Genomic DNA, 72,089 nt, shown 5'->3' with positions numbered 1-72,089 from the left:
TCATCAGGGAAATGCCAATTAATATCACAATGAGATATGCCCCCATGACACACCCTCTAAAACCAGTCAAAAACTAAAAAGGCTGACTGTATTAGGTGTTGGAAAGGATGTGGAGTAACCAGAACTCTCACACACCACTGGAGAGAATGTAAAATGGTACAACCACTTTGGAAAACAGCTTTTTAAAAACTTAAACCTATGCCTAACATATGATGCAGCCATTCCACTTCTAGGTATTTACCGAGACAGGAAAGCATATGTCCTTACAAAGACTTATCCATAAATATTCAAGGCAGCTTTATTTGTAATAACCAAAAACTGAAAGCAATACAAATGTCTATCGATAGGTGAATGGATAAACAAATTGTAGTATATCCATACAATAGACTCAGCAAGAAAATGGGAAAACTTGTTGACCTATGCAACAACATGGATGAATCTCAGAATAGTTATGCTGAGTAAGAGAAGTCAGAAAAAGAAGAGTACGTCCTCTATGATTCCACTTATATAAAATTCTACAAAATGCAAACTATAGTGACATAGGCAAATCAATAGCTGCCTAGTGACTGGGGGAGAAGGGCAGAGAGGGTGCTGGAGAGGACAGAGAGGGATCACAAAGGGAGAAGGGGAAACTTTTGAGGGTGATGGATATACTCACTATCTTGATTGTGGTGATGGTTTCCTGAGTGTACACATGTGTCAGAGCTTACCAAACTGTACACTTTTTTACATGCATTTTTTAAATTGAAGTATAGTTAATTTACAATGTCGTGTTAGTTTCAAGTGTATAGCAAAGTGATTATACGATAAGAAACATATATATATGTTCTTTTTCATATTCTTTTCCATTATAGGTTATTATAAGATATTAAGTGTAGTTCCCTGTGCTATACAGTAGGTCCTTGTTGGTTATCTATTTTATATACAGTAGTGTGTATCTGTTAATCCCAAATCTCTAATTTATCCCTCCCCCACCTTCCCCTTTGGTAACCATAAGTTTGTTTTCTATGTCTGTGAGTCTGTTTCTGTTTCATAGATAAGTTCATTTGTGTCACATTTTAGATGCCACATATAAGTGATATCATATGATATTTGTCTTTCTCTGTCTGACTTACTTCACTTAGTATGATAATCTCTAGGTCCATTCATGTTGCTGCAAATGGCATTATCTCACTCTTTTTTATGTACCACATCTTCTTTATCCATTCATCTGTTGATGGACATTTAAGTTGTTTCCATGTCTTGGCTATTGTAAATAGTACTGATATGAACCAAATTGTACACTCTTAATATGAGTTTATTTTATGTCAAGAATCCCTCAATAAAGCTTAATTTTCAAAAATAGACATATTTCTAAAACCTAAGAGCTCAGAGTCATGGTCTCACTGAAGAGACACCGCTAGAAGAAGAGAAGAGTTTTCGTTTGTTTGTCTACTTTGTTTTAACCGCATCGAGTCCAGCATCCTCCACAATCTGGCCCAGCAAACTTACAATGGACTGCTCTTCCCACAAAGCTTCCATACCGGCTACTGGACCATCTGGGTGGGAGGAGGGGTAAATATCTAAGTCTGATTTCTTGAGACTTGCACCAAATGCTTCTGAACCACAAGTCGTCCCCTGGGATAGGATTGAAGGACTGGTCCCCGGGGCCTTAGAACTGAAAGGGGTTTTTGGGGTCTTCTGGTCCCACCTCCATCCCATGTGGGAATCCCCTCCACTTTGGAATAACCATCATCTCCCCTCTGACAATATCTTCCAGGATGGAAAACTCCACTATTCATGAATAGAATGCAAGTAGCTACATTCCAACAGGAAGAAACCAGAGGAGGACAAGAGGAAGTGAGAGAGCTGTCCTCTTGACCCTGAAATCCATCAGGATCCCTATCCTTTCTTTCAATGTGGTTCCTTAGGAATCTTAAATTTGGGAGGAAATCAACATCTTTTCGATAGACAAATACATTTCCGTTGCCCTGTGATGGAAGAGGGATGGGGAGAAAGGGAGCTAAATGAATTTGAAAAATGAGACTTGAGTTGCCAACAAATTCTTTTAAAAAGGAAAACAGTTTGCATTTCTGACCCAACGGGCTATTTCTGTTTGGTTGGAGCGGTTTATACGTTAGTTAGCTCCAAAGAATTTTGAGCACATCTCTTAATGTTTCATTGTCTTGGCTTTCCCAATTTTGTGCATTTAGAATCAAGAGCCTGGGCTTGCCTTTCTCCTGCTCAACAAGGCTCATAAGAACGCTGGGTCTGGGGAGAGAAAAAAGCTCTGTACAGAAAGACCAGGGCTGTGTCATTTCTATTTCTCCTTGACACCTTTTCAAGCTTGGTGATTTCGGCTACTTCTCTGAAGGGAATAATCTTTTAAGCTCTCCATCCAATCTGTTCTCAGACAGGAGTTTAAACTCTCTCCCTTTCAAAGTTTATCAGACAGATCTACAGAGACTTCCCGGGAGGATGTTTACAAAGGACTTTGAGTGTTGCCAAGAAAAGAGAGAACGAGAAAGGTAGGGTTTCTGAAGGGCAGTTTCAGAGGCGGTGAGGTTAAAACATAAAAGGACCTTTCATTCTCTTACTAACAGGTTGTCCTAAGGCCAGTGGTGGGCAAATCAGTGTGCGACAGGGGCAGATGTCTTCCCTGTTGGAGAGGGTCCTCATCATCACTTGAGCTAGTGGAATTTGCTTCTCAGGGTAGACTTGCTCTCTCCTGTTGCAGAGTTGGAATTATTCCAAAGATTAAAGCTCATAGTTCAATTTCCCCTCACTCCTCTGCTTCTTTTAGAATCACTTTATTTCTCTGGGGGTTCTTCTTAAAAAGCGATGTCATGGGGCTTCCCTGGTGGCGCAGTGGTTGAGAATCTGCCTGCCAATGCAGGGGACACGGGTTCGAGCCCTGGTCTGGGAAGATCCCACATGCCGCGGAGCAACTGGGCCCGTGAGCCACAACTACTGAGCCTGAGCGTCTGGAGCCTCTGCTCCGCAACAAGAGAGGCCGTGATAGTGACAGGCCCGCGCACCGCGATGAAGAGTGGCCCCCACTCGCCGCAACTGGAGAAAGCCCTCACACAGAAACGAAGACCCAACACAGCCAAAAATAAACATAATAAATAAATAATAAATAAAAATTAAAAAAAAAAAAAAGCGATGTCATGCTTAGTAACAGGATCAGATCGACATGACTGTGTAGCAGTAATCGTGTAAGAATAAATTCTTCTCCACTGGGGAGAGAAGAATTCTAGAACACGGTAATCACCATATCCAATAAATCATGTGATACAGGCACAGTGCATTTGGAGTATGGCTTCAGTAATATCAGAATTATTTAGAAATTGTGTACCTATTCAGGTATTTGCAACCCTGAAGGTCCCCAACTGTAGAAATCTAAATGCATTTGGTTTATTAAGTTTGGATTCATTATGCGAGAAATTTCTCCCCATATTTAAACATATGTTAATACAAAGTTAGGTCTGGAGAATAACTTCTTTTAATGTATTACTTAGGTGTTTTTTAAAAAATTCTATAAAAACAAACACTTCTACAGCCAGTCTTAAGAAACAATTTTTCTCTCCGATCAAGATGTCTTCATTTTATCCAGTAAAAGATAAGTTTTCATCATCATAATCAAGCAGAAGAGAAATGATTCCCAGTGAGCTGCACGGCAAGTTGGGTAATGGTAGTTAATTTTAATTAACAAGCTCTGTTTTTGAATTGTTAATCACCATTCCTTTCATTTTAGTCAAGACGAAAACTAAATGGGTTTTCCCCCTCCCTCTTCAATGAACTATTACATTTCAAATGTCTTAGGAAAAGAAAATGAACTTATGCCATTCGTCATAAAGCTGAGGTCTTCAACTGTAGGAAGAAATACCTTGTTACGCACGGCAACGTCCTTGTGTGATGAAAAAGAAAACCTAAAAGATCTTCCAAAGAGTATCCACTGCAAAGTGAGTGGGTGGGAGGGCTGTGTGTTGGGAGAGAGGAGAGGAGGGTTGGCATTCAGCAGGAAATTTCCACGTGGGCCCAATAGACAGGGAAATCATAATATTAGGTACAAAGCTCTAGCCTTCAAGTCATGTAACATTAACATGAAAAGCTGGGAACCAAATTTTATGTTTCATGATACTGTTTTCAACACAGCATGTGCAGGCGAGCACACACACACACACACACAAACACACACACTTTCTTTTTGGCCGCGTCATGGGCTTGCAAGATGTTAGTTACCTGACCAGGGACTGATCCCGGCCCTTGGTAGTGAAAGTGCAGAGTCCTAACCACTGCACTGCCAGGGAATTCACACACTTTTTTTAAATTAGTCTTTATTTCTTAGAGCACTTTAAGTTCAGAATATTTTTTTTTAAAGAAGAAAAACCATGGGTCTCTACATATTGCCAAGAAAGACCTCTAAGAACAAAGAGTAGCAGTAAGATTATTGAGAATTAAGCAAAATCCTAGAACAGGCTTCATCGATCTAAGTTACTTCTACCCACCACTGGGTGGTAGTATGATTGAAACCTTCATTCCCAGGTAAACTGTCCTCAAATCTCCCCCACTCTCCTCAGGTCACTGATGTCACCAGCTGGGACGTGTGTTTGTGTGTGTCTGTGTGTGTGTGTTTCTTTTGAATCAACAGAATGCTGTCCTGACTGAATGTGATCTGCAGCCATCGTGACAGAGGGTATTGTTCTGCCCTTTTCAATCAATGGTTTTCCATCCAGAGGACAGAGGGGTGGCTTAGAAAGAGGTCACCACGGGGCATGTGGCCTGCACTATGGTCCTGGGCTTGTTTTATGACACCAGAAGATATGCATAGTCAGCCCAAAGGAAAGAAATCAAAGTCTTTCAATTAAATTTTAAACATACACATGTCCATGCCACTGCCCCACTGAAAGTCAAGAACCTTACAGTCGCCTGGTGTAAAGGATCTCAAACTTGAGTCAAACCCCTCTGAGCTACAAGTTTGGAAAGATTTTTGCCTGTCAATGTGCTACTTTTGTTAAATCATAATTGGATTTCTCATTTTTCATTAATTAAAGCTACTAACAATAACAGCTGCCTTTAATCAAGGGTACACTATGGACCACCCCTAACAACTCTGTGACGTGGATGTGATTATCGGCCTTATTTCACAGGCAAGGACACTGGGGTTCAGAGAGATCAAGGCGCTCCATCAAAGTCATCCGCTCAGGAAGTGGATGAGCACGGCGTGACCCCAGACCTGCCTTCCCATCAAAGCCCAGGTGATTCATCACAATTCTGTTTGGCGCAGCAGAGCCTCCGGTTGCAGGAAGCAGTCCCCAGTGCACCCACACGGCCAAGAGCAAAGGAAGGGGGCATCCTGTGGACACTACAACCCCTATCCAGGCAAATGCGGCATTCCCGGCAAGCTCTCGGAGATGCTGAAAATTGTTCACAGGCTTCTTCTCATCTTCCCCACCATTAACACCTTGATCCCAGAAGTCTGTGGGCTCAGAGATAGAGAATCACTTGCTAAGTCCCATCCCCTCACCTAAGAGACAGTTTGATTTTCGGTAGGGCTGTGCAGTGGATATCTGTTCCAGGACACGGAAAGTGTGCCTCCCAGCCCCTTCCACTGTTGGAGACCCCCGGAAGAGGAGAAATGGTATACAGGCTTAGGCATGACATGACTCCTTATTTTCCTTATTATTATTTTTTTTTTCCTCTGCAAAATTGCTTTCCCTGGGATGCTATTCCTCACTGCCCAAGAAGTAAAGTCTTCAGCCTTGACTAACAAATATTGGAGAATTCTACTGTTCTTTTTTTAAATAATTCCTTCAGTTGTATGACGTTACGAGTGTGTGATCTGCTTGCTGTCTCTAAGATTTCGGAGATACCACATGCTGACTGGTGCTGGCCATTTTGAAACAATCTGGGACCTAAACCTACAGGCCAAGAAAGACAAAGAGAGAGCCGGGCCATCAATCATTAGCAGATGTCCTGAAGCTGCTTTCTCACACTGGAGAGGTGGGAGTGGGGTCGGGCAGAAGAATGGGAACATTTAAATAGATCTTACTGGGACTTAAAAAATGAATTAGTACCATTAGATCTTTGAGACAAGCTGAGTCGATGTTGAAAATAATACTTGAAGAACACCACGAACCCAGCTTCTCTTTCAGGTGAAACGGCCCAGGAGCTCACATTTCTGTTGACTGTTAGCTGCTGGGGGCCTGGCCTGAGCCTATTCATCTCCGTGTCCCCCAGTGCCTCATATACAACTTGGCAAGGAAATATGGGCTTTATTACTAAAGTCCAGAACCTCCAGAGTTGGCACTGGAAGAAGACTAGCTAGGGAGCAAGATGGGGGTCTGGGGAAGGCAGCTCCAGGGAACCGCATTCCACATAGGACTGGCCTTCTCCTTGGAGTGGTACCACTCTCACCTCCATGATGGTCTCAGCGAAGGGCTGGACTTCTTCTAATCTGTAGCTTCAACCATCTTTCTAGGCAAGGTCTGGAGCCTGCTGAGGGAGGCAGGAGCATTAGAAAAGACTCCACCAAGGGAACAGAAAATCCACAAGAGGGAGGTAACTAGATCCAGTGAGTCTTGAGAATCTGGCTTTAAAACATGGCTTTACATATCAACACCTTGCCGGTCACTGTGGGCCCTTTTCCCTGCCTCTGTGTGGCAGAGAACATATTTCACCCACATCTCCCAGCAGGGATGCCTTAAGCCTCCAGAATTCTCCATGTCTGCTGCCCGAAGACATTCCACTTAAGTAATTCAGAAGTTTTACAAGCATTACAGTCAAATCTATACTTTTTATAATATAGTTAGAAATATTTTTAATGAAAGAAAGAACTATACTATATTAGTACATGGAATTATACTATATTAACACATCGGAGACCACTAACGGAAATCTATAACTCATTTTAGGGCTGACTTTAGAATAAAAGTTGCTACCTCTACATACTTGAGGAGCGTCAATTGACGGCAAAGCCACCCTCAGAAAAATTTCCCATTTGCAACCCGGACATGATGTAACAAAATAAATTACGGAAATTTATCCAGTGCAGAGGCTCATAAGACAGGAACTGGCACCCCATTCTCCAATTTCAAGATTTTATGTTAGTCAAGACAAACAGCCTCTTGTTGAGTTGATAATTGTCATACATTTGAACATAGAAAATAGGTTTATACCAACGAAACACCACTTTTATTTGTTTTATATATTGGGTTCCACCTCAGATTTTATTTTTTATTATTATTATTTTTTTAATTATTTATGTATGTATGTATGTATGTATGTATGTATGTATGTATGTATTGGCTGCGTCGGGTCTTCCTTGCTGCGCGCGGGCTTTCTTTAGTTGCGGCGAGCGGGGGCTACTCTTCGTTGTGGTGCGCAGGCTTCTCATTGCTGCGGCTTCTTTTGTTGCAGAGCACGTGCTCTAGGCTCGTAGGCTTCAGTAGTTGTGGCTCGTGGGCTCTAGAGCGCAGGCTCAGTAGTTGTGGCTCGCGGGCTTAGTTGCTCCGCGGCATGTGGGATCTTCCCGGACCAGGGCTCGAACCCGTGTCTCCTGCATTGGCAGGCGGATTCTTAACCACTGCGCCATCAGGGAAGCCCTCAGATTTTATTTTTTTAAAAAGACTTCTGTGTCTTAAAAAGTTTGAGAGCCCCTCCCTAAAGCACTTAAAGGAGGTTGAGCCTTTTCGCCTGCTCCCAGGGATCCTGAGAGTCACCTACTCACAGACTTGTCCCTATGCTTTGGAAGACTGAACAGGAAAACCGGGTCTCAAGGCAATTCAACCAGGAGGCACTTGAAGCGGGGAGGGAGCTGAGGGAGAGGGGGGTGGTTCATGAAGTCCTTTGCTGACTCCCCACTTCTCTCCTTTACGGTGGTTTTCTTGGGTCTGGGGAACCATTTTTCTCTTCTAAAGCTGAAGGATGCTGTCGGTTGGTCCACCACACCCCAGCATAAACTGAGGGGAACAGCCATCAGAAATGCTTTAACGGATAAATTTCTTACACACAACAGCCCAGCAACTGCAGAGATTATGACAACATCTTTGCACATCAGTGGCAAAGGGCCCTGCAGAGTGACCTAGACCAAGCTGGCATTTACCTATGAGGACACTGAGGCCCAGAGAGGGAAGCAACTTACCCAAGGTCACACCACGATGCTGCCTCCTCTTTCCATGGTGCCTCCCCATGTCCTCACTCGCGATGGGGATCAGCTCTGAGGTGAGAGGGTTAACCTTCATTCTGAAAGATGTTAGTAGTGATTTATACTTTTAAATGTGGCTAATGGTAGAAATAAAATGGTAATGAGAAAGCAACATAGGCTTTCAAAGTATCTTTCACCAAAGCGAACATTAAACCTGATTTGATCACACCCATTAGAGATTTCAGCTGAACATTATAGGCGTGTTTCTTGGGAATTTGTCTGATGGATGTGGCAGGGTCAGCTGCTAGGGATAAAGAACCATCTCTGAAATGTCCAACTAGATAAATTTTTATCAATTACAGGTATAAGAGAATTTGAAACGCTACACGTAAATCAAATTATTTCTAAAATGAAGCAGCTATTTTTTAAAATTCTTTTTTATAATGCAAGCCATTTTACCTTTATTGGCCTGTGTAATAAGTAAAAAGGTGCTTGGGGAGGGTAGATTTTATTTATTAATTGTTTCAGATGTTGGGCTTTATAAAGTGAGAGACACCTATATGGAGAGCTTTAAGTCTGGAAGGTACCTTACAGACTATCTAGTCCAACTCCTTCATTTTCTGAATGAGGCAGCTGTGGTCCAGAGAGGGGAAGGGACTGTCCCAAGGTCACACAGCAATCAACATCAGAGCCAGCACTACAAAAACACCTCCAGATCCAGGTCAAGGCGTTATTTGATTAACAGCCAGCAGAGCTTCCTGTGCTGTGAGTTGCAGGAACAAGATTCCAGAACTGAAAACACAAAGGCGCACAGTCTACTTCCTTTATGTCACTTTTTTTCACTTTTAAAAATGTAATATTTTTACTTATTCAATTTTCAAAATATTTAAAAATGGTATGCAATAAGGCACATGCAATTAAACAAGGAAGGAAGGGGGAGGGGAAAGAGGGAGGGAGGGAGGGAGGGAGGAAGGAAAAAGGAAGAAAGAAAAGAAAGAAAGCAGAAATCAGAACATGTGTATAATGCACACACTTATGTATGGTGTGTGTCTGGTCTTGGGCGGCAGTCAAGGAATACCTATTTTGAGTGAAATCAAAACCTCTAATAAGATGGCCACTAAAATTGATTTAGATCTGAGTTTCCTGGTCATAAAGTTTTCATTTGTTTATTTATTTCCCAAGAAATCTTCAATAGAGGTATAAGTAGAGATTCTCCCTTTCTCCCCTCCAATCCCATCACATCTCCCTACACACCAGCCTGAGAGCCATGGAACAGAGCTGCAGCACTTGGGAGCTAAAGGCTCCTTAGACACCACTAAGGCCATCCCTCCAGCTGACCGAGGGACAACTGGAAGCCCAGGGAGGGAGGGAGTTTGCTATAGTGATGGTGGAGTCCAAGAAAACTTACGTCTGAGTTTCAGGGATGTTAATGATTTTTTTTTTAATTTTTTAGACTTGTTTTTACAAATATCCCCAGGTGCACAGCAATAGACAGCATCCCTGATCCCTAGCCACCGCCCCAAGAACCTTGAGCCTGATGGTCACGGAACGCTTTACTCCCATGGTGCTCTAGTTACAACATTCTTTCATGCCTGGCATGTTCCATGGAACCACAGCTGATGTCTGTGAGGCGAGAGGACAGAAGAGGAAATTGGGCCTCGAAGAGTCAGATTCCACCCAAGTCAAGCTGCTGGTGGATCAGCTCCGGGCTGTGAATCAGGCTTCTGAAGGCAAGTCCACTCTTTCCTCTCCACTCTGTGGCCTCGGTGAAAAAGCAAACAGCAGACAGTGACAGAGGAACTAGGGCATCCCACTGCCCACTGACAGAGCCCCGATTAGGACACCAGGATAGCTAGTTAGGGCACCAGCTCCATGGTCCAAGTACCATGTCTTATAAGCATTAAACATCTAGTACAAGGGGATTTAAGTGAAATGGTTGTTTTAAAGGGATATGGTATCTTTTCAAGGTAAAGCATTCAAGAACTTCGTGTTTGAAGTTTTACAGAACACTAAGGATACCTCAACAGATGACTGGCAAACCTCATGATCACCCAGGGGCGTCTGGGCATCAGGTTAACACGTTCACGATTCAAGGGAATTAAGAGAAACTTCAAAATGAGATTCACCAGGTCTTGAGGAGGTAAGAACCGAGGGAGGTATAGGGAAAAGTAAAGCAATTGTCAAGCATGGAAAAAAAAAAAAAAGAAGAAGAAGAATTCTGTAGTCAGGATCCTACTTCTGGACCTGAGCCATAAAGTTTAAAATAATAATAATAATAGTCATAGTAGTAATAGTAATAATAACCTGGCATCCTGATTCAATTTAAGTATGAAATCCAGTGTCCACAGGCAGCTGCTGAGCTAGGCGCATCCTGCCGGGGCATCCATGAACACATTGTCAGAGACCCAGGAGAACTGGAAGCAGAGAGGGCCCAGCTGGGCCATCCCCCCCCACCCCCCGCCCAGCCCCTGTTTGAATTTGCAATGCCAGCGGTTAGAAAAAGTGTCTCCATCTTGTAAACACAGCAAATTTGATCTGGAAATCATTGAGAAAACATAAATACGGAGCCTCATGTGGTCATGTTTACACTGTTCCAGCCCCGGTGAAAGATGAGCCCGTTATGGAAGGATTGGTTTTTTTTCAAAGGCGCTTTTTCTTTTTAAAATGAAAATCCCAAGTACACATTACCATGAAGACCAAAGTCCTAACAGAGACACCATAAGTGCATGAACAAGTGTTGCTTAAGCAGGTAATAGACATAATGTGACATTTATGCATGTCTTCTGCAATTGCAAAAACTCTCCTTTTCCAAAAATCAATTATTTTTGAAGTGGAAATTTACAGTACACTACTGGAGTAGTTTCTAAACTATATATTTAGTTAAGAATATGGTTTCATGGGGGGCTTCCTGGGTGGCGCAGTGGTTAAGAATCCGCCTGCCAATGCAGGGGACATGGGTTCGAGCCCTGGTCCAGGAAGATCCCACATGCCATGGAGCAACTAAGCCCGTGCGCCACAACTACTGAGCCTGCGCTCTAGAGGCTGCAACCCACAACCACTGAGCCCACGAGCCACAACTACTGAAGCCCACGTGCTGCCACTACTGAAGCCCACGCGCCTAGAGCCTTCGCACCGCAACGAAGAGTAGCCCCCGCTCACCACAGCTAGAGAAAGCCCACGTGCAGCAACAAAGACCCAAGACAGCCAAAAAAAAAAGAATATGGTTTCATGACTATTTCATGTTTCCCAAATTCATTCTAAATTTGCAGTAACATGGACCAGGAATTTAGTCCAGTTCCTTCATTTAACCAATAAATAGAGACACAGATGGAGAAAGTGACTTATTTAAGGTTACAGAGATTTTTAGTGCCAGAGGCAAAAATAAGACAGTGATTTCCTGATTTCTACTGGTTCTTTCAGGATATGTCTCTTTCAGGTGTTGCTATTTATGTAACATTTTTGTCCAAGGGCATTTATTAGATATTGTGTTCTATATGGAGCAGGTAATAGGTTTTATTCCACAAACACAGGCATGAAAGAAATGCCACATGATTTTTCTAAAAACAAATGAATTCTGATTAGGAGCATCCAGTTCATTAGGTTGGTGGAGAAATTTACCCATTCGGTCATGAGTGAATGGGGCTCATCCTGGAAGCGGCATTGGGACCATCCACCGGGGGGCCATGGAAGGGGCCCAAGGTTTGGAAGTGGAGCAGCTGTAAGGGCCTCTGGTTATTGATGTCTTCATAGTCCAAGGTCCCTACAGGCCGTCAGCTCACCTGCTCCTGGGCTGTGGCCTCTGCAGAAGATGGGGGACCCTGGGCTCACCGAGGCTCTGCCTCTACCCTGGGGCCCTGGGAGAGAAGAGAATAAGGGCCCAGAACCCCAAACTGCTTCTCTTCTAGGTCTGGGAGAACCTCTCCAGCCCACTCTCCCCTCTCGTCCCCTTCTCTCCCCTTCCGCTCCCCAGCCTCCCCTGCTGCCTCCTTCTCCTGTCAGCACAATCCTCTCTAAAGTCAGGCCAGAAATGGGGAGAGAATGATCTTGAAGAACTCCTGGTTTCAATCCTACAGCCCAAAGAGTCCTGAAACAAGGAAACCCAAAGGCTTAATTATCTACCTAGAATGAGAAGGGGAAAAATACAGTAAGAACAAAGTCCAAGTGGATATCTCAGTAAATTTTCCTGCCATTTGTACATGCCAACTTTACCGTGCAGAATTCCAATCCTTTCGCAATGAAAACAATAACACACTTGTACAACATCTGACGGTCTACAGGGCACTTCATACTCACTAGCTCGTTGCATCCTCAAACACTGCAAGGTGGGTCTTTGTTACCCCATTTTACAGGTGAGGAGACCAAGGCTCAGTGAAGTGAGGAGATATTTGTGGTTCTTTTTTTCCTGGTTCTGAGAAGAGGGTGGCAAGCCATGCATGTCAAATATCCTCTGAACTTGGCCGAACTCTCAGTAAACCCACACCTGTCAATACCACTCCATGATATATTTCCTCCTTCCCCTCTAAACAGCCGAATGAACTTGGGTGAAACACCAAGGCTTTCAACATTCTTCTGGGGTGAGCTCCATTGTTTTTGTTCATTCAGCTTCAAGGTTAAAAAAAACAAAAGACCAAAGATCATAAACAATCTCCCTATTTTTGTTCCTCCTCAGCATTTGAAGGTTTTGAAAAGAAATCCAGTGAATGATAAAAAGAATTGTTAAATCCCCTAAGGCTATTTGGTTGAGGTCTTTGTGCCCTGGTACCAAGACACCTGAGACTGTGTCCTCAACCTCTATCTGTCTCCACATGCCCAGCCTGATTCACACCTCCAACAGGGCCATGGCACTGACTGGTGTCAGCTTCCTTGTCTCCCTGGAGAAACAGGCTGCAAACCTACGAAAGCTTCCTCCGTCATTGATACGTTCTGAATGTTTGTGTCCCCCCATAATTCACATGTTGAATCCCTAACGCCCAATGTGATGGTATGAGGAGGTGGGGCCTTTGGGAGGTGATTAGGTCATGAGGGTGGAGCCCTCATGAATGGGATTGGTGCCTTGATAAAAGGGACCTGGGAGTGCGCCCTTGCCTCTTCCTCCATGTGAGGACACAGTAAGAAGACGACCATCTATGAACCAGGAAGCAAGCCCTCACCAGACGCCAGATCTGCTGGTGCCTTGATCTCAAACTTCCAGCCTCCAGAACTGCGAGAAATAAACTTGTTTGTTAGCCTCCCACTCGGTGGTGTTCTGTTTTAGTGGCCAGACCAAACTAAGAGAGTCATTCACAGCGTCCAGTCACTCAGCAAACATTTACTGAGCAGCGCGATGTGCCAGGCATTGTTCTAGGCATGTGGATATGGTCACAACCAAAACCAAGTCCCTGCCCTCGTGGAGCTCCTGTTCTGGGGGAGGGAGGGCATGACAGATGGTGAATAGAAATAAATAAATAATACCCCAGGCGATGATAGGGGCATGAAGAAAATACAGCAGGGTAAGGGGGGGATCTTCTTCTAGAGAATAATGTCTCCAGAAGGGCCTGGGTACATTTAGCAAGCACTCAGACCTCTCTGCTAGGTGTGTGAGCAGGCAGGGAGCATGCAGTATTAGCACAGATGTGCCCTGGAAGCTGTAGAGGGCTGTGCCCATCCACAAAACTGCCAGGACACAGAGGCCATCCAGCCTGGGGCAGGTGGGCGTGGGGTGCAGCTCCAGGTTGAAGGTCACAGCCATTTCCCCATCCCCCACCCACTCTCAGCGTGGCCTTCCCTACCTCACTTCACCTCTCCAGATCCAAGTGTCTTCATTTATAAAATAGGACACAGCAGGCTGAAAGGTCTCTCTTCCATTCATCATTTTCCCCTAGGACTGCATTCTCTGAGACTTTTATTCCACTTTCTATCATTTTATTTTTGATTCTAACTAGTTAAATCTGAAAATGACCCAATGAATGGCCGGTAGGCCTGGTCAAAGATCTGCCTCGGGAAAGGATGGGACATTCCTTCTCTAGCAGAGGATGAAATCAGCCATCTAGAAATCAGAGCTATTTGCACAAACTCTGGGAGGGACAATGTAAGAAAGTAGCCAAGAGAATTTTGAAAAAGAACAATGAAGGAAAGCTTATCTCACCAAACACCACAACATCACAATGTAGCTAGGACATTTTCAACCAACTTCCTGTAATGGTGCAGGAATAGGTAGACACCCATGAACTCGAGTACCTCCATAACAGCTGGGAAATGGCTACTGACCCGAACCCCCTGTGTGCCCTGCCCACCCGGCCCCCCATCCTCTCCCTTGGGACCCCCAGGACCCTGCTTCAACACTGCAGGCTGATGGCCAGCATCTGTGCTGATTGGCAGATGTCATTTAATATGTTTAATATCTTATCACCCCCACCACACCCAGCACTCCCATACTCTGTTGGTGGTGGTTTGTCCTTTTGAAAGTATAATATAATTTGGCAGTTTCTAGCAAAGTAAAAGTATGCATACCTTTCGGCCCAGCAATTCCACTTCAGTTATTTTTTTTCTACAACATATTTTACATATACGAAACACTGCAGAGATGTTTCTTGCAGTCTGATTTATAATAACAAACAAACAACAAATAAAAACACCACAAAAATCATCTTAAAGCCCAACAATGGAAGCCTGGTTAAGTAGTAGTTCATCCAGAGAGTACCGTGTAGCTATTTCAATGAAGACCCCAACAAACAGCCCTAAACTCTGCAGCAGTTCATTGGCTTATTTAGTGGAGAAGTCCACACGGAGGGAGGGTTTCGGATTCCGTGTTTCTATCATTCTCTTAGCTCACCCTCCTCCATGCATTACCTTCATCCTCTGCTGGCTTCTCTCAGAGCCGACAAACTTCAATAGCCCTCCCGGGCCTGACATCTGCACACAGAGCAGCTCAGACAGAGGGACAGAGGGGTCTGCTCTTCCTGCGGTCACCCAGGAACATCTTGCCCCTCCCCGAGATGCGAGTGATCCTGAGCTCACTGCTGAGGCTGATACCAACCATGCTCATCCCTAGAACTAGGGACGAGGTCAACCGCACCCAAATGCCAAGGATCCTCCCCAAGGGGGAAGGGTCAGAGTGGATGGGCGGGGGCAACCACAGTACCTAGCATGGCAGCCATGAAAAAGAAGAAGGTGCATCTCTACTTGTAATGACATTGGAAGCTCTTCATAATACATCATTAGGTGAGAAGATCAAGGTGCAGAACAACATGCAGGGTATGAGCCCACTTAAAGTAAAAACGTTACTAACTAATATATTCATAAATGTACCAATAATTGTATGTAAATTCTGGAAGGATATAGCCAAACCATTGGTAGAGGTGTCATCTGGGAGTGGAGTGAGCAGGGTAAGATTGTGGTTAGGGTAGGAGAAAAGGAAGGGCGGGGCTTTTGTTTCTAACTCTAAATTTATATTTTGTTCAAATTTTTAAAATTAAATAATCGTATATTGTATAGATTTAAAGTGAAACAAAAAGCTGTATTACTTGGCTAGGCCATGGCTGTCTTTTCACTAAAGTTTCAACTCTAGCGTCCCTCTAGGATGTGACCTTGTCTGACTCTCTAACATCTGCTCCAGGGCCTCCACGTTCAGGCAGGCAGGCTGTGCACTGCACAACTCAAGGGGGAACCATCACACAGTGCCCTGTTGATTGTGAAAGCTGGGACTCGTCCTCTCCAGAAACTCTTCTCCACCACTGACCTCATGCCATCACATGTTCCCTGTTCACCATTTCTTTTTTTTTTAATTTATTTTTGGCTGCGTCGGGTCTTCGCTGACGTGTGTAGGCTTTCTCTAGTTGCAGTGAGCGGGGGCTACTCTTCGTTGCAGTGTGCAGGCTTCTCATTGCGGTGGCTTCTCTTGTGGTGGAGCACGGGCTCTAGGCACGCAGCTTCAGTAGTTGTGGCACGCAGGCTCAGTAGTTGTGGCTCATGGGCTTAGTTGCTCCGCAGCATGTGGGATCTTCCCAGACCAGGGCTCAAACCTGTGTCCCCTGCATTGGCAGGTGGATTCTTAACCACTGCGCCACCAGGGAAGTCCTGTTCACCATTTCTGAGATACGCAATGTCCTTTTGTTCCCCTTTACATACACTGTCCCTCTCTTAGGAAAGTATCTCTTCACTTTCTCCAGCCTTAAACTCTTACTCTTCCAAGACCCAGTTCAAGGGGACTTCCCCGGTGGTCCAGTGGTTAAGACTCAGTGCTTCCACTGCAGGGGGCGTGGGTTCGATCCCTGATCGGGGAACTACGATCCCACATGCTGTGTGGCACGGCCAAAAGATTTAAAAAATAAAATAAAATATGTCCACAAGTTTAAAAAAAAAAAGACCCCGTTCAAGTATCTCTCTTCTTCAAAGGTCCCCCAGCATAATTTCTTTATTTTGTCCCTACCACTATGACTTCTCCTACCATATTGGTTTGTAATTTTCCCAGTGAACTCCTGGGGACAAAAACTTAATGTTATATTCATTTGGTTTCCTCAGAGTGCATTGTGTGCAACATGAACAAGGGGATCAGTGAATGAACACCAGTAGCAACCCTAGAACCTTGGTTTTTAGCTTGATTGTCCAAAAGGCTTTCACTATTCGATTGATGCTTCTCAAACTGTTCTGCAAAACATATCCCTTAAAAGTTTACTCTGAATTTTAAGATGAGATTCAATGGACAAATATTAGGAGAATGTTGCATTATGGTAAGAGTTTCTTTACCTACTCAGAGGTTTTAATATGCTAATAATTATTTTGAATCACCAAGGAGGGGAAATAGGAAACCAGTTCCAAACTTCCTTGATCACTGACCTACTTTTTCACAAATACCTATTCTCTTAAGAGATCTATTGTTATATTGGGTTGGCCCAAAAGTTCGTTCGGGTTTTTCTGTAAGATGTTATGGAAAAACCCAAAGGAACTTTTGGGCCAACCCAATACTTTCTCTATACCTATTTTCCATACTCCCTAACCAAGCAAAAGCGAACCAATGGTTTCATACATTAGTAAAAGTAAAGACAGAGGGAAGGTTGGGGCCAAACATTGGAGGACTTGCAATGTCGAACTAAGGATGGGTTGCTAGTTGGTTGGCAGTAGGGAGACCCTGGGAAATGTCAAGTTGAGGCTTTGTGTTTTAGAAAGTCACCCTGGAGTCACTGGGGGAAAAGGATTGTTAGGGAGCCGGGGTGGATGAAGCAGGAAGACAAGTTAGGAGGCTGTGGATGTATCCTGGCGAGAAGCAGTGGTGGCCTCGTATGGAGTGGTGGCAGCGGAATTGAGAGAGGGACAGAGAGACAGAGACAGAGAGACCCTCAGAAAAAGCTGTAAGGTGGAATTAGCAGGATTTAGGACTTGGTCACCAACTAAATTGCCTCAGAGAGTTGGGAGGGGTTTAGGTGAAGTTGATACCAGTGTGCAAAATTGAAGGAAGAGTCAAAAAAACTCAGTGATCAAGATAAATACCATTTTTATGCCATATTTTTAAAATAAAAATGAATGCAAAATATTCATGATATATAAAATATGAAAAGTTTCAATAAAGACAAGATATCTTACAGAGTTTTTCCTTCTGCTTCCATCTGCAATACGGCCGAGCAGTCATACTGAAGGTGGGAGGGCTCCCAGTTTACAAAACTGTGGTGCTTTTAAAAAGTCAGTGGAGAAGGAATTGGTTTGGAGTAGAAGTTAGTGGGTGTCATTTTGGCTGTTACTGGTATGTTCAGACCCCTCAAGCTGCAGCTGAGGTCCATCCAGTGTAGGAAGAAAAAGTCATCTCTGAGACTGTGTGGTGGAAGAGGGAGAAGATAGTTTCGATTCAGCATGGAGACCATCAAGTTCACTCTCTTCTCAAAATTAACTGTAACCTTTACTTTGCTTCCCACATCAAACGGAATGCTTTGGGAGGAAGTTCCCTGGCAGAGCCCATTGCTTCAAAAGTTCAAATTGTGCAACACACCATCCCAGACCTTCACTCCAGTGTCCTAACCAGGGCTGTGATCATCACAATGACACTCTTGTATTCGTTCATTCACCAGTTTCTGCTCCTCCTTTCCTCTTCCCTCTCCCCTCCTCTCTCCCTCGCCTGCCCCCTCCTTCTCCTGCTGCTGCCAGCTCTAGGGTAGGAGATGAGAAAGAGGAGGAGGAGGGAGAGAAAAGTGACAACAGTGGAAGATGAAGGGAAGAGACAGGCTGACAGGAAGAAAGGAGAGAAAAGAAAAAGAAGAAGGGAAAAAAAGAAGGTGAGAAAGAAGCAACGATACTAAGGTCACTGGTTTTCTAAATTATACATAAACTATTTCCTGTGAATGTTAGAGCTGAAAACTGCATCCCCCGGCCCCACAGACTACAGTGACAAACAGAGGAGTGATGACAGATTAAACTTTTTTTTAAAATCCAGGGCACAGAGCTGCCCTCAACCGATGCTCCCAACAAGCACCCTGACTAGGGGGACAGGGCGGGAGACGCCTCCTGGGCACAGAAGTGGTGCTTGCGCTCAGCTTCGCAACTCCTCAGCTGAATCCTACAGATGCTCGTGAAGTTCCAGTGAGGACAAATATTCTAAAGATTAGTGACTAAAAGAAATAACTGCTTTCTCTTCTTTGAAAAAGAGAGAGAGAGGAAGGGAGAAAGGAAGGAAGGGAGGGAGGGAGGAAAGAGAAAGGGAGGGAGGGAGGGAGGATGGAAGGAAGGAAGGAAGGATGGAAGGAAGGAAGAAAGGAAGGAAAGGAAGGGAGGGAGGAAAGGAAGGGAAGGGAGGGAGGAAAGAGAAAGAGAGGGAGGGAGGAAGGAAGGAAGAAAGGAAGGAAAGGAAGGGAGGGAGGGAGGAAAGGAAGGGAAGGGAGGGAGGGAGGGAGGAAGGAAGGAAGGGAGGGAGGGAGGAAGGAAGGAAGGGAAGGGAAGGAAAGGAAAGAAAGGCAAGGGAGGGAAGGAGGAAAGGGAGGGAAGGGAGGGAGAGAGGGAGAGAGGGAGGGAGGAAGGAAGGAAGGGAGGGAGGGAGGAAAGAGAAAGAGAGGGAGGAAGGAAGGAAGAAAGGAAGGAAAGGAAGGGAGGGAGGAAAGGAAGGGAAGGGAGGGAGGGAAGAAAGGAAGGGAAGGGAGGGAGGGAGGAAAGGAAGGGAAGGGAGGAAGGAAGGAAGGAAGGGAAGGGAAGGAAAGGAAAGGAAGGCAAGGGAGGGAAGGAGGAAGGGGAAAGAACGAGTTCACCAGTAATGGCATCGTTGCTACTGTGAATCTCAAATTTAGCTATAACGACCAATCTTGGACAAACACATCAGACAAGAGAAATGAGCTGGAGGACGCTGAGCCGATGGAGCGAGTTGGGCAGGGAACTGAGTTTCTTCCAAGTGAGGTTTTGGTGACGTGAATGCGGCCGTAAGAGGCAGCTTCCCTGTAATACCAGTGTGCTGCCACTCCCTGTCACTGCGGGGCCATTCCTCAGCCCTGAAGTCAGAATCGCACACATACAGCTGCGGGCGAAAGGTCCCAGTCTTTGTCTCGGACTCAGGAGACCCCCCCCCCCAACTTATCAGATGACCTTGAACAGACCATGACCTCTTTCGGGAATTCAGTTTTCACATCTACACACTGAGGGTGATGATGTGGGAGTAGATTTCCACGCCCTGTGGTTCCCAGATATATATCCACCAAGCAGCCATATCAGATTCACCAAAGGTGGGATGAGGGGTGGGGGCGCTTAAACACACCTTCAGGGCCAACCCCCTAAGTCTGATTGCACAGGTCCCGGAGCCACCAGGCTGGTGCTGATAGCTAGCCATGTTAGGTAATCGCTGGACTTAAATGATCTCTGCGTCCCTTCCGGTCCAGAGACAACCACTGAAAAAGGTGACTGTAAATTACATCAAAGTCATTGGGGATGGAACTTCCTTTCAAAGGGTATGGAAAAAGAGGACAGGACAGCTCACAGATTTAAGAAGGTTTAAAAAAATAATGCTCATCATGGGAAATCCAACCCACATAAATAAACAGAGTGGAAAAGGCAATTTTTAAAAAACATTTCCCCTCAACTTCAACTCCTTAAATCTAATCTATGTGCGGTGTAGGAGGGTCAAAGAGGGAGGCAAATCTCTATCTTGAAAGTGATTTATAGCGGAGGTCACAGCGGCCCCTGTTTGGGCCTGTTACAGTTCGCTAAGCTCCACTAAGCTTAGGTATTAAGGGATCCTTCCTTGGAACATTTGTGTAGGAGGAAGGGAGGAGGCTTTTTTCTTTTTTTTTTTTTTTTAGCTCTGGAGCTGCCTGAGGCCTCATCTAAATCTTGGGACCCAACACTGTTTGTCTTCCTTTTCTATCCGCATTGCTGATGGCCCAGGCCTTCTCTGCCCCATTGCTCAGTGTTTGTTTATGGCAGCGAAGTAGAAAATTGTAATGTCTGTCATTGTTATTGGTTTGCTGATTGTGTGACCACCTGGTTTGCTGGCTCCAGGACAAAGGCAGTAAGTCCCCCTTTAAAGCCCAAGCTGTGTGCTTCAGGAGTAGGAAGAGGGGAAGGGAACGTCTGCGTGTCTTTTGTTTGTGTCTGTGTGTTGTTTTTTAAAGAATCATTCAAAGCTGAAATTAGTTTAATTAAAACAATAAATCCCCTTTAGCACACTCTTCGTGGCACAAGTTTGCACTAGAAGGCCTTCTTTTTTGCAAGGAATTGCCCTGAAACTGAGGAATTCCTCCATAAACAACTTTATCCTTGATAGGCCGGGTTGGAGTTAGATGTGTCGTTTCCAGATGTTTTCCAAAGGGCCCTGTGCCCTAGGGTCCACTAACTGCTCTGAGACATCCCTCTGGTCTGCAGAGACCCCACAGCTGTTTGAGCAGAAAATTATTTTCTTTTAATTTCATATACTGCCACATTCAACATATGCACCTTTCATCCAGAGAGGCCGCTAAGATGTTCAAAGGATTCAGAATTACCGACCCACCCCCCTACCCTCTGGAGCCATACACACCAAATATTTAACATCTGTACTGCTGTACCACCCAAAAGTTTTAAATTGAAGGAAGATGTGTTTCTTGCACTAAGTTACCAAAGGAATTTTCAGAGTAGAGCTCAGTTACCTAGGCTGGCCAGGACATCACTGCAGGAAAACCTTTCTATTGGGTTTTCCTTCTAATATTTTTCTAAGCGCTGGAGGACTGTGAATGTTCAGCCCTTCCCTCTGCATCTTGCCCAGAGACACCACAAGCAATATCTGGTTGCTAGCATTTAACTGGCTCTGGTATGGTAATACCAATAATAACTGGTTTCATTGGGTGCTTACTATATACCAGGCCTTGAGTCCAGTGCTTAATGTACATGATTTCATTTATTCCTCATAGCAACATTATTAGGACTGTATAGTAGCAGTATCTATTTTATAGAAGAAAAAATTATATGAGACTCCAAGAGTTTGGGTGTCTAGTGAAAGATCACAAAAGCTGGTAAGGTAGAGTTTGAATCCAGGTTTGTCTGACTCGGTGCTCACAGTCTCAGCCATTAGGCCCTGTTGTCCTAATGCTACATGTCACTGAGGTCAGCTGCCTTGTCACCCAGAGCAGTGCATCTTACTAAGAAAGAACCTGCCATGTACAGAGCTGTGGAGTAGGGTCAGAAGTGAGGTAGAGAGATGAATAATCAATGCCTGGCCCTTGCTAAATTTGCTAACAGAGTGACCAGCAGTCCCAGGCTTTCATCCCAGATGTAATAGGCAGAATTCTAGGAGGACTCCCCAAATTCCAAGCCCCTGCTGTACACACAGCCTCCCCCAGTTATTCAATCAAACATTAAATTTAGGTATTGCTATGAGGGGATTTTGCAGGTGTAAATAAATTGACTTTAAGATAGGGAGATTAGCTGGGTGGGTCTGACCTTATCAAAGGAGCCCTTTAAATCCAGGTCTGGAGGTCAGAGAGTGAAGTCAGAAAGATTTGAATTACAAGAGGATCCAATGAGGCTTTGAAGATGGAGGGGATCACATGGCAAGGAATATGGATAACCTCTAGGAGCTGAGTGGCCTCCAGCTGACGACTGGCAAGGAAATGGTGATCTCAGCCCTGCACTGCAAGAAACTGAGTTCTGCCAGCAATCTGCATGAGCTTTGAAAATGGATTTTTACCCAGAGCCTCCAGATGAGAACTCAGCCTGGTGGACACCTGAATTTCAGCCTTTGAGACTCTGAGCAGAGGACCCAGCCATGCCATGCCATGCCTGGACTTCTACCCATGGAGCTGTAAGCCAATATGGGTGTTGTTCTAAGCAGCTAAGTTTGTGGTGATCTGTTATGCGGCAATAGAAATGCAATCCACCAGGAAATGCTTTAGTTCCCTATCCCCGCCATGCCCCACCCCCCCAGGCAAACTGGGACAACTGGTCACCCTAGATGAGTGTAGGCCCGCATGATGTGTGTTGCTGGGGGGATCTGTCCAGTTTTCATGGAGGAAGAAGTGGCCTGTCCCTTGGGTAGGATTTAGACAAGGGGGAAGGGGTCAAAAGGTTCTTTACAAGGAGGATGCAGCATAAACAAAGACAGACAGGCGGGAATATGCAAAGGGTGTCAACTGAGATGCCACCAGTGCACCAATTAAATCCTTGAGGGGGTTAAGTGTTTGGGGGCAGAGACTTTGTAACTTCAGCATTTGAAAGAGTTTGCTCCAGGGTCATGAAAATGGCAGTGAGATTAGCAGCCTGTGGTTGCGTGTTTCTGTTTCTGTCCTCCTGGCACTCCTGCAGGTCACCCTCCTCGAGGAAACTCTGCACTCCTTGAAGGCAGGGATGTGGCTTATTCAGCGTGTTACCCTAACGCCTAGTGCAACGTCTGACACATCATTGCATGTTCAGCAAATGCTAAATAAAGATATGGGTGAACGGTTTAATGTGGACAAAACAATACCACTTTCAGGCAAACATGTCGCCATGCTGTCCCCGGAAATACTAAGAGGTTAGCAAGGCTGACCCATCCCACTCTCCCCTATCCTCCTCCAGGATCTGACCCTTCCGCTATGTACAGGAGCCTCCCGTGTCCTCCTGCTCAGGACCTGGGACTCTGAGGTCTGACAGCCCATCTTAGTGTTCTCCGCACCAGCTGTTTGATAATTGGACAAGGAACTTAATTTTTCTGTGCCTCAGTTTCCTCATGTGTAAGAAGGACACAATAGGACCCGCCTCACCAGGGGATCATAAGGATTAGATGGGTCAATACAACACACAAAGCCCTCAGCACAGAGCCCAGCAAAGGGTAAATTTCAATAAATTGAGTTGTTGTTATGATGAATTTTATTTTAAATAGCAATGACATATTTCCTGCCCAAATTCAGGTGGAGACCCTCTCTGCACCCCATCCCAACCCAAGGGCATTTTTGTTCTACTAGGAGATTCTTGAAATAAAAAAAACTTTGAGCCCCAGTGGAAGGACTGCCCGATGGAGGTGGGTCAGATGGGGCCCTTCCGTCGTCAGCCACGCCCTCTATAAAGCTGCTTCTCAAAACCTAGTCGGTGTGGGCTTCCCTGGTGGCGCAGTGGTTGAGAATCTGCCTGCCAATGCAGCGGACACGGGTTCGAGCCCTGGTCTGGGAGGATCCCACATGCCGCGGAGCGGCTAGGCCCGGGAGCCACAACTACTGAGCCTGCGCGTCTGGAGCCTGTGCTCCGCAGCAAGGGAGGCCGCGATAGGCAAGGGAGGCCGCGATAGTGAGAGACCCGCGCACTGCGATGAAGAGTGGCCCCCGCTTGCCGCAACTAGAGAAAGCCCTCGCACAGAAACGAAGACCCAACATAGTAATCAATCAATCAATAAATCTTAAAAAAAATAAAAATAAAAATAAAAAGCCTGTGCCTTTAAAAAAAACCATATTAAGATGGTTTAAAAAAAAAAAAAAAAAAAAAACCTAGTCGGTGGAGAGGCGGAGTCCCAGCCCTCCTCCAGACCACCTGAGTCTGAATCTGTTTTCACAAGCTCCCTGGGAGAAGCAGTGGTCTAGGTGCGCTCCTATCAGCCCTACTGGCAGCACAGCATCCCTCTGACCTTTCCTGACAATTTGCTTTAAAAGTTAAGGTCTGGCTTAACTCAAGCATAGAGGCGAGCCAGACCACAAAACTCTAGCTGGCAGGAGAGAACCTCATTTCTAGGGACGGTTGGCTTTCTGCATGTTTCAACAAACTGGCATTATCCAAGAGCTCTAATGGTCTGAAGTCAGGCTTAAAACTCAGCAAAAATAAACTTTCCAGGAAATTTCTGGCACTCCCACTTTTCAAACCCATCATCTCAGGAATTTTTTCCAAGCAGTGGCCTCTTTCCCCACATTTAACTCCATTTCCCGGTTTAGGACCATTCGCTTTCTGGCCTTGAACTGACAAAATACACACATACACACAAAGGAGAGAAAACAGGGAGGCCACCCTTAGTGTGGGGCTTTAGATAAGTCTTTGGGAAAGTCCATGATCTCGTTTTGGCACAATTAGTGTTCTGCTTCTTAAGGCAAATATTATTTTCAAAGCGCATCTTAAATCTGAGGTATATCTGCTCCTGGTCACTGGGGTTCAAAGAGGCCTATTTGTAAGTAAAAGAAGCAGAACCCACAGTCTGCCTTTATGAGGTCAACAATGCAATGGTCTCCATTTCTTATTTCCCAAGTGAGCAGAATGTGCAAATCTTCCTTGAGGACCACAACTCAAATCAGTCTCATCTTTTGGACCCATTCACAAATATTCATGAATGGACTGTTGTGTGATAGCAGCTCTAGGGAAGATAATAAGGCATGATCCCTTCACCACAGGAAACTCACAGCTCAGAAGGGAGAGCTGTTTGTATACCATATCCGTCAGGGTCTGCTCTAGTAATCAACTGTTGCATTAACAATTCACTCCAATTTTAGCAGCTTAAAACAACAATCATTTTAGTATCTTTCGTAGTATGTGTGGGACAGGAATTCAGGAAGGGCTCAGCTGGGCAATTCTGGAAGGGGGGGGGGTCTCCTGTAGTTGCAGCCAGATAGGGTTTGCTGAAGCAGCTGGGGGCTGGCCAGGCATCTCTGTTCATGTAGTTTCAGGGCCTCTCCATGTTCTCTCTCTGAGTGGGCCAGCTTGGGCTTCCTCACAGCATGGCAGCCTTAGGATAAACTGTTTACATGACAGCTCTCAGCTCCAAAGGTAAGTTTCCCAAGAGACTCAGGCAGAAGCTGTATCATCTTTTACGAGTAGTTCAGAAGTCACAGTGTCATTTCCTCTCAAGGGAGAGTTGTCAAAGTCATATTATAAGATAAGAAGAACATGTGGCATGGCAGATGTTGTTTTAACCATGCTTGGAAAACATAATCTGCAGGAGTGTTCCAGCAGAAAACAGATGTCACAACCAAATTAGGATAATTCAAGGAAGCTTAACGAAGGCACTAGTTATGAAGATATAGGCAGGGCATAGGGAAACAAGAAATAAGTGTGATAGCCTGAGGTGCCTGGTAACAGAGAAATTGTTACCCATACCTACTGGAAGGAACAAGAAGGAGAGGTTGCAGGAACTCAGGAGAGAAGAGTTCAGGAAGGGCTCCCTTGAGAGTACAGCTGGGGGGATAAATGCCCTGACCTCACTCTTCCCATCCTTCTAATCTCCTGCCAGGCTCCGCATTGGCTGAACCCAACAGGAAGTCGAAAGCCCTACAGCCCACATTGACCAGCCTCTGGGGAAGAGAGCAGAGTGGAGAAGAGCAGAGAGTGTATCTGGAGAGGCAAACAGAAGACATCCAGCAGTAAGCAATATCTACAACACAAGGGAGATCATCATCTGATGCCAGTAGAAAAGTATATGTAGCAGGAGTATATCTCTTTCTGCAAGAGGGAAATTTTGAGCTATTTCCATGTAATCTCACAGAAGTGTAGATATGGTGAAGAGAAGTTCACCAGCAGTCCTCTGGATACCTGAGATGCCACCCTTCATCCTGGGGCAATTGGAAAGGGAGTTGTCCACACAGGCAAGCCAGATAGGGACTATGCAAACTCTCTGGGCATTGACAGGAGTGGTTCCTGATCGTCCATGGCAGTGGTCCAACAGGAAGGACAGCGGCTGGGGCTCCTCGACACCCACAATGTGGTGGGATGGAGACTGGCTGGGATGGAGACGGGGTGGTCTGCAGAACCACTCTGGCTGCCAGCGCCCGTGCCCACCAAAGCAGAGCCTGCCTGATCCCTGGAGGCTGATTCCTCTTCTGTCTCAGTGGTCCCTCCAGGCCTGGTTCTCTCACCCCAAATCCGTTTGAAACAGGAGGGAAGGGGGGAGGGCATAACCTTTAAAAGAATGACATAGCCCTTGAGGACGTGACAGAAACTGGTTAGAACCAACTAGGTCCAAGATTGTGGAAGATTCAACTTCCAGTAGACCTGGAGCCTCATTATACACAGATTGTAATATATTAGCATATGCTAAGTGACACACCCACAGGTGCCATGACAGTTCCGAGGCCGACCATAAAAGGCCAAAAAGTGGGTGGTGGCCCAATTCCTGGAAATCTCCACTCCTTCTCCAAAATAGTTTGAATAATCCTCCCACTCGTTAGCCTATGAAATTACCCAGCCCATAAAAACTAACCACCCCATATTTTGGGCCTCTCGCCTTCTGAGATGGCCCACACTCTGTCTATGGAATGTGTTATCTCTCTAAATAAATCCACTTCTTACCTATCATTTTGTCTCTCACTGAATTCTTGCTGCGATGAGACATAAAGAACCTGAGCTTCATTAAGTCCTGAGACCAGGTGTGTGATCTCAGTTAAAAGACAAAGGGTTCAAGTCTCAATCTGAGCTGTGCAGTTTCACCATAAACCTCCCTCCCTCATCAAGTTTCCTCCAACTCTCCCCTCTCCCAATCTGAAGACTCTTCCTCTAAACTAGGGGTAAGGAAACCTGGTTTTTAATCTAGTCTTCCAAATCAATTACATATATAAAACACAAACTCAAAATCCAGCTTCTCATAACTCCACAACCTCGACTTTTGAAACTCAAATACAAGACCTGACCTACTTGCTCTCTGCATGCTGCACAGGTGTCCCTTCCTTGAGGCACAAAGTGTGAAAATTTGGGGTGCTGGAGAGGGTCACAAGGTGTGTGATGATGGTGGTGGGTGAAGGCGTGTCACAGAGCAAAAGTTCTATCACAATTTAAACTAAAAGGTCTAAGAATCCAACGGATCACTTATGGGGGTGGCCAGGAAAGATTTCATTTGATTCTTGGAAGAATAGATAACATTTCAGCCGGAAGAGATGGAAGAAGCATTCCAAGAAGACAGAAGAGAATGAGCACGAGAATTAAAACAGTCAAGAAAGGACAGCTGAATTTATAAGAAATGTAGGAGTATTTGCAAGTAGAGGTAGGGTAATTGGGTCTGAGTGGTGCTTTACAAAGATTAATACAGTGACAGTGCATAGGACGCAGACCCTATGGTCAAGGCGTTGGATGTTCATTTAGGCATAAACTCATCGGCACCTCCTGCCTTCAGCTTCCATCACCACCTGGTTTGCGAGTCCGCATGTTTGGCTGTGGGCCCTCCTGACCCCAGACCTGGGTTTCCAACTCCCCACAGGGCTTGTCCACCTGCATGTCCCACAAACTCCTTAAATGCGCCACAGCTGAACTTGCCATTCCTTCTCACCCTACCCCCAACCCCTGCACCACATCCTGCCGCATTCCTCTGCCCCCCATATTCCCCTGGATATGCTGTAGCCCCCAGGCCAGAATTCTCATTTGCCTCAACTTCCCTCCCTCATTTCCTCTCCCCGGCCTCACAGATGCCTGCACTCTCCACACTCAGCATAGCCAGGTCCTTCCAATCCTCCCTTCTATTTTTTTTCCTATTGAATCCATCTCCCTTTTATCCTCATTGGAACTGCCCCCGGTCAAGCCATCAGCACCTCTCCCTCTGCAATTACCTCTACAACAGATTGGTATTGGCCTCCCTACTGCTAACTCTGTCTGCTACCCCTATCTACTGTGCAACCACAGTCTATTCTAAACACTAAATCTGATCATGGTGTTCCCACTTTAAAGACTTCCTCTGGCCATCCCAGTCCTATAGGCTCAAGAAAACACTCTTTCATTCAGCATTTAAAGTCCTCATAAGCTGACCCTGGTTACTCTTCCATCTTTGTCCCTTGCTATTCCCTAGTGACATGCAGGAATTGATGCATGGCTCTCTGCATTTGTCTGAGACACCCTTCCTGAAAGCAGTGAGTGATGGGATTAGGCCCCAGCTGTTTGGACCAGAGAGGAAGGGCCTGGGGCAGAAGGAAATCTCAGCTGTTCATACGTCTGCTGGAGATGGAGATGGGAGGGGAATAAGAATATAGCAGTCAATTCTTCAAAAATATTATCTGCCACCCAGTCAAATAAAGAGGCATATGCTACCCAAGGAATGTTTGAATTGTCTTATGTTTAAAGACTGGAAAAAAAGGCTTCAAAAGAAAAGCAGATTTGGATAAGATCTTACTCTCTGAGGAGCTGCCATGGTGAGACCTCAAGTAAGTGTTTTTATAGGTTCCTCTAGAGACAAAGTAGAAGATTAGAGTTTCTTCCTCTTGCAAGACTCAAAGTTTCAGAGAGAATGGGAGGCCAGTTGAACCTTAATAAACACTCTTCAGAGAAAAAAAGAGGAGAAGGAATTGAAGGCCAATTGGTGAATCATAACTAATTAAATTGTTTTGTCTTCCCTGACTCTCTGTCTTGATTAAATAAACATAGATGATCTTAATAAAATAAGTTTTGGCTAACTTTACGGTGTCCTGTTACCAGCCGTGGAGCCAGGAGACCTGGGTTCCAATTTCAGGTACGTCTTTAACTAGCTGTGTGATCTCGGGCAGTCCTGACCCTTCTCTGAGCCTCAGCTCCCCTGTTGATATAACCAGAGGACTGAACACATTGACACAAGTCCCTATATACTCAAGTCTACATTTCTTCAATTTTAGACCAGTAAAATATTTCCCCTCTTTCTATTTCTCTACCTCTGAATTTTACTTTTCGAATTGCTTCAATCCTCATCTTCTCTTTATTTATTTTTTCTTCTCATTCTATCTGCTCAGTCAAGCAAGACGTAGCACTTGTCCGGCTGTTTTCCAGACTCTTGACTTAGGTTTACAGAGAACGTTCTGCCCACTGAATCTGTTCAGGAATTGAACTTCCTTGGCGAGGACTCCAGCAGCCAACAGATCTTGGACCCTGTGCTGTCTAGGATCCTTTCCAGGCCCGAAGGAGATGAGACCCAGGACTCCGATGCAGGAGCTGTCGTGCTAACTGCTGCCCAACTGCACCATCCTCTCTCAGTGTTTCCCATTTGAATGACCCTATTAATGAAAATAATTTTTCACAAGGGAAAGTAAATCTAACAGTAATGTAAGCTGCCCTAAACAATACAAAACAAACAAACAAACAAAAAACAGTGACCAAGCTAAGACCATGGCAGTCGTTCTGATGGGAAGGAAATCATTCAATCAGTCCCCTAGCTCAGCAATCTTTGTACAGTCTCACCACTGTATATATTCTTTGACGCCTTCAAGTTAATGGACTCCATGATAAGGACTTTATGTTACCAAAGGTCAGGGTTTCTACTCCTCAAAGACAAAACATCTGGATGAATGACTGAGCTTTCCACTTAAGAAATGATGTCTTGACATCACCTTAGCTCAGATGAGATAATGAACCACCCAACAACAACACCCCAGGCACTCCTGAACGAGTGGCTAGGAGTACATGGTAGGTTCTTCTCCATCAGCCTGTGAAGATGCTTATGATGTTAAAATTCTGTCAGAGATCAAAGATGGCCAGACACCAGCTAAATTGAGAAGAAGTCAGAAAACTAATACAAACTGAAAATACTGTGTCCAATGGAGTTGTGCTACCCGTTTAGCTTTACCTTATTCACCAGCCTCAGATGACCTGGGAAAGGACCCCTGAAGAACGTTTTCAGACAGACTGTTTGAAATCTTTTTCTCCCGGTAGAAGTCCTTTCTAAGTATATGAGTGTTCAGTTTCATTCATCAGCCCAGCCTTTCAGTCACCTGAGGACAGAGATGTCGTCAGCACCTCGGACCTCTTCATTTGACAATATTCACTGAGCGTCTGTTATGTGCCAGGCCCTGAGTCAGGATGGCACGAAACTGGACAAGACACAGTGCTGACCTGGGAGGGCTCATGGTCTAGTCAGAGAAAACTACACTTAACAAAGAATGGCAAATAATGAGATGTGTTCCAGGAAGAGAGTTCACATGGAAAGTGAACTCAGCCCTGTAAGGAATCAAAGAGAATGGCTTGGTTTTCTCAATAAGCCATAGACTATCAGTGCCAGGAAGGACTTTACAGGTTATCTGTTCCAACCCTCCCCTCCCTGCCAATGTTATAAATGGAGAGACAGAGAGGAAAAGTGGTCACAGAGTTTTAAAGCCGGAGCCAATAGATAAATTCTTTCTCCTTTCCTGTCTGTTAACTTATTGTATGTTTCTCAAATAGTTTTTGAAAGTAGATGAAATGAAATCATAAATATACTGCTGAAAGAAATTCATTTTGCTTTCCAACTAAAAATATACAAGATATATCTCATCAATATTTGTTAAGCCAGAAGAGAATTACTCTCCCAAGATTACTAAACTCAGTTCATGGTCATTTACCTTGTCTGTTTGTTTTAAAGTTGTTCCTTTATCCCAGCATCCTACTTCCACTCTTAACCATTATGGTCCTTCATAGAAAGCTCATCATTTTGATTGTATTCTCTACATTTGCACAGCACTTTGGAGTTTAAAAAGTATTTTAAAGCCCACTGTCTCTATTTTGAGAATCAAGTTGTAGGCTTTATGCTTTAGAGGGACATGAAAAGTGGGAGGAGGTTCAGAACAGAGCTAAGCTAATGATTACGTTGGGAAACAAGACCCACAAAGCCAAGTGATGGGAGCCAGGATGCCCGAGTCCAGTCCTGTGGATCAGACCAGCAGAGGAGTTCAGGGGAATGGAGTCAAGGCCATGAAGTCTGGTGGACTGGAAAGAAGCAAGTCAATAAACACTTACTGAATAACTCCTGTGTGTCGGGCACCACGCTGAGTGGATTCAAAGATGAATAAGCAAGTCACCCCCTTCAAAGAATGTTTGGATTGTTGTACAATCTCCCTGAACCACAGGGAGTGGAAGGCATGAGTCAGCAGAAGCCACAGGCCCGAGAGGAGAAGGAGGGGTACCGAGTTCCTGAGGTGTGGCCTCAGCTTCCCCAGTGGGTTTGGACCCGTCCCAGCTAGCGACACTGGGAAGGAAGAAAGGTGCCAAAGACGGTGAACATGACCACTGGACACATTCGGGCAGAGGTGGAGGGTGACCTGCCACAGGAATGGTAGACTTGAGCCTCTTCCCACGAACACCTTGTAGGGTGAACTTTTGAACAGTGCTTCCTTCTAAAGACATTAAGTGGATTCTCATGAGTGAGTCTACTCAGTTTATAGACAATGGGATTTTAATAATGTTTACATAGGCTGAGAGGCCAGAAGGACCATTTGTGTGATATTTAAAACTTGGAGCTCCATGGCTGAGTGCTACTGGGGGCGCAGAAGAGCAGCTAGGGCGAATGAGAGGGTGATCACAGAGCTGGGACAGGGAGATTCCCGGCAAGTTATTAACCACCTGCAAATCTATGAAGAGTACTGAGAACTCTCAAATCAAAATTAGGAGATAATGGGGCGGGGGCGGTGAGTAGGGGATATGGGAGCCAGAGCAGAGGATTGTTAGAAACCGATAGTGAAGACAGAAACCTCAGAAAGGAGGGACAAGTTTGGAACTCAATTAACAGAGACATGAAGCTAGTAGTTAGAGCTTCAGCCCCACTAGGCTCAGCTTCAACCATCTGGACTGCAGGTTCTTCTTGCTTATTTAAACTAGCCCCTGTCAGTGCTTACCAGATTGGCTGCATCCTCCAGGCAGATAGCTGGACCCTCCATGAGCTGGCCCCGCCTCACCTCCCAGCCTCCTTCCCCTTGGCTGGTACTTGCCCCCCTTCTCCCCGCTGGTTCTAGCCTCTATCTGGATCCCTCCCCAATGATCTGTTGATATCCTCCCCATCCTTCAAGACTCATCTTCTATAAGATGCCTTCCTGAACCATCCTCCATAGCATGTCCTGTTTCTTGGTGACACTGTAGTTTCATCCTGCGTTATAGTAACTTGTGTGCTTGTCTGAGCTCCCACCTCCACCCCTCCCTACAGAACTTCGAGGATGGAGACCCGATCGCTTTCATTCATGCACTGGGAGCAATGGGAGCAGGAACTAGTGTGCCAGAGACCCTCAATTACAGCCAATGCACACCGGGGACAAAGCTTCTGTGACCCTTTAGAGGTGGCGAGCTGGGCTCTGGAGTCAGCCAGCTCAGGCTAACACTTGCCTCCATCACCAGGTAGGTGACCTGGGGCAACTTACTTGATCTCTGTGCCTCAGTTTTCTCATCTGTAAAATGAGCATAATAGAACCTTAAAGGGATTTTGTGGTAGTCTCTGTAAAGCCCCTAGCATGCTGTGTAGACACATTGAGTGCTCAGTAAATACAGGGAATGACTAAGAACATGGGATAATAGGGCTGCAATCTCCTTTTGATCTCCGAGGGGGCTCTGACTCATTTGCACTATATTTCCACCTGCAAGTCTTTGTCCTCTTCAAAGTTCATATCTGCACGTAGCAGCTCTATATCATTTCAATGCTGACTGCGTATGCCCAGGAATGCTAGTAGGCAATTTATTAACAAAAATTCAAAATAACCAAGTCAAAGACATATTCCTTAAAGCAATTTACCAATTCATCCACCCATCCAACTTGTGCCACTATGAGTTGTGTAAGGTCTACAAAAAGGAAGATGAAATGAACAAGACAACATCCCTGCTCTCCTGCTGTATCAGTCTCCCCAGGGCAGAAGTTGTCAATATCCAGATAGGGCTACAAAGAAGGGCTGTGAGCATCCAGAATGGAAGGCAACCGTCTCTGTGCAGAGCGAGGGGAGTGGGGGCATCAGGAACGTCCACAGGCTTCACCGAGGAGGGAGCTGCACCCTACCAGGTGGGTAGGAAGTTTGTCGGAAAGAGGAAGGTGGAAGCTACTCCAGGTATAAAGAACAGCATGTGCAAAGGGATGGAGACCTGACAGTCCACATTCAGAAAACAGTGAGGTCCCAGAGTCTAAAAGGCCCTGAAAATCAATCCCTGTTATTCTAATACTCAAGTGGACTTTAGTTAAAACAGAAACATTTCCACCAAATCAGTTATGCATCCCAGGAGAGACCATCTTATTGTTAAAATAAGTGTAAGTTCTCTATTTCTTCCCAAACGATTTGATGGCTATTTTTCTGAATTCTACTTCTGATTTCTGTCGGACAACAGGTGCCTTCAGAAAGTCTATTTGGTTGAACTTATTTACAAAACAGAAATAAGACTCACAGACATAGAAAACAAACTTATGGTTACCAAAGGGGAAAGGGGGGAGGGATAAATTGGGAATTCAGGATTAACAGATACACTTCTGTATATAAAATAGATAAACAATAAGGACCTACTGTATAGCACAGGGAACTATATTCAATGTCTTGTAACAACCTATAATGGAAAAGAATATATATATATATACATATACATATATATATATAAACTGCTGTACACCTGAATCATTGTACATCAACTATACTTCAATTTTTAAAAATAATTTTAAAATTAAAAAAAAAAAAGTCCATTTGGACCCAGGAAATAAAACTCAAAGGCAGCCCAGGATCAGCACTACTTAGTGAGCTGGTCCAAGGCACAAACTCTTCGTATTCTCTGAACTATTCCAACAAATGGAGTGATTTCAGCTCTTCAAAGCCAGCAAGGAGACAACTTAGGGCTTCTAAACTCAACATGGACAGGCACAGAACTCATTATACCCTGTTTCACTTGTTCCTCCAGTTACCCTCTGAGGACCATGGAAGAAGAATGCAGCCGGAGGCCGCTTTGATAAGAGCACAGGTAGAGGAGATTTTGTTAATGGCTTCATGGGACGCTGTTTGGCCAAACGCAGTGACTGGAGATCAGAAAATACTACTTTTTCTCTCCAGTGCAGAGAGGAGGTGAGACAAAGACTTCGACCCAGAAGAAAGAATCTCAATCTCTCTCTCTCTCTCTTCATGTCAAATTAGACATAACTTCCACTTCTTGTGGTGGGAATTGTAGTCCTACTGAAATTAGAGAGGCAAAGCTAGAGTCCTATTACACTGTGCTCTATCTGTCAGTGATACGTGGTCCCTGGGGAACTAGCTGTTTAAGAGGCCTTTGCATGTCCAGAATTTATGATCTGAGCAGTTGTTGTTGTTTTTTTTTCCCTCAAAAGGCAACACAGCCTGATGGGATGAGGACTGCTGTTTATTTGATGGTTTTCCTTTTGGTCTCAGGGCCTGGGTGGGGCTGGGGTCCTGGAGCTCTGTCTGCAGTGGAGGGATGGGACAGGATTGACCCTGAGGCCTTTGAGTCCTGGTTCCAGTTGTCCTGTGTGCCACCCCCTCCTATGGTTGCTTGCTCAAGCCAATACCTTCTCTCTGATACTTTATATGTGTCAAAAAGAAAGAGAACTGGGCTGTGTCCATGGGGCTTGAATAAATTACTTCTCCTTCCTAGGTTTCAGTTTTCTCATCTGTTAAAAGGAGTTGGGGCAGGGTGGAAGTAGGGGACTAGGAAAATCCTGATATTCTCAAAATTTTCCCATTTAATTGATATGGAAATGGGATTCTTTCTACCATTTTGGTTTAGGGATATTTTGTGGAGGCAGGGGAATTGTGGTTCCTTGAGTTCCTTAGTGGGGGACACAGTGATTACTGGGCAGTGAGTGTTAAGCTGGCAGTAGTCAAAGACGGCTGTGTAGAGACCATGCCTGCTTTCCAGAACCAGGGGCTTCACAGGTGTTAAGCCTGTATCTTGGAGGCATGCCATTTAGGAAAGAGCACCAGACAGAATAGAAATCCTAGCAAGATGACTATCTAGCCACTAGACTAACTCATTGAGATTGTGACCAGGGCACATCCCCATCTTAGGGCCTCAGTTTATTTGTGGGTGAAATGAATGTGGTGGACAGACTCTAAGGAGACCCACATGGTTCACACCTTCTGGTATCCACACTCTTGTGTAATCCGCTCCCTTCAATTGTGGACGAGGCTGTGGCTTGTTCCTGACCAACAGAATATAGCAAAGATGATGGGATGTCACTCCCATGCTGACACCATACAAGACTGTAACACTCGCCTTCCTAGCAGACTCTCTGTATTGACTGTCTCCCTCGCTGGCTCTGATGGAGTAAGAGAGGTCCACAGGGCAAGGAACTGAGGGTGGCCTCTGGCCGATGGCCTGCAAGGAGCCAAGGCCCTCAGTCCAACAACCCCCAAGGAACTGTGCACAACCACGTGAGCTTGGAAGTGGATCCTTCCCCAGTCAAGCTGAAGATGAGACCCCAGCCCTGGCTGACTCCTGGATTAAAGCCTGCGAGAGACCCTGAAACGGGGGACCCAGCCAATCTGTCCCTAGACTCCTGACCCACAGAAACTGTGGGATAACAAATGGGTGTTGTTCTACTCCGCAGAATTTGTGGTAACTTATTATGCAGTAATAGATAACTAATACAATGAAGCAGTTGGAATCTTCTTTACCTGACATCCTGTGAGTATGATAATTATATTCTTCTGCTATCAGCATCACACTACTCCATCATGACATAGACAAACGCACGGTAAGTTGCTGTCCCTGTGCTGGGGGGAGAATAATTTCTCTTCCTAGAACTCCTAGGGTACTTGTTCTATATTTAGACTCTCATTTACTCAGGCCTCATTTCCAGGCTTTGCGCTGCTGATTGCAAACACCTTACTCACAGGCACAGGTCCACCTTCACACACATGGGTCCCAAGTTACACTGAATTTAATTAGGGATCAGCTTGAAATAGAACGGCTCCAACAGGAAAGAGGACTCCCCTGAGACAGAGTCTAAGGGCACATAACACGAGGCTTTGGTACTATTATTTGGTAGTGTTGGTTCTGTGAGAAAGGGTCAAGTAAAAGAAACTGCCAACTCAGCCATAAAAATGAATGAAATAATGCCATTTGCAGCAATATGGATGGATCTGGAAATTATCATACTAAGTGAAGTAAATCACAGAAAGACAAATATTCTATGATAGCACTTATATGTGGAATCTAAAAAAAATGATACAAATGAACTTATTTACAAAACAGAAACAGACTCACAGACTTCAAAAACAAACTTATGGTTACCAAAGGGGAAAAGTATGGTTACCAAACCTTAGGAGGTTTGGATTAACATTTACACACTATTATATATAAAATAGATAGTCAACGTGGACCTACAGTATAGCACAGGGAACTCTACTCAATACTCTGTAATAACCTACATGGGAAAATAATCTGAGAAAGAATAGATATATGTATAATTAAATCACTTTGCTGTACACCTGAAACTAACTCAACATTGTAAATCAACTATACTCCAATATAAAATAAAAATTAAAAAAAAAAAAAGAATCTGCTCGAAAGAATGAAGCCAGAAGAAGAATTAATCTAGCAGGGGAGCCCCATATCTATAATTTCTTTAAAAAATGGCCACTTGTATTTTAATAGCAGCTAAGCTAATCGGACTTCTTTTTAGGTACAGATTTGCTCAGAGAGAGTGTGGAAAGAGCCTTAGTAAGCTGTGTGTTAGTTAACACATTTTGTTCCTTTCCGAGAGTTTGCTTTTCTGGAATCCTGACATCCTCTACACATATTCTAAAATCAATGTTATGGACGGCCTCATTTTGGACATGAACGAAACGAGACCGAAGTTTGGCTAGTGTCTGAGGTACTGGCTGTAGGAACATTCCAGAGTGGTGCTGAGGAAATCTGGCCCACACACATCTTCAAGTCTGAGGAGAAGCAAATCTGTGCTTTTACCAACAGGGCTTTCTAGGCTGGTGGGGGAACGAGACACTGTAGCGTTTGGGAGGTGCTGCTACTGCAGCTGACTTAGGAGCAAGATGTGACAGGAGCCAGAGGAGGTGAAAACATCCTGAGATCAGCACAGGGCTGGGGGTTCAGCGAGCAGCGCTCGGGAAATATTTTTGAATGAGTGAATGAATGAACAAAGCATTAATTCCTGCCCTTAGAGGCCTAGCAGCTACATTTCCCCAGGGTTTCCCCTAGCACTTCAGCTTTGTCACCAAGGGAAGAATAAGGTCCACCACTTCCCTTCAAGAAACTTACAGACAGGACAAGACTCGGAAATGACCGAAGAGAATCCAATAAATAAAGACAAGGGAGGGCCCAGCCCATTGAGTCGGGAGGAATCTGGGGAAATTTCAGGGAATTTCTGGTGATTCCTCCCAAACCATAGCAAAAGGCTGAATTAGGCGAAGGGTTGTGGACATTTCTTGATGAACTGATTGAAACTTTAGAAGTCCCCTGCTGCCTGTGGCCCCAGCAGAAGGCCCTTGGAGTTCCAGGATGAAGCCAGTTGGTGTCCTGGGACTCAGCCCCTCTGCAGCCGGCCCAGCGGCGGGGCGGGCGGACAGCCCGGAGCCCCGGGCCGGCCTTTGTGCGCCGGCGGCCGCTTTTGTGCGCCCCAGGCCCGTGCGCCCCGCCGGGCGGCCGCCTCTGCACGGATCCACCCCGCCGCGCGCCGTACCTGGCCCTTTGTCACCAGCTGCCAAAGAATTCAGAAAATCAAATTTATTTCCCGATTACCGCCGGGGCGCCCCTCTGTGCGGCGAGGTCTCTTTAACCCTTGCGATTCCAGCCGAGTCTGTGGAGGCCTTTAAGAAAAGCCGCCGCCTCCCGGCCCGCGCCCAGCGCCCCGCTGACTCCCGGCCCCCGTGGGAACTCGCCGCTGCGCGGTCTTCTCGCAGTAAAGATGCTAACGAGCCCCAAGGCATGGGCTTCTCAAGGGTCCTGCCTGCTAACGGGGATAAATCAATAGGCCTCTTGAGTTCGGATGGTGTGTTTCCTTCCCCGCCCCCCCTTAGGAATGCATGGATGGACGTTAACTCGATGTCTCACCAGCCCAGCACCGTCCTCAGCTCGCGGGCAAGTCCAATTTCACCCTCTGAGCGTTCCCTCTTACCAGCTCCTGGCCAGTGCCCGTCTGCCCGAAGCCACAGGCCGATCTTAAAATGCTTCTCTTCGGCCGGATTCTCAGGTGTCTTGGGCACCTGAAGATGAAAAATGGTACCATTATTTTCCTTGATTAGGTTGAGATTTCCAGAAATGAATACAAAATACTGCCTTGCCTTGCCAAGTTTTGGCGGCAGTGGGGTGGGGGAGTGGGTTTTTTGGTTGTTTTTTGGTGATTGTGTGGGGAAATACATGTTTTTCTTTGAAAGAAAACCAGTTTTTTAAAGATAACGTAGGGCTTCCCTGGTGGCGCAGTGGTTAAGACTCCGCCTGCCAATGCAGGAGACACGGGTTGGAGCCGTGGTCCGGGAAGATCCCACATGCCGCGGAGCAACTAAGCCCGTGCGCCGCAACTACTGACTCTAGAGCCCACAAGGCACAACTATTGAGCCAGCGAGCTACCTACAACTACTGAAGCCCACGCGCCTGGAGCCCGTGCTCAGCAACAAGAGAAGCCACCGCAATGAGAAGCCCGCGCACCACAGCGAAGAGTAGCCTCCGCTCGCCGCAACTAGAGAAAGCCCCCCGCGCAGCAACGGAAGACCCGATGCAGCCAAAAATAAATAAAATAAATAAATTTTAAAAAATAATAATCTGCCATCAATTTAAAAAAAAAAAGAGAAAAGGTAATGTAGAGTAGGCCCATCCCTACAACATGTATCACCTCCACTTTTTTTGTCCACTCATAAATTAACGTGTAGGAGAGATGGATGCACAAATCCACCAACCCATCAGCATCATTCCAATAGTACTCGAATGAAAACAGTTTCAAATACCATCATAATTCATACATTCATTATAAAATAATATATAGCGCTCTAATTTGAATTATATAGTCATGAAGCAAATAAATCCATAGGAAAATTAAATCCAATAGGATAATTTGGTCCATTGATTGTAAATTATGCATGTTCTAAATCTTTTGCAAACACTAAAAAAAAGGTAATGATATATAGCACTTAGCAGGAGTCTTTTTTTCTTTTTTTCTGCTACCTCTTTTTTTTTTTATCGTGAGAATTTGGAGATGCCACTCAGTTACTCTGTGACTAAAGGAAGGGAGTATAAATCAATGCCACATTTGCTAACAAACAGCATTCCTCTCTTTATCCATATCTGTGTGTCTCCACACACAAACACACACACACACACACACACACACACACACACACCACAAGCGCTTGGCCCCCTCAGCTTCCCCATAATTTCGCAAAAGAGTGACTCTAATGTTTTCTGCTTCGTAGGGAGCCAGTGGGCACAGCAGTGAATTGGATACCTACACCAGAGAAGGCCTGAGAGGCGTAATCAAATAAGGGAGCCACTTGAACTGAGCTCCCAGCAGGAGCAGGAGGGAGGCCTGGAGAGGTTACAGGTACTTTTTATCTAGCCTCGCAGGAGAGCACCAACTTCCTGCTGCTAGAAATTTGTCTGCAGATTTTTTCCTCATTCAGACAGAGAGCTGGGGTCCAGGACACACTGGGTTGATATGATAACTTGATTAAGGTTGGGACAGATGACATGGGAGCACCAAGTCAGCTCAAAGGAATCCGTGTTCCCCTCTTTAACCTCTCCTTGGGAGCCTACAAATTATATCTATTAATGTATCAGCCCCCTGGCATCGCACAAATATGCCGTCCGCTTAAATGTATGTCAATCATTCACAGGAGCCTTTGTGGAATACCCACCACGCTTTCATTTGTCTTCTCCCTTAAAAAACAAAAAAAGTTTAACCTGTTGGGTTACGCAGACAAAGGCTCGTAGCCTGTCTCCTCCTGCTGCAATCACTTGGGAAGTAGAAGTCGAGCTGTCAGCCCAAGCAGTCAGAGAATCATTTAAATGGGCCCCGGGCAGCTGGATCGGATCCAGGGGAGGGACACTCCGAGGAGGAAGGATTTGGAAACCATGTTCAGTGAAGCACGAATGGAAAAAACTGAGGATTAGCTTGGAGAAGAGAAAACGCAGAGAGAATTTGAGATCTGAAGAATTGCTGAACGGAAGAAGGATGAGCGTCTTGCATGGGCCCCAGGAGAGCCCAGGGAGAGACAGGTGTTCCCAGAGAGCCAGCAAAGTGCCTGCATGAGAAATGGGCCACGTGCTGGAGCCACCCCAGGCGGATGTGAGGAAATCTGCAGTGTGGTCACAGCTGCGGAAATCACAACTTCCCCTCCCAGTATCTGAGCCGGGAGACAGCCAACCATTGAAAGGCTAAGAAAACTTCAGCTCCAAGTACTGGGGGGAGAGGAGGTGAATTGAGGGTTAATGTAGCAAACAATACAATGGACAGATTTTTTAAGTGTACAGTTCAATGAGTTTTGACAAATGGAACCTAAGTAACTACCAGCCCAGTCAAGATAGAAAACATAACCATCACACCAGAGAGAGGGTCCCTTTGTATCCTTTCCAGTCAAACTGCCCCACCCCACCCCTACCCTGGCAATCACTGTTCTGATTTCTCTCACTCTACATCCATTTTGTCTGTTTTGGAACTGCATTTAAATGGAATCATTCAGTATGGACTCTTTTGTGTCTGGCTTCTTTCACTTTATGTGCTTTTAAGATCCATCCATGTAGTTTGCTCCTTTTTATTGCCTAGTAGTTTTTCTAATAAGGATACAGCACATTTTGTTTGCCCATTCTCCTGATGATGGACATTGGGGTGTTTCCAGTTTGAGGCTATTCTTAATGCAGCTGCTACTAACGGCCTCTCACAATTTTTCATTGCTGGCTCAAAGGGTATATTCCAAATGCCATTTCAGATAGGACTGCAAAGCAAGGAAAAGCCTGAAGCCATAAGGTATGGGACTTGACAGTTTCTGGGACTTGACAGTTTCCAGTTTGCACATCTTCCCCGGAAAGCACAAGTTGTACCCCTATTCCTCCCACTGGTGGGCAGCAGACATCCACCAGGACTGATCTGGGCAAGCTGGGGTCCTTCATGAGTGAGAATATCTATCTCAACAAATTTGGTGTTGATCATCATTTAAGTCTTCTCAAAATGTTGGAATTCTCATCTACTGAGCTCCTACCATGTGCCAGGCCCTGTGGGTGTGCTAGGGGCTATGGGAAGGGAGAGAGGAATTTGATGAGCCTCTCTTTAAAGTGCTTGCAGTCTAAAAGGAGGATTAAATGAGGTGTAAACTATGAAACCATAATTCGGTGTTCAACAGACATTCACAGGTCAGCTGCTGTGCTGGTGTGAACCTGGAACAGGTATTGAGAGCCCAGATCTGTTGTGTCACATTGGCACACGGAACCCGCCCATGCTGAATGTCCCCATGTCTATGCATCTCCTCTTTCAGATGGTCCTGAAGGTGACATTGGCAATGAGGCTTTGAAAGTCGCATCAAAGCCATCAAAACACAGAATGTTGGTGCTGGATGGCCCTTTAGAGTTCATGGTCCACTCCATTCCAAGGACAAATGGAGAAACTGAGGTCCATGCTGAGAAGTTCCTTCCCCAAGGTCCATGCTACGAGAAATTCCTTCCCCAAGGTCATGGGCAGAAATGATTTCCCTCCCAGTACAACCATTATTCTACAGTATCAGTCTATCATTTATGACAAAGTCCTCACTATATGACAGAGAACTATTTATAATGCTGGTATTGGAGGGATATGATTAGTACAATTGCTGTGGTCTCAGCGGGTTGATCAATCAGACTTGGCCTGTGAGCAGTTGTTACATTTAGAGAAACATGTTTGAATCCAGAAGTTATCCAAACTGTGTGATAAAAAAAGTAGACCATGTTATGATAGAACCCTATGTGATTAGGGTTCATTTGTCCTCTGTACCAAGTTGTTTATCTAATTGTTGGGCTTTTGGTTTATTCCCTTGTCATTTGTCTATACACAGGTTTGACAGCTGTGTAATCACAGAATACTGTATAAACTACTTTATATTTTGCTTTTTTTCTATAGGGTAAAACTTTTCTAACTTCTGCCAAACCACTCTTGCCTTTAAAAACATCGATGTGTATTGCATGTCTACAAAGGGGGACAAAAGGTTGTGAATATATTGAAGTTCCATACTGTCTTCCAAACAGTTATTAACAGATTTGTGTCAAAGAAAAAAAGAAATGAATTTGGATTTATGCAAACTTGGCAGGAATTCATTCAAAATTAATTCGCAAATCGGAGGGGACAAAGATAGCAGTGTTCATGATTCCTGCTTTGTGGTTTTTAAATAATACCAAAAATTATAAAGTACTTTATCCACGCACAACACTTTACAGTTTTCAAAATATCTTTATATCCATTATTTTACTGGAACCCCTGACCAATGGGCAAAGCATGTGTTATTGCCATTTTGCAGATTAAGAAAACAGCCTCAGTATCTCATAATAACCTATAATGGAAAAGGATCTGAAAAAGAATATGTGTGTGTGTGTGTGTGTGTGTGTGTGTATAACTGAATCACTTTGCTGTACACTTGAAACTAACACAACATGGTAAATCAACTATACCTCAATAAAAATAAATAAGTAAAAAAATAAATAAATAAAATAGAAAAGAAGACATCCTGGGATAAGCCACTTATCCACGTTCATGTAGGAAATACATCCACGTGGCCTCCACGACACCACCCTCCACCCACGGAGCGTCACAGCACATGCCCAGCCCCACACAGCACCCAAATAAAACACGAGGCTCTGCAGCATTCACAGAGCAGTTCTTCTTGAGTGAATCATGAGATCTGTGATCATGGAACATTTTTTTTTAAAACACCTAGTATTCACTTTCTATGTGTCTTCTGTCAGAAACAGAACTGCCTAGGTAATCTGGAGGACCCAGTGCAAAATGAAAGTAGAGAGCCCCTTGTTCGAAAGGAAGAAGGTGCCATTAAAAGTCCTAAAATAGAAAGTTTTTTCCTTTCTTCTGTAGTCTCGCTCTCAACTTGTCAGGGTGTTTTTTTGTTTTGTTTTGTTTTTTAACATCTTTATTGGAGTATAATTGCATTACCATGTTGTGTTAGTTTCTGCTGTATAACAAAGTGAATCAGCTACATGTATACATACATCCCCATATCCCCTCCCTCTTGCATCTCCCTCCCACCCTCCCTATCCCACCCCCCTATCCCACCCCACTAGGTGGTCACAAAGCACCGAGCTGATCTCTCTGTGCTATGCGGCTGCTTCCCACTAGCTATCTATTTTACATCTGGTAGTGTATATATGTCTATGCCACGCTCTCACTTTGTCCCAGCTTACCCTTCCCCCTCCCCATGTCCTCAAGTCCATTCTCTACGTCTGAGTCTTTATTCCTGTCCTGCCCCTAGGTTCTTCAGAACCTTTCTTTTTTTTTTTTTTTAGATTCCATATATAAGTCTTAGCATACAGTATTTGTTTTCTCTTTCTGACTTACTTCACTCTGTATGACAGACTCTAGGTCCATCCACCTCACTACAAATAACTCAGTTTCGTTTCTTTTTATGGCTGAGTAATATTCCATTGTATATACGTGCCACATCTTCTTTATCCATTCATCTGTCGATGGACACTTGGGTTGCTTCCATGTCCTGGCTATTGTAAATAGTGCTGCAATAAACAGTGTGGTACATGTCTCTTTTTGAATTATGGTTTTTTCAGGGTATATGCCCAGTAGTGGGATTGCTGGGTCATATGGTAGTTCTATTTTTAGTTGTTTTTTTTGTTTATTTATTTATTTATTTATTTATGGCTGTGTTGGGTCTTCGTTTCTGTGCGAGGGCTTTCTCTAGTTGCGGCAAGCGGGGGCCACTCTTCATCGCGGTGCGCGGGCCTCATTATCACGGCCTCTCTTGTTGCGTAGCACAGGCTCCAGACGCGCAGGTTCAGTAATTGTGGCTCACGGGCCTAGTTGCTCCGCGGCATGTGGGATCTTCCCAGACCAGGGCTCGAACCTGTGTCCCCTGCATTGGCAGGCAGATTCTCAACCACTGCGCCACCAGGGAAGCCCCTTATTTATTTATTTATTTTTGAGAACAATTTCCTAATTTTATTCTTGAACTTGAGTACATTCATTTTATTTTATTTTATTTTATGGTGAAAGTTCTTAGTTTTTTTTTAATTAAGGTTTTTTTTTTTTTCACACACACATACTGTATTTTATTTTTACAAGAGATAAGTAGACTGACACCAAGCATTGTACATGGATGACCACAACAAAAGCAACAATGATTGCAATTACCAAACATGAAACACACTCATACTATGTCATAATATTGACATTCAGTCCAGTAATCCTCCACTGTAACAGCTCCTTTACTTTGCAGTGAAAATTGATTTGTATATTCTTTGCCTCTGAGTCCTTGTTGGATTTTTTTTTTTTAATTCAGACAGGAAGTCACAAAAATTATACTCATCCTCATCAGTTCACTCAGTCCCATGTAATTAATTTTTTTTTTCATCTTGATCTTTTGTTAGCACTTTTATGAGTTCATCAGTTTTTCATTAGAGTTCTGAAAATTCAGTTCTGCTTATTCATTCAGTTCAACAGTACAGTCAGTTACCAGAAACCTGTACTTGTCAGAGTCTTTTCCATGAATTTCTTAAAGATGAAACCCTTTTATAGGAACATATTTGCAAAAGCATCAGAGTACACACAGAACTGTCTGTAAATGACAAAAGACTTAAAAGTGACCACAGTTAAAAATTTGATGAAAGTTCATAATAATGCAGTTGACAAGAAAATTAGTTATTTCTGAGATATACATTTTAAGGTAATAACTAGGATTATGACTTATAACATTATACCAGAACATATAAGATTTTTAGAAATTTCATGTAATGTCTGAAACATTTATATTAACATATTTCCATACAAATAACCCAATGAAAGTTTAGTATTAGTTGTTTTGTTTGTTTGTTTGTTTATATTGCAGGTTCTTATTAGGCATCAATTTTATACACATCAGTGTATACATGTCAATCCCAATTGCCCAATTGAAGCCCCCTATTTTTAGTTTTTTAAGGAACCTCCATACTGTTCTCCATAGTGGCTGTATCAATTTACATTCCCACCAACAGTGCAAGAGGGTTCCCTTTTCTCCACACCCTCTCCAGCATTTATTGTTTGTAGATTTTTTTAATGATGGCCATTCTGACCGGTGTGAGGTGATACCTCATTGTAGTTTTGATTTGCATTTGTCTAATAATTAATGATGTTGAGCATCCTTTCATGTGTTTGTTGGCAATCTGTATATCTTCTTTGGAGAAATGTCTATTTAGACTTCTGCCCATTTTTGGATTGGGTTGTTTTTTTGATATTGAGCTGCATGAGCTGCTTGTATATTTTGGAGATTAATCCTTTGTCAGTCGCTTCATTTTCAAATATTTTCTCCCACTCTGAGGGTTGTCTTTTCGTCTTGTTTATGGTTTCCTTTGCTGTGCAAAAGCTTTTAAGTTTCATTAGGTCCCATTTGTTTATTTTTGTTTTTATTTCCATTTCTCTAGGAGGTGGGTCAAATAGGCTCATGGTGGTTTTGATTTGCTATTTACTGTCATTCTAAGTAAAGCAAAACGAAAATTTTAAATGATTGGCCCGAGCTTTACTGTTCATCTTTAGATTGTACAATGCCAGTTTTGAATGCAAACAGAAGAGCATTTAACTCCTATGCAGAATCACCAAAATTACAGAATTTTGATTTCGTATCCTATATATACATATTTTTTTGTTCTTACCAGAACAGCGGAAGTGCCACTCAAAACTAACTCAACTGTTTTTATTTCACTTCATAATACACACCTGTTCCCCGAGTGCACTCTGCCTTTGGTTTACTGAGGAGGCTGCTGAAAAGGACAAGCAACTCTGCATCCTCCTCTCTCTCCCTTTCCTTCCGTCGTCATTTTCAGTGTGAATGATTGGTCAATATGGGGAAGTCCCATGAGTAAAAAAGGATATGATGGGGTTCTTTGGTCAGTCATGTTTCTTAGAAAACCACTATCTTCTTTCTGCATTCTTCCATTCTGGTTTGAACAGAAAGCATGGCCTCTTGGGGCCACCAGCGACTCAGTTGTAGACATAGCGCACCTACCTTGCTTTGAGTGTCACTAAACTCCCTTGACTGTGGCCCCACGGGGACTCTGTTCACCTGGGCCGTGAACAGCAAGCAAGGAATTGCAATGGACAGGCACATCGCACGCCTCTCCCTTGCTCCATCGGTTCATTGGACTTCATTTTACAAAACAAAGTTCAGAGATGAAATCATTAAGCATGTCAACACAATGACAGCAGGGCATGAAACCAAGCACAGGGCCCTTCTGAGCACGGAGTCCTGCACAACTGCACAGGTCAAATGCCCGTGAAGCTGGTCAGAAGTCAAAGGCATCTTCGATTATTACTAGTCTAGAGGCTTTGAGGGTATGGATATGTCTCTCAGGCCTGAACTGAAGCCCAACTTCTGGACGAGTTCCAGGGTGGAACCCCTTCCTCACAACACACCCCACTGGTGAGGCTCAGAGAAGTGCCATCCCATAGGGAAGGTGAGACACCAGTACTGCTCCACTGAACAGCCATGTGCCTGTAGCTGGGTGACTTGGGGGTGAGGAAGGAAGAGGGGGGTACAAATCAGCTGGGCACAGCTAAGGTACAGTGAAAGGAGAAGTCTTGTCCAGGAAATGATATCATGCCCAGAAATTAAGGGGGAAATCCAAAATGTCACCATAATCTTGTGGTGCCCTTCTTTCTCCAAAAAATAATGTGTTTAAGCAACTCATCAGTGAAGATATCTCTCTGGCACACACATCTACATGATCTCCAATCCCAGGAATATCTGTGATAGAGTGGAAAAAGCCAGAGAGATCCAAGTTCTGGGTCACAGCTCTGATTCTTTCTTGCCGTATGATTCTGGGCCGGCCACCTAACTTCTCTGCAGCTCAGTTCTCTTAGTTGTAAACTGAGAGCAACGATTCCTCATCCAGCGGTAAGTGCCTGTGAGAATTAAACTAGACAATGGCCATAAAGTGGGGTGTAAGCTGGAAATCACTGTGTATGTGGGAAGGCGCGTTGGTATCCAGTGTATAATGGTATATATCACATACAGACCCCATCAGGAAATTTCACTCTGGGGCAGAGTGATTTACAAAGCCTTCTCAGAAGTGGAGTCAATTAAGGTCAGCTTTCTATGTTGCTAAACAACAGGGGATTCTGGGTTCAGTAACGTTGAAAGGCAGACCCAACACACCCCTTGAAACCCGGCTTTTGAGAGGGTTCAAAGGAACGCGAAACAAAAGCCTCTCTTTGTGATGTTTTCCCTCTCCCTTCATTGTCCCCTTTTACCCTCCAAGGGCCTTCGTGTAAAGAAAGGGGCTGCTAATGTGGCGAGTGGGAGTTTAAAATCGTCCTGGGCCAACAATGTTGGCACATTCTGCCCGGCCTCATTACAGAATCATCTGAAATGCTTGAGAAGTGTTTCCCACTCATTAGCATAAATAGCAGAAAAACTCTTTCACAAACAAAGCAGGTTCCATCTGCCCCCAGTATGTCCTCACCTTGACTTCAAATGGCCAGTCCCTCCCCCAGCACAATACCAGGGGCGCCGGCCTTGGAGGCCCCAAGCACCCCACTTCAGAACGGCATTCAGTGAAATATCAACACGGTAACCTGCATGTTTATTCATTGGCCGGCCCCCTCCTTTTAATGGAGTCCCTTCCCCATTGTGGCCACTTGATGCTTTCACAGACCTAAAGGGAGAGGCTTCCTTTCCAAGCTGTTGGGATCCTTAGCAACCCACACCTTGTGAGTGGGTCGACCACGCTAATTAGGTTTGTTCTGCCTTTTTGGCCCAAGCGTACTTTGTCAGGTATTCTGCTGTGGGATTAAAGAGTCATTAATCACTCCGACCTGACGCTGACAAGGTGGCTTTTACAATGAAGTCCACTTCCTTGGTGCTGGCCGGAGCCAAGGCCAGGTCTGTTTTGCATTACACTGCAGAATAATGTACTCGCTTCTCCCCAGTCAACCTCAGGACACCTACCACAGCCCCAGTCTTGTAGGAGCCGGTGCCAGGGCCAGAGATAGCAGCTATCTGTAGGCAAACTATGTTCACAGCAGCTGTGTGGAGTCGGGTTCTGGGAAGGACATTTCATAGAACCAGATTCTAGCATGACAGAGTTGGGGTGGGGGAGGGACCTGAGTCACCATCCATGTAACCCCACATTTTACTGAAGAAAGCACTGAGGCTCAGAGAGGGGGAGGGACTTGCGAAGGGCACACAGCGAGTCACATGGAAAGCCAAGAATAGAATGGGCATCTCACCATGCTTCAGAATCCAAATCTAAGCTTTTAAACCATTTTCAACACAATTGATACTGCTGTGTTTGGCAATTCAGAGAGCCCTGAGCCCTTGAGAAAGAAGGGAAGTAATTTTCATTCACCAAGTGCTACAACAGGCTAGGCACTGAGCTAGATATTTTGCATGCAAATGGTTTAATTTAATTTAATTTAAATGTCATTTTGATAGAATGACAGGTGAAAGTGCTCAGCTACTATCAGTTGTCACCCAACACCACAGTTTTCCTAGGTAAGTATTATCATCCCTATCTTTTATGGATGGAAAAACAGAGACACGGAAAGTTTAGGTAATTCATTCACAGCCTATATTCTTTCCCCTGTGCCAGACTGCCTTTGGAAAAGATGAGAAGAGTTTCCTAAATCCAGGTGTTCTTGTGAACTTTCATTATTACTTATGTAAATCATAAATTAAAAGTGTAGGTCAGTCATTTAACATCAGGTTATCAGGATTTATTGTTTCCCTTTTATCTCTTAGATGTGTGATAACTTTTTCTCTGCTGATGTTTTCCTGTCTTCCTTTCTTCCTTTATCCTTTCATCAACTTAACAAACATTTATTGAGCACCTACGATGCCAAGTGCTGGGAATGCTGAGATTAAAAAGGCATGGCGGGCTTCCCTGGTGGCGCAGTGGTTGAGAATCTGCCTGCCAAAGCAGGGGACACGGGTTCGAGCCCTGGTCTGGGAAGATCCCACATGCCGCGGACCAACTGGGCCCGTGAGCCACAACTACTGAGCCTGCGCGTCTGGAGCCTGTGCTCCGCAACAAGAGAGGCCGCGATAGTGAGAGGCCCGCGCACCGCGATGAAGAGTGGCCCCCGCTTGCCGCAACTAGAGAAAGCCCTCGCACAGAAACGAAGACCCAACACAGCCAAAAATAAATAAATAATAAATTAATTAATTTTTAAAAAATCCTTTAAAAAAGGCCCCCTTTCTCATGAAGTTACTGGGAAAAGAGCTCCTCACAAATTCAAGAGTAAACCAAGAAAGAGGAAGACATGGATGCAGGAAGCAGGAGCTCCAACTGGGAAAGAAAGGAACCCCAGGGTGCTGCAGGGGTACCAGGAGGAACACCAGGCGTGGAGGCCCCACCCCCAGCGCTGCAGGGCAGAACTGTGGGAGGGGCTTCACACAGAGATGAGTTTGATAGAAGACCTGATCCTTCAAATAACTGTGGAGAGGATTTAGATCTTTGGCAGAGTTTGAACTTTAATTATTGCTTAATACAAAGGAAACAAAGCAGATGAAAAAATAAGATAGTTACTAACTCCAAGAAAGGAAAAATAATCACAGTTTACCAAAGGCTCCATTATAAATATAAATTTTCATAATGTTGTTAAAACAAGACAACAGGCCCAAAATGGAGTCACGTATGCTAAGTTCCATGTCAGCAAATCAAGACTTAATTACAGTTCCGGTTCTCCCTGAAATGGAATCTTAAACCAGTCCATCAGGAATCGCTTGAGTAGTACTAGACAGGTCATTAACCTGATAGCCCCTGCCATCCCTAAAAGGAACTTACGTAGTATAACTTCCTGTTTCTGCTCCTTTCTGCCTGTAAAAGTCTTTCATTTTATACAGCCTCTCAGAGCTCCTTTCTGTCTGCTAGACTGGATGCTACCTGATTCACGAATCATTGAATAGATCCAGCCAGCTCTTTAACATTTATTGGGTTGAATTTTGTTTTTAACAATGTAAACACAGAATTCTGAATAAACTACATTCGTATTTAACAATCTTGGGAGGATGTGGAATGGAAGAGGAGTGTGCAGTGTAAGGGGGGGTGGTGTCCTGGCTAGGGCAGAGAATGAAAGAGCAAAACTCATCTTACCTAGTGGGAATTCCAGAGTCAGTGCTTAAAACTGGAAAATCAGAAGAGAAACACAAACATATTGAAGGCAACCCTCGTAGAATGATTTGACTCTCCACATAATGTGCATGTAAAACTTTGATAAATACAAAAACTAAAAAGTCATTGACTGATGTAATTTGAAAAATAGACTTTGCGTTGTTGTCTAGGGGTTAACAACATCCTTGGGAGACTGTCAGGTGAAGAAATATTTGTTGTATACCTGGGATGCTCTGGCCCTGCTGGGCTGCTGAGAGATGAGGGAAAGGAGCAGGCAGGTTACAGCCAATGCCTTGGCAGCTGCAGCTGAGAAAGGGGAGGAGTCCTGAGGGATGGGTTCCATGAACGGTGGAAGTTTGGAAGCAGAAGAAAGAGGTAGAACATTGGAGAGAGAATTCTCAGGCCCTGTCTGGTGAGGGAGACTGGACAGGACAGGTGGCCTGAGCCAGGCCCAGTTTAAATCCCAGCTTCTGTACTTACAGGTCACATGACTTTGGACAAGCTACTTAACCTCTCTGATCCTCATTGTCTACATCTAGAACAGAGAAAAATAGTCCCCCTCCCTCCCAAAAAACTTGTTGTTGGTCTAAGAACCCCCAGTAGGTTTTAGGTTTCCAGTTAAACAATAGGATCAGAAGTGTCATATTCATGTTCATTCTAGAAACATTCTTTTAAATACTGCCTATGTTCCAGCTAATACACTATATTGCTAGAGTTGCTTTTGTTTTCCTTAGCTATACAGTTTTTAAATTATTCTTATTAAACATCCTTTGACCATCTATTTATCAGTCACTTTGAATTTTCCTCGTTTAAAATATTAGCAACCCTTTTCAACTTAGTGTTAACTACAAACCAAGTAAGCATGCTTGCCTTGCTACTACTTCAGTTCAAGCACAAAGAAAGAAAGAAAGGAGAAATGAAGGAAGGTAGGAAGGAAAGAGAGAGAAAGAGAGAAAGAAAGGAAGGAAGGAAGGGAAGGGAGAAAGAAAGGAAGAAACAAAGATAACGTCTCCCACACAGTATTATTTTTAGGGTTGATTCAGACACATTTATAAAACCTCTACTAAATATTTAACACATATCAGGCACTAAATAAAAGCTAGTCCTCAAACATATTATCAGCAGAACCCTTAAAGTCAATGTTTTTTCTTGTTTCTTTAAAGTATAGAAAATACATGCAGAGATGATCTATTCCAATCTACAGAACGACTCAAAATCAGAAAGAAATCAGCCTTACTCTGCATTTAATTCCTGAATGAAATTTCCTGGGTCTGGCTTTCAATTTGGAAAGATGCAACCAACTCATCCATTAAGGCCATTTTCCTTACACACACTTTTTTTTCTCATGTCAAATATGTTCTTAGTTTAGTCGGAAAAGTACACAGGCAGTCTGGCCTTGTGTCATTTTCCCCAGGTCCTCATCCGGTGGATCTGTCTCTCTGTGTCTCTCTCCTCAGGCCCGGGGATCCTCCTCTTCTCCCTTCCTTTCCTTCCCTCTGAGGTTCATCCTTCTGCCCAAGCTCACAAATGGAAGCCTTGCTCTCCTCCCGGCTCCACCCTTCTGTCATCAGCGTGTGCACACAGCCCTTGTCAGAGTCTGTCCCAAAGACTTGAGCCTCTTTTTCAAAAAGATTTAAGATTGCCACAACAAACAAAAATTTGACTTCGCATTAGGAAAAATTATAATCAGAGGCTGGCCTCCCAGACTTTCAGGGGGTGGAAATGGGCTCCCCAGAGGGTAGGTTGAAAAAAAATCAATATTAATGATATTTACTTGCAGTATTTTGGAGGGGAAGAGAGGGTAGAGAGAAGAAAAAAAAATCTGTCTGAACAAGAGAGGTATAATTCAGAAGCTGCCACTAGGAAAGTAGGAACCTCCAAGGACAGATCATCATTCTTTATGATTTGACAAGGTTGACGGGAGAAGTCGTGACTGGACTTGCACCTGCTCTTCGGGGAGCATGAAAACACTGCCGGCCTCGCCAAGCCCTGTTCAACAGTCCAGGGTAGGTGGAAAAGGCTTAGCAGCACTGGAAAGACCACCTTCCATAAAACCTATATGATCACTAAGCTAGGGGATCATAATTAACAGTATATCTTATAACTATAACTAACATCATATATTATTAAAATCATAGCTAATATTTATTGAGCATCTGCCATGTGTCAGACCCTGTGCTAAGTATTTGGCATGCAAATATATTTGCATATATTAAATATATTGCATATATATCCATGAAGGGGTCTCTACTACAATTTTCCCTAATTTACAGATGAGGAATGAGGCTTAAAGCGGTGGCGATTTGCCCAGGTAAAGTCAAGACTCAGACAGATGCAGATTTTCCCTGATTGCAGAGCCTCAGTCTTATGGCAGGACAATTTTTAAAGTATAAATTTGTATGCATTTTTCCTGAGTTTCCACAAGCCCTCCAAGCAGAGAGACAGTCCTGCTTCAGGGATTTCTGCAGGCAGTAAGCAACAAAGCCTGAAAGTTGAGTCTCTTGCTGTCTTTTGTAGAAGTCAAAGCACAGAGAGATGCCAGGTGTCCTGGAGGGACCTTTGAAAGCAGCCTAGGAGAGAAGAGAGATGAGAACTTTCTCCAGCCTTGGAGAGAGGTCCCTGGAGTCCTGTGTGGTCTCAGCCATTCGGGGAGGTGGCCGAGGCTCCTCGGGATGGCTCCTCGGTGCCCCAGAATGGCCAAGCCTGGGAGGGCTGGGGGATCTCAGCCTCCCCTGGGACCCACTGGGGAGAGTGGAGGAGAGAGCCCAGTAATGACTGGGATTGAGTTCCTCCACCTGAAAGGATGGGGGCATAGAGAAAGATTTAAGATCATTTTAAACAAAATAAAGTGATATTTCTTGCACAAATAAATTTACATACCAAGACCCACACCCACACAAAATCACACACTGAGTAGGGGAGGAATGGGCAGTCCCTCCACCTCCAACTTCTATTTGCTGCCTGTGGGGATTTCGCCAGGTGGGGTCAGGGGACTGCCATAAAAAGTTGAAAACGCCAAGTTTCACCTTCATCTGCGGCATAGAGGAAAACCAGTCTTCACACTGCAGAGAACTTCTCCCTAGCCACCCTCGGCCCAGAGATGACCCACTGAGCACACCCTCCTGGCTCCAGGAGGACCCCGCGTGCCATGTACCAGGAACTGGGGGTTCTTCGCTGCAATGGAGAAAGCATCTGCCCAGATGCACAGCCCACGATCAGGGACTCAGCCAGAAACCCTCCCCCAAGCCACATTGTCCCCTCCCCCAAAGCTTGAATATTTTTAATATTAAGAAAATATCTCTTTGGGGGGAGTAGGTCCATCTGACCTTACAATCCCCACAAGGTGCTCATTTATCACCTCTCATTGCATCTTTTACTTCCCCTTCCCAACACAATTTGTATGGCATGCTTATTTGTGTAACTCTTTGTCTAATCTCTGTCTTCTATGTTAGAAGTTCCATGAGGAGAAGGACTGTGCCTTGTCCTTTGCTGTATTCCTAGCATGTCATACAGTTTTTGGAGCTCAGTAGGTGCTCGGCTATGACTTCCTGAATAAACATGGAGCAATCACAGGTGGCCAAAACCTTAGTGATCATCTAGCCCAAGGCTCTGAGAGGCTAAGGCCCAGAGGGGTTGAAGCACTTGCCTGAGATTTCAAACTTGGTTGAAAAAAAATCCAAGGACTCCGGGCAGACCTTTGAGTGACTTTCTTCTTTTTTGACTCTAGGATCTTCAGTCTCTAAATTTATCATGGTTGAACCAAGACCAAATCCTGGACCACCTGTCCAGTCACCCATCCTCGTCCTTCCTTTATGCTCTTAAGCTCTCCCATTACAATATTACCTTAGGCTTCACCTACCTATATTTTCGATGCCCTCTGTCCCTACAGTGTCTCGGTCCTCCCAAGACCTGAAAAAAAAGTTGACCTTTCTTCTTGCAAAGAGTTTTGGGGGTTTTTTTTGGTTTTTTTGTTTTTTTTTTAATTTATATTTATTTTTGGCTGTGTTGGGTCTTCGTTTCTGTGCGAGGGCTTTCTCTAGTTGCGGCAAGCGGGGGCCACTCTTCATCGCGGTGCGCAGGCCTCTCACTATCACGGCCTCTCTTGTTGCGGAGCACAGGCTCCAGATGCGCAGGCTCAGTAGTTGTGGCTCACGGGCCTAGTTGCTCCGCGGCATGTGGGATCCTCCCAGACCAGGGCTCGAACCCGTGTCCCCTGCATTGGCAGGCAGACTCTCAACCACTGCGCCACCAGGGAAGCCCCAAGAGTTTTGGTTTTTAATATGAGATTTAAGGCTTAAAACTTGTCTTTATTCAACAGATATTCACTGAATACCTATAAATATGGACCCTGTTCTAGAGTAGGGGCTGCAGCAATAAGCAATATAAGCCTTCATGACGCATACATTCTGCTGTGAAGACAGATAGTAAAGGTAATCTAATGAGTAAAATATTTTCCAATAGTGAAAAGTGCTATGAAGAAAATAAACATGGTAAGGACTTAGAGACTGGAGGGGTGGGCTATTTTTGATCAAGAGTTAGAGAAGACTTCTGTGAGAAGGACATATTTAAGTTAAACCTGAATAATAAGAAAAAGTCAGCCTGCAGAGTTCTTGGGGAAGGTATTTCGGACTTGACTGCTGCAATGGTCCTGAGGACCCAGCCAGTTGCTGAGCAGAGTAAACAAAGCTTTCAAGAAGCCCGTGAGGCGGGCAAAGGGCAGATCCCATAGAGTCTCGTAGGCCACCGAGGAAGACTGAATTTTATTCTTTGGCATCAGGAAGCCATTAGGGGTTTTTAAGTTGGGGAGTGTTATGATCTTTTCACATTTCTGATGATCAAAAAGAGTTGGTTGCCAAGTAGAACAGCAGCAGGGAGACAAACTTATAGGCTACTGCAGTGGTCCAAGTAAGAGAGGAGGGTTCAAGGGCTAGGCCGACAGCAGTGGAAACTGTGAGAAGTGACTGGACTTGGGATGTAATTTGGAGACAGAGCTGACATGAGTTACTGCTGGATTGGATGTGGGCTGTGAAGGAAAGAGATGAAATAAACATGACTCGTAAATTTTGGCTTGAGAAGAGGTGAATGGTGGTACATTTCCCAATATGGAGAAGACTGGGTAAGAAGCAAATTCGTAGGGGTGGAGGTAACCAAGAATTGATTTTAAATGCTTTAAGTTCAAGAGGTCTATTAGACAGCCCATGGAGATGCCAATTAAGCAACCAGGTGTACAGTCCAAGGAATATACAATAATCAAGGAATTTCTGAAATCTAACAAGAAGACTTGGGCCAAGGCTGGGGGTAGGGAATGGGAAAGGAGAGGCTCCTAGTTCTTCTTAAGTCTCACCACCCAGCCATTTATAGGTGACACTCCCCAGTGGTTTCCATACACGAACCTCTTTAACTTAGCCTTCCAGGAAAAGGGCCCAGGTCTAATGTCTCAGCTGCAGGGATTGGAGGTTAATTTCACAGCAGATGTCTAATGAATGGCTTAGCATTTCTGAACTGTGAAGGTTTACCATTACGTCAATGAACTGGGGAACAATTGCAATTCAAAACTTTTCTTTAATTAGTGAAAATGTATGTTCTTTCTTAATCCCACTGCCTACAAGGACAGCCCGCAACTGTGGGGCCAGTTCTGGAAGCGCCTGTTGCGAGGCTCCTCGTTAGGTGCTGCAATAAATGTTCTTATTCTTAAAACTGCTTAGAATTGGGTCTTCCCTTCCCTTCCTTCCATATACTTAGGTTTCCCACGCAGCTCACCCCTTCATGCATTAAGAACTCCTTTGTTCTAACCACTCCACTTATCCATTCATCCTGCCATGTACTGGGCACTCAGTAAAACATGGTGAAGAAATAGACCGTCCTGGTGGTGCCCGTCTTCGTGGGTCTAAGAGTCTGGTGTGGAGACAGACTTTATGCAGGTAAATGACTAAACGTATCATTACAAATTGTGACCAGTGCACCTCTGCTGGGAAAGGAAGATGAGCTAGGAGAAGACAGCCTTCAGATCTGATCACCTGAGAAGGCGTCTCTGAGGAGGTGACATTTAAACTGAGACCCAAAGGATGAGAAGGATCCAGATGTGGAAGAGAGGGCAGTGGAGCATTTCAACAGGGGGGAACAAGCAAAGTGCTACGTGCTTCCATCTCCTCCATCTCCACCTAAACAGAAGCTCCTGCACATCACATATCCTCTTCCTTCAGACTTAGTGTCGCCGCTCTGAATCTGAATGATCTTAGGACCCAGGAGATGGAAAGGATGTTTGAGCCCCTTCACTAAGCATCCCGTGGTTGCCATATCCTGAGTGCCACCAGCACCAACCAGCCAGACCCCATCACCTGTGTGCCATTTACAAAGCTTTTAAGCAATCCTGTTCTTGCCCTCGAGCAAATAAAACCAAGAACAATAAAGTTCCTTCCCCTTGGAGTTTGTCCAGGACGGTTTTTTTTTTTCCTTTGCATTTTTTGGAGGCACCTTTAGATTCCCCTTCTGAGGGGAATGAGATTAATGCTGGGAAATAGTACTCAAGGTTTCCTTCATACTGTTTCTCCTACCCTCCCTGGTGGCTGATCCTGGTCAGGGAAGCTGGCCTTCAGAAACCAGTGTCAATTCCGGGGATCCAGAGTCAGGCAAGCCATGATAGCCTTATTTAAAAATCAATCAGAGAAAGATTTCAACTTCTTTTGGTAAGACATCACCATGGCATGATGGCGATGTAGACAGACAGACCTGGGTTTGAATTTAGATTCAGCACTATGACTTTGGGTACGTCACTTAATCTCTCCAAGCCTCAGTTTCCTCATCTATAAAGTAAAGATCATAATTTCTACCTTATAAGAATTAACCTCGATCATCCATGAAAGGCACCCAGCCTGACATGTAGTCGATACTCAGGAAATGTTGTGTCCCTTCCTTTAAAGGCCTGGCTCTTCAGTTGGCTAATTACATCTTTTGAGGCATTCACATGGGGTTACAGCCAGTGCCCCTTTGAGAACATTTCAATTACAGGTGCCTAAGTGGTGCCTTCTCAGCTGGAAATTTGTAATTAAATCAGCAATGGCCGCAGGCTGCTCAGGTGTGTCAGAACAGCTCCCATCCAGCTCACCTTTCCTCCTAGCTACCCCATCAAGTCAAGTCCAAAGTCAAGGGGAGCTATAGGAATAAAAATCCTTTAACACTTATCAAATATTGAGCAGTTTGCAAAGTGATCTTACCCTCAGGGCAACATTGGTGCTGGCGTTATTATTGTCCCATTACAACGGGAAGGAGGAAATTGAGGTCTAGAAAAGGGAAGCGATGAACTCAAAGTCTCAGAAGCTGCAATGCCAAGTCTCTGACTAAAAATCCAGCGCTCCTGCCACACAGCCGCATCCTGACAAGGGCAATTTTGTCCTTTGGTGGAAAAGTTCACTACCGGCAACTGTCCTGACTCTTGATCAGCAGCAAAGAATCCGCCCCCTAGATTGCCCTTCCTGCCCCATGCCCTCCCTTGCTCCGGTTCTGGCAGCTTTCTTAGACCGGGGTCAATTGCTTACTCTCTGGTATGGAAGAGTCCGGCTTTATTCTAGGGCTCTGACTTGCATTTCTCATCTCTGGCAATGTGCAATGACAGGTGATAACAGGCCACTTTGGAACCCTCTCACCAGAACTTGTGACCTTTCCTCTAAGGCAGGTATGGGAAGAATCAGTCTGACTTTGATCTGAACCTGGTTCTGGTGATGGCTTGAGGGTAATGGGCACTGGGTCATGTGACCCACCCACTTACCCAAGGCTGACACAGGTAAATTAAGGGCCACTCTGTTCTGCCTTCAGGAAAGGACCCAAACTGAAGAAATGGGAAATAAAACTCCATCCTCAGAAAGTCAGGATGGAACTCAAGCAAGGCTCTAATATTTGCCTTAATTTCTCCAAAATAGAAGACAAGGGTCAGAGCTGGCAGAACTCTTCTGATTCAATGATCTCATTTCACACAGTGGGAGACTGGGGAATGGAGAGGAAAGTGGCCCATTGGAGGCCATGCGGCTATCCGAGGCAGGGCTAGGCCCCAGGCCCCAGGACTCCCAGTTCTTTTTTCTTACTGAATCATGCAGTTCACTCAAGAGCCCTAAGCATATTCGATCTGGGTGATCCAGCTGATCTCTACCCCACCGCTTCCCTGCCTCTACCCGCCACTCCCAGAAGGTTTACAGTGCAGTGGATGCATGTCATGAACTTGGATGATGTGGACCTACGCTATGAGATACTGATCCAGGGAGAGCTGTTTCCAACAAGGGCTATCCAAGCAGCCCTCAGCTGGGAGTGACCACCACACAAAACCTGCCCAGTGAAGCAGGAGGAAAAGATTTACATACACCTGGGTGAAACCGAGGATTCATGGGATAAGCTTTTGAGTCTTCCCAGCTTGTGGGATCTGCTGAGACAGGATGATGGAAGGACAGACAGCAGCTGGTTCTTGTTTTCAGTAACTCTGCTCACCCTTCACCTCCTTCTCCACCACCATCACTTCCCACACCACCTCTTTACTTCCTTTTCCACTTCCTTTATATACACCATCACCACCACCTCCACCACCACCACCACCTCCACCACCACCACCACCTCCTCTACCACCATCACCACCTCCACCTCCACCACCATCACCACCACCACCACCACCTCCTCTACCACCATCACCACCTCCACCTCCACCACCAGCCCCATCACCACCTCCACCACCACCTCCACTACAACCACCACCTCCTCTACCACCATCACCACCTCCACCACCAGCACCATCACCACCATCACCACCTCCACCACCACCATCACCACCACCACCTCCTCTACCACCATCACCACCTCTACCACCACCACCTCCACCACCACCATCACCATCACCATACCCTGCACCCCCTCCTCCACGTCCTTCACCACCACTGCCTCTACTCCCACCATGACCATATCCTTCACCTCCTCCTCCACTCCCTCCATTACCTCTCTCACCTTCACCACCAAACCACCTCCTCTACTTTCCCCTTCACTACCTCTATAGCCACTTCATCCTCCATTTCTTCGACACCATCATCACTATGACCACCCAGCTCCTGCACCCCCTCTGCCTTCTCTACCCGCATCTCTTCACACCAACACCAGTACCATCCCTACCACCTCCAGCTCCCCTTCCTCCTCACCACCACCTCCTTTATTGCCTGTACCCCTACACCACCACAAGCAGCTTCACCACTACCTTATCTATAGCATTAAAATAGGTCTCCTACCAAATATGCTTCTGAGATCTTAATGCTTTCAAAGTCAAACAGGCGATCAGTATTTGAATCTATAGCCAGAGTCACTGAGATTCATCTCACATTTGAAATAAACCAGGATTAACTCCCTCTCTTCCTGCTTATTTTGAAACTGCTTATCTGAACACACACACACACACACACACACACATACACATACTCACCATTTCTCTCTCTCTCACCAGAGGACCATAGGTACTCTGAAATGAAGCAGACAATGGTGGCCTTGTTGCAGGAGCCTGATATTAATAGACTATTCCTTTTGATTTCAGCCTGGAAACATTGGCAGCAAACCAACATGAGGAAAGAAGGGCTGTGTAGCAAGAGTTTAAAAAAGAGATGAAGAAAAACCCCAACCCAGCTTTGATCACAGGGGTCTGAAGATGAATTGTGGTCATTTCACAGGTCTGTGGGTGGAGGTTAATGTCATTTTGAAACAAGGAAACTGAGTTAAAAAAAAAAAAAAAAAAAGAAAACCGAGAAGAGGTGCACTTTCTGATGGAACAGGGCCCCCACGCCAGAGGATCAAAGCTGCTCGCTATGCAGAGAATGAAGGATTATTCACTTTCTATTTTTTCACGCCTGCAGCACACATGGGGATCTAATTGGTCAGGATGCGAAATACAGACAGGCAGCCGCAGCAGCAGGGCAGAGCCCGAAGGGGGAGGCGAATGCTTTCTGCAGCTGCAAACCATTAAGGGCAAGCTCACCCCCATGCGCCACTTTAATTGCTCTTCTGTGTGTTTCCTCAGCTCACAGCCACTAATGTCTACTTCCCAGTCTTTCTGATCTCAGAGGTGATGAGCCTGACGGCTGTCAGGCCTGCCGGGGTCAGAGAAGGCGAGAGACAGGTCTCTGGAGAGTGAGGGCGGGACCGCTGGGCTGGAAGAAGCGTGAGCGCCCGGCAGGAACTCGGCAGGCTCTGCCCAGCCTCATACTCGTTCTTGCTCCTTGGGGTCTTGGGGTATAAAGCCAAGGATCTCTCTCGGTGTGGTGTTGTCTTGGTTCTGACCCATTACAGCAGGGAAGACAAAATAAAAAACCCCACCGCTGTGCGGTGTCTGACCTCAGGCCTGTCACTCAACCTCTCCGACCCTTCATTTCCTCGCGTTTGAAATGGGGTGTGTGCCTAACAGCACCCTGAGGATTACATGACGTCGTGAAATGCTCATCAGGGAAGGGAAGTCCCTGTTGGTTGTTATCACCTCCACTGGAAACTTCTCTGCCAGCCTCTTGATCTACTTTAGGGCTGAGTCCCCCAGGTCCTCCTTTCAGCCCTTCTCAGTGCCCCTCACTGGTGAAAGCCGTGCTGACCCTCCAGGTCTGCAGGAGGGCAGAGCCCCCGCCATGCTGAACACCACCTGTCACTCATTCTGGCTCCCGTCTTTCCTCTCTTAGATGTTATCCTTAGCCACATCCTCCTGGCTGGCACTGCCGCCTCCAGTCCTTCCCTGCCTCCCCTTCCCCCCGCCCCCATTTCAACCACCACTGACCTACACATATGAAGCTACAAAATGCAAGCCCAGCCATTCACTTCTCTGCTGAAAACTCTCTGGCAGCTCGCTGTTCTGTTCGTGTGCTGTCCCTTAGCGGGGAATGCCTTCACCCTTTCTTGGTCTGACCCATCCTTTAAGACTCACCTGAATTATCATCTCCTCTAGGTGGCCACCCTCATGCAGGATGATGGCCTCTGCTCAGCGTATTTGTGCGTTCACAGTGCTCTGTCGTTGACCACATTGGATTAGAATCATTGAGTCATTCCTCCGCTTGAAGGTGTCTGTCTCTTCCACTGGAGTGTGAGTTTTTGGGGAACAGGCCTGCATCTTAATTCATCTTTATACTCCCAGCCTGTGGCATGGCTAGCAGAGTGCCTGGAATATAACAGGTACTCGATAAATGTATTTATGGCTTTCAACTGTTATTGATTTGTCTCTCTGCCTAAACGACCCAATTAAGTTGAAAGCATTTGGTGAGATGGAGATGCGTCTGATTCATTTTGTATTCTGCACAATGCCCAGCACACAGCAGAGACTCAAGAAACAGCAGCTAGTTCTGCTGCGTCCGACTTGCTCAGGGCTCTTTCCTCAACATCTAGAACAGAAATTTGCACGCAGGTGCTCAATACATATATTTTGAATGGATATGCAGACTAAAAATTGTCGCTCGCCATCTGGTTCCATAAGAATGAAGTCACCAGTCGCTGCAGCCGTTAACCTTCAACACACCCTGAAAGGAGTTCAGGGCAGAGATCAGGAATGAGGCACTCTGTGCTCTGGGAAAAACTGGCAGAGCAGGCCTTCAGATAGTTAGATCTTTTCAGGGGAAGATTTTATGAGCCCAATTTCTTGCATTTTCTCATATCTAGAAAAGCACTAAAATCATTAACATCTGCTTCTCAAAATTAGCAGTGACCCTGTGCCAACATGTGTGCTTGATTGCACGTCTCCCCCTTCACCAAAATCACATATACACTGATCCCACCCCCACCCCTTTGGAGCAGTTCCTCAGAGCTATCTGAGAGGCTGTCTCCCGGGCTATGGCCCTCATTTTGCCCCAAATAAACTTAACCCACAGCTCTCATGTTGTGCATCTTTTTTCAGTCAACAGATGAATAGTGTGGCATTGTAGGAAAAACACCTGTCCTAGTTAGAAAGCCTGAGTTCTAGTCAGAGGCAACAAACTCAAACTTAATGAGGCCAAAAGAGAACTTCTGATTTTCTCCAAAACTCAACTCCTCACCCCAACTCCCAGCAAACATTCCCCTATCTTGATAAATGATACCAAAGCATCCAGTTACTCAGGCCAAAATCTAGAAGTAATATTTGATTCATCTATTTTCTTCACGTCTCACATGCAATCCACTAACAAGTCCTTCAAGCTCTACTTCCAAAATATATCCAACCTCTGACCATCATCTTTACAGCCACTACCATAATTCAAGCTGCCATCATCTTGACCTTGCAATTGGTCTCCCTGCCCCAACACACACACGCACATAAACACATACACACACACACACCCTTTTCATTTCATCACCTTGATCTTTTTTGCATCACTCCAATACCTTCCCACTTTACTTAGAATAAAATCTAGACTTCTAATCGCAGTCTACAAACCACACACAATGTAGCCCTGCCCCCATCTCTAGATTCCTCTCCTCCTTGCTCATCTCCTTCCAACCACACTGGTCCTTCTACAATTCCTGGAATATTATGGATTATTCTTACTTCAGAACTTATTCCCTCTACCTCAAAATCTCTTCCCCCAATATTCCCACTCTTAGCTCAAATGTCACCACTAGGCCTTCACCAACCCTAGGTGTGATGGTTCATTTTACTTGTGAACTTGACTATGCTACGGGGTGTCCAGATATTTGGTCGAACATTATCCTGGATGTTTCTGTGAGGGTATTTTTGGATGAGATTCACATTTGAATGGGTGGGCCAAGTGAAGCAGAATGCCCTTCCCAATGTGGGTGGCCCTTATCCAATTGCTTGAAGGTCTGAATAGAATGAAAAGGCTGACCTCCACTGGGTAAGAGGGAATTTCCTCCCACCTGACCGCTTAAGCTGGGATATCCGTCTTTTTTCACCTTTGGACTTGAACTGAAGCCTTGGCTCTTCTTGGATTTGGAACCTGCCAGGTTTCAGGAAGGAACTCACATCACCAGCTCTCCTGGTCCTTAGGCCTTCAGACTCAGACTGGAACTACCCCATCAGTTCTGTGGGTTTCCAGCTTGCTGACTGCAGGTCTTGGGACTCTCCAGCCTCCATAATCTCATGAGCAAATTCCCTATAATAAATAAATTATAAAAGTTTTAGAAGAAAAAAATAGGTGTAGATCTTTGCAACCTTGGCCTAGGCAATGGAGTCTTAGATATGATACCAAAAGAATAAATAACCAAAGGAAAAAACAGATAAATTGGACTCCATCAAAATTTAAAACTTTTGTGCATCAAAGGACACTATCAAGAAAGTGAAAAGACAACTCACAGAACAGGAGAAAATATTTGAATTTTCTGTATATATCTGATAAGAAATTTCATCCAGAATATAAAAACAACTTTTAAGTTTAATAATAAAAATTACACAATTTTAAAATAGGCAAAGAATTTGAATAGACATTTCTTCAAAGAAAATATACAGAGGACCAATTAGCACATGAAAAGATGCTTCACACTTACTAGGATGGCTAGTGAAAAGCAAACAAACAGAAATTAATAAGAGATTGCAAAGATATAAAGAAACTGGGAACCTCATACATTGATGGTGGGAATGTAAAATGGCAGTTGCTCAAAAAGTTAAGCAGAGTTACCATACGACCCAGCAATTCCACTCCTAGGTATATCTCCAAGATTACTGAAAATATATGTCCACACAAAAACCTGTACATGAGTGTTCATAGCAACATTATTCATAATAGCAAAAAATAGTGGAAATAGCCAAAATGTCCATCAACTGATGAATGGATAAACAAAATGTGGTACATCTATACAGTAGAATATGATTTGGCCATAAAAAGGAATGAAGTACTGCTACATGCTACAATATGGATGAACCTTGAAAATATGCTAAGTGAAGCCAGACACAAAAGACCATATATTGTATGATTCCATTTACATGAAGTGTTCAGAATAGGTAAATCCATAGAAATAGAAAGTAGATTAGTGGTTGCCAGGGGCTAGAGGGTAGGAGGATTGGGTACAGGATTTATTTGGGGGTTAATAAAAATGCTCTAGAATTAAATAGCAGTGATAGTTGTATAACTGTGAATATACTAAAAACTACTGAATTGTATACTTTAGAAAGTGAATTTGATGGTAGGTGAATTTTATCTCAATAGAGCAGTTATTTAAAAAGTGTTCATTATATTATTGTTTATACTAGTAAAAAGGAAATATTCAAAATGTCGTTTTATAAAAAAGTTGTTATAATGAATCTATTTGACAGAATATTGTACACTCATTCAATTATATCTATAAAATTTTATAATACGATATAGAATGATTATGAAATAATATTAAGTAAGGTATAATCAAACTATTATATATATTTTTAATCATATCACTCTGACTTTTTTTTTAAAGTCTGGATGAAAACCCCAAACTTTTAACAAATGTTGGCTCTAGGTAGTGAGATTTGAAAAATTTATTCTTCTTGTTTCTACTTTTCTGTATTTCCTAAGCTTTCTTTAAATAACGCATATTTTTTTATAATAAAAATATATTTTAAAAATGCCATAACTGTAGTAGTTAGTTACAGTGTCAGAGTTTCAGCTTCCAGGAAGAGAGCAGAGTGCAGCCTGTCCCAGGGAGACAAGCCCAGAGCACCCAGTGGGTGACACACAGCGCTGACATGGATGAGTCCAGACCTGGCTGACCCGGGGCCAGGGCCGGGGCCGGGCAGCATCTTTACAGGCTGGAAGCCTCTTCTTTTCCTGTTTTAAGTGGTGCTCAGTTTTTAGAACCCCATTGTCATTTTGAAAGCGGCATGAACACTCAGGTTCCCAGGCCTGCATCTTTCCTTTGTCTGCGCTCTCCCCTCACTATTTATTTCCTTTTCCATCTCGCAGTGGCCGCCCTTCAGGCAGTGACAACAGCGATGTTGTTACAGGTGTTAGCTCACTCTGGTCTCATTTGCTCTGGCAAGAAGTCTGGTCGGATCAAATGCCCCTGTGGAAACTCAGCTGAATTGTCTTCATTTTCTATCATTTTATTTTAACATCCCAGCAGTCCCCGCCTGTCAGGCTCTCTGCCGGCAATTCAGCCATTCATCAATTTAAAGTATGGCCATACGGCTCTGGACAGCATCCAACCCCACAGAAGAAATCACTTCTTTCCTCTTCATTTCTCTTTCGAAGCAAGAAAGAATCTGCTCATCTGGACACAGGGATACTGACTTTTGAGCCAATTTAGGAAGCTGCTTTTAGGTAATAATACTCAGTATTTCAGTCACAGGCCAAACAATTACCCCATGTAATTACTGGTGCCATCGAGAAACCGGTAAAGTCATCTTTTTATTTAATAGTAATTGTACATATTTATTTAATTAATCATATTTCTCATTTAATAATAATAGTAACATTTATTCCACGACAGGACTTCTCTTGTATTAACTCATATAACTCTCCTTACAGCCCATAGTATCCCCATTTTGTAGATGAGGAAACTGAGGCACAGAGAGTTTCATTGACTTGCTGAAGTTTCCACAGCTGTTATTGGTGAAGGTGGGATTTGACCTCCAGCAGTCTGGGTGTAGGTTCTATGCTCTTAATCGCTGCAATTCTCAGCCTTTCAATGAGAGTCATAGTAGCTTACCACTCGGCCAGGAAAAAGGGTAGCCAGACTAAAGGATTAAGTGAGCATTAGAACTAAATTAAGTACTTTTTCAGGAAGACCAAGTTTTGCTGGAGTCAGGGTGATCTTGCTCCAAGTTGGTTTCATCCCCTAGGAGGAACTCAGTGGCATGCTGTAGGGTGAAGCAGAAAAGAGACAAGGACACAAGTCATCCCTCGTTGGCTAGCCATGCAGGGAAGACAAGATGGTGTCCGACGGGGGACCGCACTGACCACCAGTGGGAAAGCCACTGTTTGCTAGAACGCCTCCACCTTGGAGGAGAGAGACACTGAGCCGCACCAGACAGCCAGTGGGGTACTGGTCCCATTGCAGAGCGTGGGAAAGACACCCTGGAGGACAGCCCCCTGCTGGGCTAGGAGGTGAAGGGTGCCCCTGGGTTGTGCAGTGTGGATTCTTATCTCTAGGTTTTCTGGAAGAAGTGTCTTGTCATCCTGTAGAGGTGGCTGGGGGAAAACTGCCTGAGGCACAAACTCCAGACATTCCTGCCCCCCAACTTCTGGGTATGGCCCCGTCCATAGAGTAGCCAGCTTCTCCTCTGCAAGGGAAGTGGCAGGCTGGTGCCCTGCTTCCATTCCGCTGTGGGTTCTTCTCAAAGAAACCTCATCGGCATCTGTCATTTCACATTTCCAGATTTCTTTCATATTCATAAACATCTACAAATGTTTCTCCTTGCATTGCTGTTTTTCAAAAAGAATCAAAGGCACGGTTTCCCAACCTTCTCTAACCCAATACTGTGCCAGGCTTTCTCACCTAACCTTCTCTGCATCTTGAATAGACCAAGCCCCCTCAGGTGGGGCTTTACTTTCTATGGTTTGTATGTATAACTAAATCAGCAAATGTACTTTTTCACACTCTACTTGCCCTCACCCACTCACTCTGAGGCAGAAATCACTGCTAGGTCATTTTTGCCATGGTGTGATCTTCAGACACCCAAGACTCTCCCCCTGGATACTCTCTGTCTGTTCCCACCATACCTAGTCTGGAATATTCCACAGTTCAGAGTTAGTTGAGGCCCAATGAAAAGTAGTAGCACATACAAGCCAGCCTAGCTGGTCTCATTTTACAAACATCACGTCATTTATCAAAGTGTTTTGGATGGGTCCCGAAGTACCAGTGAGGGAAGACTTGGAAGGGCCCCATGTTTCGTTTAATGCTCTGTTGTCACTGTCTTGAAGTTCTTGATAATTTTTGAACAAGTGACCCCACATTTTGGATTTCGCAATGAACCCCGCAAGTCATGTAGCTGGCCCTGCCACTGCCTGCTGCTGCCATTCTCCTCGGCCCCCTCACCACCCCAGCCGCAGGCCGACGATCCATGTCTCTGGAACAGAGAGGTTTGGCTCCCAGCAGAACTTTGAGGTCTGGTTCTTGAAGCTGTCACATGATATATTATTGGTTCCCGTTTCTGGTGAGGAGCCTTAAACAAGAGGCCTCCTTGAAAGATACAAAGATCATTACCCCGGTTCTGCAGGTGAAACAGAAAGACTCGCGGTTTAGGCACAGCCCCAGGGCTAGGTAGGAAGAGCTCCAACTCTAGGACCAAATTGCTTTTATCAGGTGGGGTGAGGGGTGGGTATCCTGTAAAGTGGTCAAAAAAATACCAGTGCCGAACAGATTGTCTTTATAGGAAAACATCGCTGTAGTCCTCTAGCATCAAGAGAAAGGCAAGGGCTCCAGGCAGATGGGCCATGTCCCCTAATCTAGCCTGCAAAGTACTGCCTAACAAGGGAGCCTAATTCTTATGTCTACAAGGGGACCTTGAGATGAGGAATCTGGATGTGAGCAGCTGTCCCAGAGGCAAACTCCCTAAAAGATAAAAGAAGAATTTGTAGTTGACACGCTATTTTGAGATCACAAAGGGTCAATCAGAGTGAGAAGGCAGCGTTTCACCATGTGTTGATGATACAGGCCTGGAAAGTCCCTAAGTCAAGCACTCCTGGAGATAGGACTGTTCTCTCTGGCAAACACCATGGTGAGATTTGGGGTAGGTGATTTAATCTCTCTGGGGCTGGTTCCCCTTTTCTAAATGATAATACTTTTAGTACTGACTGCACAGCATTGTTGAGAAGAATAAAGTAGGTTTTATATTAAAAGCAATCAAAACAGTGCCTGGCATACTGTAAACACTCAAGAAGTAATAGTTACTATTAAGATGAAGGGGAACCTTCTAACTAAACAGTGGATACAGGTAAAGACCTTGAGTTTTCTAGATGTTGTCTTGAGCCATTTCCTTCTCAGTTTTGCCCCCATTAGATCCCAGCGTCCCTACTCCTAGGACACATTCTTTCAAGATGGCATCCCAGATACTGGGAAGAAGAGAGACCAATAGCTGGGGGACTGGATGGAGGAAAAGGATACTACTCATGAAGGGCCCTTGCTGGAAAAACAAACAAACAAACAAAAAACAAAAACCCAGGAAACTGAATCTGGGCAGCCCTCTAGACAAAACAACCAATTTACAGAAAATCTAGGAGACAGAAGGACCTTAACCATAGACAAACCACAGGGGTGCATTCAGCAAAATCCATACTGTGGTGACCTCTATAGGGCAAGTGACCTGGTTTCTTCAAACAACGATAATGATCAAACAAAATGTAAGAAAAAAAAATGGAGACGGAAACGTATAGATTTTAAAAATCTCGAGGGACCTATCACCCAATTACAATATATGAACCTTATTTGTATCCTAATTCAAATAAATTTTTTGAGTAGTTGATGATATGACTATTAAAAATTTTTAGGTGACAATGGTTTTAAGGTTAAGGTTTTTGGAAGAATCTCTATCTTGTGGAAACACAAAATGAAATACATATACACAACGTATCTGGGATTTGTTTCAGAGTAGATCAGGGAGAGGAGGGGATGAAGATGAAGCAAATTGGCCATGAACTGGTAATTAATAAAGCTGGGTAGTGAGAATTCATGTGATTTTATTCTGATATTCTTTTTACTTTATATATGTTGAAATATTCTACAAAAGAAAGGAAAAGAAAACCTAGTTGCATGTGTGGGTTTGGTGATGAGACGCTTCCCTGAGGAAGGATTCTGTCCAGGTGGCCTGTCGTCATGGGAAGGTTTGAGGAGCTACTTATCTCTCTTTGCCTCGGTTTTCTCATCTGTCAAATGGGGATGGGATAATTGCACACTCCTCGTGGGGCTGCTGTGGATATTGAATGACTACATAGATGTAAAGCAATTACAACAGGGCCTGTCATGGGGTAAGTGCCATACAACATTTGCTATTATTACAGCATATTTAGCTTCCTGCAGTACCTCATGGCATCAACCAAAACTAAATCTCTACAGAACTTCACAGCTCACAAAGCACCTTCACAGACACCACCTCATTTGAGCTTCACAATAGCCCTTGGAGATAAATACTAGTCTTATTCCCATTGGGCAGATGGGAAAACTAAGGCTCAGTCCATCGTGATGAAGCCAGTTAGTGGCCAAACCTGCACCAGGGTCAGGTGTTCTGACCCCTTCCCAAGTCCTCTCCCGGGTACCAAGGCTGTCTTTAGGGATGAGTCAGAGGCTAAAATTAGATCCTCAAAAACTCGATTTTGTCTCTTTTGCACTTTGTGACCAGCACCCCCTTCCCCTGGCCGGGGAATGCTAACTGTACTCATACGGAGCCAAGGCCCCGGCCTCGGCAGGAGGAGGGCATTGCGTACAGGCAGCCCTTCTGTCTAGAGTTTTGCCCAGCCAGGCCTCCCTCCTGTGGCCCAGGAGCTCGTCACAGCTAAACGTGGGGTGGGCCTGGGCATGTGGCTGCCAGCAGAGTTGAGGAGACACAGCAGACAGAAGCCATAACTCACGAAGGAGGCGCCCTCCAGCCCTCAGCGGGGTGAGGGGCACACAGGTGGGTCCCCAGATACAAGCCCAGGATTTCAAAACTAGCTTCTCTCAGAGGGGGAGGCCCTTGGGCAGCAGTGTGGTTGTCCCTCATGGTCATTTCTTCCTGAGAACAGGCCTGGGGGCTGTGGGCTCTTCGAATGTACATGAATAATAATCACAAAACCTACCATTTTTTGAAAGCTAGGCACTGCGCCAAGCACGACAGACATATTTCTCATTCAGACAATCCTCAGTCACAGTATACTGCGAAGCAGGTATTGGTTTGTATTCGAACGACACAGAAGTTTAGGACGTGAGCCATGGAAGTCTCCGTCCACATCCCAGTCCCGACCCCGCCCTCCAGAGGCGGGCCTTGTGTGCAGTCTGTGCATTCTTCCAGACACTAGTCTGAATTTCGTCAGTGTTATATATACACACCCACTGGGTGCGTACACGCGCGCACACACACAACACAGCTTGCTTGCTTTTATGAAAATAGGATCATACCTTATTCAGCAACTTGCTTGTTTCACATATTCATCTATCCTTTTCTAATCCCGTACATACGAATATGTGAGAGGCTGTTGCCCCAGAATCATACCCCTGACCCTCCCTCAAATAGAAACCAGTTATTCTTACCTAAGTTTCGGGAGGAAGTTGCAAGAAGTAGAAAACAAGAACAGGTCAGAACCAACTAGGCCCAAGATGGTGGAGGATTTGACTTCCAGTAGACCTTGAGCCTCATTACACGCTCACTGTAATAATACATTAGCAACCAAATGACACACCCACCAGCACCATGACAGTTAACAGTTGCCATGACAGCAACAGGAAAAGCCCATACAAGGACTGAAAAGGAGAGCTGCAACAGTTCTGGGTCCAAACCACACCCCTGTTCTCGGATAATTCATGAATATTCCTCCCACTCTTTTTAATTCCCTCCCTTTTACCTCGACCGTCCTATATATTTGGCGTCTCCGCCAGAATTGGGTTGAGAAGTTGCTTTGTGAACTTACATTCCGTATTCTCCATTCTTTGCCCGTTGAATAAAGCTTGTGCTGTTCCAGTCTCAGCATTGGTTTCGTTGTTACTGGCTACGTGAATACGATCGGAAAAAGAACCTCCCTGGCCAGGACAGGGGGTCTCGGCCCGGGCTAGGACCCCAACGCAGGTCCAGTTGACCAGCTCGGTGACAAGACCATAAGGAAATCTGGAATAAGCAAAAATTATTACTGGGTATCTCTAAGAGAAAAGTACATATTGTTTAGAGCACACCCTTCCGAGCTATCTTGATTCCAGCCTCTAAGCTCCTTCTGCAGCTCTATAAGTTGTAGGGAACTGAGGATACACAGGGATTCTTGACTGTGGACACACAAACGAGCTGGGCAGCCCCTATTCCCTGTGTAAAAAGCCAGTTCACTGTGTCCATTTGAAAATGCATTTCAAGCTTTCTGATCTACACGTGTCTGTTTTTAGGATTCTCCCTTGAACCAACTGTAACATCTCTCTAGTTCACTCATTAACAATAGATTCAATAAAATCATTCACACGTGTTCATTTGTTATCTGAGGGATGTGATTTTACCTTCTTTGAAGACCCTCTGGTAGCAACAGGCATGACTTTTCTCTATTGTAGAGATGGGGAGATTGAGACTTGGAAAGGTTAGCAAACCGCTCCAGGTAACACCATTGGTGAAGAGCAGAGTTTGGATTCAAACGCAGGTCGGCCTGCCCCCGCCTACTCCCCGCCCCAGTTACCATGCCATCCTGCCTGGATAATTTTAAAGGAATGGGCACTAGCTTTCTGTCAGGTACTAGTCTAGATATTTTAGCTATGTTAATTCATTTAACCCTCCCCTTAGCCTCTGAAGTGAGCGTGAGCCTTGCTATCCGCACCTTACAAAAGATCAAACTGCACAGAGAGGTCAGGGAGTCAAAAGGGGATGCAGAGCCCGGCCCCGAAGCTGATGCCTCTCTTTTCCTCCATCTGTGATTTGGTAAACTGAAGCCACCTTGGTTAGTCATGTGGATGGTTATCTGTAAGGTACCAATGCCAAGAAACTTCAGTCTTGAAAGGAGCTTGAGGGAGTGTATTCATTTCCCGGGACTAAGTGCCACAAACGGGGCACCTAAAAACAATGGAAATTTATTCTCTCTCAGTTTTGGAGTCTAGAAGTCTGAGATGAAGGTGTGCGCAGGGCCACGCTCCCTCTGACACC

General features: G+C 44.8%; 1 protein-coding gene across 2 annotated transcripts; it reads right to left on the bottom strand.

Moving 5' to 3' along the window:
- Positions 1 to 26,800: 26,800 nt before the first annotated feature.
- Positions 26,801 to 65,208, bottom strand: LOC309629367 (uncharacterized protein). Of its 2 annotated transcripts, none has more exons than XM_082393404.1 (3): positions 61,320 to 61,353; positions 38,235 to 38,322; positions 26,801 to 37,817 (listed from the first exon to the last, which is right to left on the bottom strand). In XM_082393404.1, the coding sequence occupies exons 1-3, from the start codon at positions 61,329 to 61,331 to the stop codon at positions 37,474 to 37,476; spliced, it is 444 nt and encodes a 147-aa protein (XP_082249530.1). In that variant the 5' UTR covers positions 61,332 to 61,353; the 3' UTR covers positions 26,801 to 37,473. The 2 variants fall into 2 exon arrangements, 1 of the variants encoding a protein (XP_082249530.1); XR_014245018.1 differs by lacking the exon at positions 26,801 to 37,817 and adding an exon at positions 37,857 to 38,069 and having other exon boundaries at positions 38,171 to 38,322; positions 59,844 to 65,208.
- Positions 65,209 to 72,089: the final 6,881 nt, after the last annotated feature.

This window comes from Balaenoptera borealis (genome assembly GCF_965194805.1).
Source record: "Balaenoptera borealis genome assembly, chromosome: 5".
Taxonomy (NCBI): Eukaryota; Metazoa; Chordata; class Mammalia; order Artiodactyla; family Balaenopteridae; genus Balaenoptera; species Balaenoptera borealis.
This window is presented reverse-complemented; position numbering and strand designations above follow the sequence as displayed.

Bases quoted from the DNA above. Each gene is read 5' to 3' on its own strand.
- LOC309629367 (XM_082393404.1), bottom strand. The intron at 37,818-38,234 runs GTAAGAGGGAAC...ATTCTTTGGCAG, and splicing joins CGGGCACTGGCCAGGAGCTG to CTGGTGACAAAGGGCCAGGT.